At 35.0% G+C, this 72,089-nt stretch overlaps 3 protein-coding genes across 3 annotated transcripts; 1 reads left to right on the top strand and 2 right to left on the bottom strand.

The window, feature by feature from the left end:
* Positions 1-22,373: 22,373 nt before the first annotated feature.
* On the bottom strand, positions 22,374-26,320 carry LOC131160449 (WEB family protein At2g38370). The gene is made up of 2 exons (XM_058116151.1): positions 25,824-26,320; positions 22,374-24,366 (listed from the first exon to the last, which is right to left on the bottom strand). Exons 1-2 carry the CDS (start codon positions 26,064-26,066, stop codon positions 22,849-22,851), a joined length of 1,761 nt encoding a protein of 586 aa, XP_057972134.1. The 5' UTR covers positions 26,067-26,320; the 3' UTR covers positions 22,374-22,848.
* Positions 26,321-50,113: 23,793 nt separating this feature from the next.
* LOC131160022 (AAA-ATPase At5g17760-like) lies at positions 50,114-50,884 on the bottom strand. Its single transcript, XM_058115307.1, has one exon. It carries the CDS (start codon positions 50,703-50,705, stop codon positions 50,139-50,141), a length of 567 nt encoding a protein of 188 aa, XP_057971290.1. The 5' UTR covers positions 50,706-50,884; the 3' UTR covers positions 50,114-50,138.
* A 3,721-nt stretch (positions 50,885-54,605) lies between these two features.
* LOC131159926 (uncharacterized serine-rich protein C215.13-like) lies at positions 54,606-55,670 on the top strand. The gene has a single exon (XM_058115172.1). The coding sequence runs from the start codon at positions 54,612-54,614 to the stop codon at positions 55,389-55,391; it is 780 nt and encodes a 259-aa protein (XP_057971155.1). The 5' UTR covers positions 54,606-54,611; the 3' UTR covers positions 55,392-55,670.
* Positions 55,671-72,089: the final 16,419 nt, after the last annotated feature.

Here is a 72,089-nt window from a genome sequence, read left to right as displayed (position 1 = left end):
CCAAATTTTGCGAAGTTTAGTGGGTCTGAGTGTCCACTAGCTCACTTGGGGATGTATTTACAGAAGATGACCGCATATTGTGATAATAATGATCTGCTCATCCATTGTTTCCAAAGTAGTTTAATAGGGAAAGCTCTAGAATGGTGTCGCCAAGTAAAAGTACATACATGGAGAGATCTAGCTCGCGCTTTTATGACTCAATATCGCCAGGAGGCAGTTCTAATTTCAAAGAGTAGGGAGGAGAAGACGAGCGATTGCTCTTATCAAAAGAGGGAGATGACAGCCCAGAGTTGCCCTATGATAGGAAAAGGGAAAGTAGTTTACCCATATCCATGTGTTGCCCATTTCCCTAAAAGGTCCCCCAAGAATAGTCCCAATCGGGCAGTCATCCAAGAGCAAATTGAAGATGCAATCAATATGGGGAAAGCAAAGTGCTCGGAGTCAGAACGAAGCCTTGTTAAATGGGTTGATAGAAAGAAAAGTAAGAGAGCCCAAATGACACAAGAGCAATGTTGTCAGATAGTCTCGCACATCGAATCTAAAAGCAACCTCGTTTTTAGACACCATGATGATCAGACTGTACATGCAAGCACAAGGCCTTTGGTCATGCACGCCTATGTTCAAACACAAGATAGAGGTGTCCAGAGGAAAGTCAGAAAGATAGACCGTATCCCGATGACCTACGCAGAATTATTTCCACAATTGGTTGAAAGACATCTAGTTGCGCCTACGCCTGGAGCGTTGGTACAGTTCCCTTACCCAAGATGGTACAACCCAAATGCTCGCTGTGAGTATCACGCTAAGGCAATAGGCCATTCAATTGAAAAATGCTGGGCCTTTAAGCATAAAGTACAATCATTGAGAGAGGCTGGTTGGTTAACCTTCGACGTCAAGCAACCAGGAGTCCAGGGGAATCCTTTGCCCAAACACGAGGAAGGAAGTGGTTAACATATCAGAGAGGTTCCCAAATCAATGGTTTCAGTTGTTATCCATAGAGGCTAAAGTGTTGGAGTACTGAGCTTTTTGACTATCTAATCCTTTTCAATTGATGTTCTTTTGTTTTCTATTGTTATTTACTTTTTGTAGTCCGTTGACGCCTGTGTCTCGGAATATTTTCTATATTCAATAAAATGAATTATGCATTTAGTTATCTTACTTGCATCAAGAGTCCAGTTGCCAAATTTTGTTTACTTATGTTTCATGCCGGAATAGGGAAAGTAATATTGCCAGTGTTCATAAGCTAGAAAGAGATGTTAAAGGATGAAACAATCATTGAATTCATACGTTATGAAGAAGTTTTTTGTTACTTTGAGAAGTGGCTACGCCGTTCTGATAATTTTCTATCAATTAATCTCACATGCTTTGATCAAATGATGGATGGCCCTCTTTGGCCGACCAGTTATCCCTAAAAAGAACCCAAACAATGATTTACCATTTGTTAACCAAATTGAGCCTGAATGTTAAACCATCTTTTTCTTAAAAGTCAGATCACCAAAAATCCAACCTGGGTTTGGGTCCCTTAATGTTTGGCAAATCGTTTGAGACAATAGTCACTACCAAAATGATGGCAGGCCATTTTTCTGCTATCCAAAAGAAAGTAAAAGAAGAAATCCCTTGACAACCCTTTTTGAGCCTGAAAGATTCATTTCTTGATTAACCCGTCAAAGGATCACACCCCACACTGGGGCGGTTTTTAAAAAGATTGGTCCCAATTGAAGTTCAAATGAAAATGAAGTCGAGATTCCTTTATAAAAGAAAAAGTGAAAGTTGCGGTAAAAGAAGGAAAAGAAGATTAACAAGAAAAAAAAGAAAAAAGAAAAGCAGAAGGGAGAAGAAAGAAAATAAGGGACTTACTACATATATGATCTTTGACCAAATTACCCTTGATAAAATTGATGACTTTTGAGCCTTATGTAACTCCTTTCTTCTTTAACCCATATCCTTAGCCTACATTATGGTCCAAATGAAAGTCCTGACCAGATTGGTATACATTGTTGTCTTAAATGATTTTTCAGACTCAATGTTGAGTCTGAACTACGTAATGACCTGATCCTGAAAAGGTACGTAGGCAGCTTGTTTAAATAACAAGTTCGGTCAACATCTTGCAAAAGCGCCTCAACTCGAACTGGGGGCATAAAACATTATTTGGGGTGGTATTATTGAGCCTTAGTTTTCCTTTTATTCTGAAATCCTACATCCCTAAGCCTACGTTTCGTCCCGAGTCTTAAAGACCATATTGAGATCAAAGCATGGGTTGATAAAACTGGGGCAGTTGAAGAGAAGGACAGTCATTTAGGCTGGGAAATCAATGTTATACGACTTTTGAATACTGGTATGAAGTTTTCCCTATAATAGCATTGAAACATGGTAAAACATTTATTTTGGGCAGATGGCCTTTGATTTAGCAAGTTGACGTCATAGTTGCATAATCATTCCTCGTTCCTTAAAATAAAAAAAAAAAAGAAAAAAAAAAGGGGGAACTCTTCTTATTCTTTAGAGCATTAAAAGAGGATGGATAGTCAAAAAGTTTCAAAATCCATAGTAGTTTCTACAACAAGATACCTGTGGAGAAAGAGCAGTCAAACTGGGGCAAATATGTCAAGTTCAAAAAGAATCCAACAATAGAGTCAAGATCGGTGGCAGATGAATTTAACTGGGGCAAATTCCGAGTTGAGTCTTAGTAGGTCCCATTCAAGCACTTTCTTATCAGATTGGAATAGGAAATCAGAGTCAAGATCAGCTGTAGGTCCTTTCAACTGGGGCAGATTTTGTGATTTTTGAGTTGAGTCAAATCACTTTCATGACTGGATGTATAAAGAAGATTAAGCCAAGATCAGTTCCAGATCCATTCAAATATGGCGAGTTTCATGTGGAGACCAAAGATGAGGTCATTGATCACGAGTGCATTGGGAGAAAAGATTCATGCATTGTCATGCATTACCCCAAATTTCATACATTGTCATACATTTCATGCACTACCTAGATTTCATATATTGCCATGCATTCCATGCATTACCATTCATCTCATGCATTGTTATGCATTTCATGCATCATCTACATTTCATGCATTATCATCCATTGCATGCAGTACCCACATTTCATGTATTACCATACATTTCATGCATTGTCATGTATTTCAAGCATTACCATACATCTTATGCATTGTCATGCATTGCATGCATTACCTACATTTCATGTATTACCATACATCTTATGCATTGCTATGCATTTCATGTATTACCATACATTTTATGCATTGCCTTGCATTTCACGCATTGCCATACATCTTATGCATAACCATACATCCTAGGCATCGCCATGCATGTCATGCATTACCCTATATTTCACACATTACCACACATCTCATGCATTGTCATACATTTCATGTATTACCATGCATCTTATGCATTGTCATGCATTTCACGCATTACCATACATTTCATGCATCACCATTGTGCGTTTCATACATTACACAAAAAATAAAAATGCATACATATAATCACAAGTTAGTAACATGCATATTAATAGCAACATATCACTGCATTATAAGTTAGCAACATGCATACATATAGCAACATATCATTGCATTCTAGCATCACAAGCAGCAATAGAGCACCTTTCACACTTGTCTTGAGCTATCGAATGATTATTTGACATCCTTGATAGAGAGATTTCAGTTGTGTTTAATTCTGAGCTGGGGTAGCTGACCCCAAGCACACATTGATTTACTTGAAAAACTGAGGCAAGTTGACCCTAGACACACATTGATTTATTTTAAAACTGGGGCAACAGATCCCAAAGACAAGGGGATTCATTCAATGACATTCAGACTTTACCCCAAGAGCATTTTCCAAATAGAGTAACAACTTTCCAAACTTTGCTTTCACACCTTGTTACTGGTTAAGGTGGCTTGGATCATCGTGTCCCTACGGCTCGGATTCTTACATTCGAAGCAAGCCATCATTGTGTCCCATGGCTGGATCATCGTGTCCCTACGGCTCGGATTCTTACATTCGAAGCAAGCCATCATTGTGTCCCATGGCTGGATCATCGTGTTCCTACGGCTCGGATTCTTACATTCGAAACAAGCCATCATTGTGTCTCATGGCTGGATCATCGTGTCCCTACGGTTCGGATTCTTACATTCGAAGCAAGCCATCATTGTGTCCCATGGCTGGATCATCGTGTCCCTACGGCTCGGATTCTTACATTCGAAGCAAGCCATCATTGTGTCCCATGGCTGGATCATCGTGTCCCTATGGCTCGAATTCTTACATTCGAAGCAAGCCATCATTGTGTCCCATGGCTGGATCATCGTATCCCTACGGCTCGGATTCTTACATTCAAAGCAAGCCATCATTGTGTCCCATGGCTGGATCATCGTGTCCCTACGGCTCGGATTCTTACATTCGAAGCAAGCCATCATTGTGTCCCATGGCTGGATCATCGTGTCCCTACGGCTCGGATTCTTACATTCGAAGCAAGCCATCATTGTGTCCCATGGCTGGATCATTGTGTCCCTACGGCTCGGATTCTTACATTCGAAGCAAGCCATCATTGTGTCCCATGGCTGGATCATCATATCCGTACGGCTCGGATTCTTACATTCGCAGCAAGCCATCCCTGTGTACCTCAACCTGGATTCCCATCTTCTTCTTCTTCTTCTCCACAAAAATCCCCTGTTTCAGTCCAGCCCTGAACTCCTCTGCCCTCAGTCTCAGTTTTCTCACCATCTTCTTCGCCCAGCAGCCATCCCTATCTCCCATTCACTTCGCCGAGCCCAGCGACTACAGCCACCGTTCCATGCCATCCCCTCTGAACAACCTCCATCCGAAAGCACAACCATCACCGGCCATCTTCCCACTCGTCAGCCAGCAACTCCACGCAACGTCTCCATACCTACAGCAGAAAACCAGCCTTCACAGACCACTGTCATCTCCGGCGAACAGCAACCTCGGTCACGAATCCCCCTCTCCGTTCTCGCCTGTAACTCCAACCAAGGATCCCGACGGCAGAACCACCACTCCCAGCTTCATCGTCACTCTCCTCTGTCCTGCGCCAACCTCCACCCAGTTCAGAAAACTCCACGGCAATCGCGAGCCACCATCGAGCGATCCCCTGCACCAACGCCAACTCAGGTCTGCTCCCCCACGGGCACCCTCCGACATCTCCATCATTCTCTGCCTCACAGCCACCAGTCTCCATGTCCGCTGCAACTCCGGCATCACCCAGCAGTTTCGGTGAGCCTCTCTGCGTGCCAGCCACAACACACACACACACACATGCACGAGCCCTGTTTATTTTGGATTTACTGTAAAGATTTGCTTTTTTTTTTTTTTTCTTCTACTATCATCCTCTTGTTCCGTTTTGTTTTCATTTATTTATTAAGGTAAATATTAATTCCTTTGTTCTTTGTTTTGTAGGGTTCTTGTTAGGGGCTTATTTCAATGTTGGTCATGATTTTATTGTATATATTAAATAAGTAAAATTTAGGATACTTGTTAATGTTTATTTACTCATTCATTTATTCTTAAACATTAGACATGGTCGTAGAATCTTTATTGTGAAAATTCATTTTTTTTAAGTTTAAAATCTTGTCGCATTAATCATATTGCTATAGGAGTTTTAAAGTTATAATATGAGTTTGGTATCTAAATGTTGTATTTATTTAAGTACATAATATTCAAATTGCACACCTAATATTAGGGCCGTGGTTGTAGTCATTAAAATATTAATGTTCATGTTATGAGGTGTATGTTGTTCATAATGTTTGATACTCGTTTCTAGGGTTTTCGTTTCTTTGTGCCCATTATGTGTTTAATATTCTTATTATCATAGTACTTATTTTCTAAAGGGCATTATCGTTCGTTTAGGTACACATGTAGGGTTATTATTATTCATAGTTAGTGTTAAATAATGAATATGGTTGTCTTTTATTTAAGTATTTTTATTATTGTGATGATGTTTTGGTATGTTATTCGCTATCATGTTTATATAGTTCCTATGTCCATCTTATATATATTGTGGTATTTATAGGTATTATTATGTTTATATATTTTTATATGTATCTTTATGTATAGTTCATTAAGTTTAGCTTTATGTTTATATTATTCTTATGATGGTATGTATATCTTAGTTTGTAATTATTAGTTTTTTTTTTTTACCATGTTATTTTAGTTCATTATTAGTTTATCTTTATTATGGCGTTTTAGTACTATTATTAGTTTATCATCCTGGTTATTGTTATTATTATTGATAGTATTATTAGTTTATTATTATGGTGTTATTTTGCTTTAGTTTATTATTAGTTTATCTTTATTATGTTATGTTACTATTTCATTAGTTTCTCTTTATTATAATATCTTTAGTATAATGGTATGTATAATTTTTTGAGAATTTTTAGTATTTTTATATACATAGTATTAACTTACTACAGTGTGTATTATTACGTGTTGTGGTACTTATTGTTATTATTTTAGTATTATTATATTATTTTTCTATTAGTAAATATTTTTAAATTTTTTTTTTATTTATCCCTATGATTTTATTGCGGGGGTATGAGCCTTCGGGCATCACGTACCCTAAGCTCTGAGGGAATATATACATGTATATATTTATTTATTTTTTACATGTATTTATAAATTCATAAAAAGGAGTAATTTAAATAATTATTAGATTAACTTAGGGATAATTTCAAATTAATTAGGTACCGTTCGTAAGAACGGGCGCGTAGGGGGTGCTCGTACCTTCCCCTCGCTTAACCGAACTCCCGGCCCCAACTCTGGTAATGTAGACCGATTCTACCCCTAACGGGGTAGTAATCATGTGTTCTAACCGCACTAAAGGTTAGTGGCGACTCCGATATCTATGTTTTTCCATGAAAATATTAAAATGATTTTTAATTTCGCCGCCCGGGGCACACGAGCTCTTGGGACGTGGCGACACCACATAAATCATAACTAATATTTTCCCGAAATACGCGTAAAATATTTTCCAGCGATATTTTTTCGATTTTTAGTGACGACACTATTAGTGACAGTTTCAAATTCGTCACTAATAAGGTCGTATTAGTTACGCTTGCTAAAATCGTTACTAATACCTACTTTTAGTGACGAAATTGAATCTGTCACTAATAGTTTCGTCACTAAAAACCTTTTTTTTTTTTTTTTTTGTAGTGACCATTGTAATCAAGTAGTACTCGCAACCATTTAATTATGAAAGTTATTTTCATACCACACGAATTTTCCCAATTATAAAATATAATCAAAATCATTGTGTTTCAAATGCCTAATTGATCAAATTAATCAAATATATATATATATATATATATATATATATATAATTTGTATACTCAAAATTAACCCATTTAAAATTAATAAAAAGCTGCTATAATGTTTCCCTCTTACCTAGTTTCCTAAATTACGCCCACGGAAACCCCATAACGTCGCCTGCGACACTCATCCGAACCCTAATTCAAAAATACGAGTTTATCAACCCAAATTTCAATAGAATGTTATTTTATCATTCTCTAGACCCTATATACTCCATAATAATAATAAAACTTAAAAAATACCCTACTTACCCTGGTTTTGGAGTGTTGCCCAAGTACTCCAAATTGAATATTTGCTCCGCTTATGTTGCAGAGAATCTTCCCAAGAATCTTGTGGTAGCTTCCGATCATCGAATCAGGCTAAATCTAGGTCAGATTTGAAGAAAATCAATAGGGAAACCAAAACCCAGAGAGAGAAAAAGAGGGAGGAGAGAGAAATTCGTGGAAAAGAGGATCTAGGGCCTATTTATAACCAGGCCTTCGTCGACGAGACAGGTAGGTTCGTTGACGAAGCCAAGAAGGATATTCGTCACCGTGGTCAAAATGTTCATCGACGAAGCATTTAAAAACCTGAATTTTTCATGCTCTTGGTAATTTCTCGTTGATGAGACACGTGTACTCGTCGACAAAACCCAAAAGGATGTTCATTGACAAGGAGAACAAATTTGTCGACGAGTCCCTACTTGATACCCTTTTTAAATTTATTTTCCCCTTTCTTTTATTTTCCCCCTTTTACCTTTTATTTATTTTCTTTTATTTTTCTGAGTTCGGGTTATTATATTCTCCCCTCCTTAAAAGAATTTCGTCCTCGAAATTCGTTAATTTCATATTTTCACAATTTTAAGAAGTAGCTACCCACATTTATACATTTTAATTAATTCATACATATGTAGCATGAAAGCACTCAAAGTCAAACAAGATGATTACTTATGCAAACGTAAATATATTACCTGTGTCTTTAGTATTGTCCTCTCTGTTGTACCAAGCATATAAATACATGTTGGGCCGCCGCTGCCACGAGGCACCGGGTTGTTCCTCCAATTTTGATCTAAACCAAGTGCATTGTTCGGCAGTTCTCGACACTCTCGGGTTATATGGCCATACTTGCCACATCTATAGCACTCGACACCCCTACCTCGACATTCTCCCCAAATGCCTTTGATTACATCTAGAGCAGTGGGGGTGTGACGAATCGCCCTATCATCCTCGATCATTCCTTTCTGAAATTTGACACGTAGTATCTCTATCTCCCCTCCAGGACCTCAGTCTGACATTTGCATGAGGGCTGGGATACATGGGTCTCTTCCTCCATTCTAATGCCTCTACACCTCTCTGCAGACTCGACTCTACAACAGTGGATTTATCCACCAGTTCTGTGAAGTCCTGTATCTGCAAACACGTCATATGCTCATGAATCCTCTAATTAAGGCTCCTTTCAAACCATCTCACCTTTTGATATTCATCTGGGACCATGAAAGGTGCAAAGCGGGAAAGTTCCAGGAACCTAGCAGCAATTGGCTGAACTGTGAGGTGCCCCTGAGTCAAGTTGAAAAATTCCTCCATTTTTGCATTCCTGGTGGTGGCGAGAAAATATCGATCGTAGAAGACCTACTTGAAATGACCCCAAGTCCTCACTGTAGGTATTGCTCGTTGCTCTTCCAACAACTTCACTTCTTGCCACCACCGCTCAGCTTCTCCGATCAGTTTGAAGGTGGTGAAAATAACTTTCTACTGCTTAGTTTAATTCAGCACTGCTAGTATCTTCTCCATCTCTTGCATCCAAGTCTCAGCCTTGACCGGGTCAATGCCACCCTCAAAAGTAGAGGGTTTCAAGCGGGTGAATTGATCAATCATACAACCCTGGTTCACCGGTGGGTAGCTCGATCCCCCGAAATCTCATCTCATCTCTTCCCTGACTTGACGAGCTATACCTTGCAATAGTTGGGAAGTTTCAATCTCACCTCCATTGGAAGCTCCCAACTCATTTCCTCCTTCATCGTCCACGCCTTTACCTCTAGGATCCATCCTAAACATATATAACAGAGACAAGTTTAAAATTTCTACATCTTAACATATCTGACATAATCATAAAATAGGTAACCAAATTAATGTCCAGATCCTCAATTAAACAACCAACATCCAGTTATCCACAATCGTCTTAACCTTCAAATTCAAATTCCAAGTTTCAGTCTCTCTACTTGGAAACATCACCATCGATGGATTTATCGTGGCTTTCTGAAACCGTCGACTGATTAAAAAAATCACAGAAGTCCGTTAAGGGATTTCTGCCTCCAGGCTACTAAAAAAACTCAAATCCCTATCAATACCCTAACCCTAACATACCCATTTCTATCCTTGTCCAACTCAAACCTATACTCTGGTATTAATTCTCAAAAAGTCTACAGAATCTATAACCTAAAGATCTGATACCACTTGTAACACCCTGAACCCACCAAGTGGGGCCCAGAGTATTATGAGACCAATCATACGTCTCTTCTACCATTCATGCAACATAACTAAATAGACAACCTCAAATATAATACCAGAGCTCTATATACATATATAAACAAACCCATAAAAGAGTATACTAAATCCTCCATATTACATAACCAGAAAAATTTTAGCTTAAAATTAGTACATAAACCTGTTCTTTTAACCACTCACAACTAAACCCCACCCTAGAGCTGTCTAAGTTCGATCACCTGAAGGACATGAAGAGAATAATAATTCGACGGGGTGAGACACCTCTCAGTAAGGAAGAAAAAATTATAACAGTGTGTGGCAGAGAGTTTAATACGTACCAAATATAATTATTTGATAATCAATAACATAGAATTTGAGAAGTCACATCATTAATAGCATCACAGACATCTGATATCATACACACATTTATAATTATTTTTACTGATAATTCCCGAGAATAGGGAAGACTACCCGCCCATACAAGTAGTGTCCATCTGCTCTGGTCCTAATACCAGCACACTCACCTTACTCAGTGAGCCCCTGGGTTATGTATCCAGGTAAAGTATCCAAGAATAGGGAAGCTTACTCGCCTATACAAGTAGCTTCCCTCTGCTTTGGTACCAATAGATAATTACTAGAGCACTCGCCTTTTTCAGTAAGTCTTCGGTGGAGAATTTTACTTTATGAAATTAGGAATAGCTTCCCAAGAGAGGGGGGGGGGTGAATTGGCTTTTAAAAATTTCTTTTAATTCTTTTTTAGATACCTTAAACTTCCTTTATTTCTTTTAACCAATTCTTGACTTGTTTGTTTAATTCTTTAATCAATCGAGAACTTAGTTCTTTTATCCAACCAATAACACAATTAAACAATCAATTAATTAAACAATATCTTCAAGCCAAACAATCAATTTATTTGTCAAGTACAAGTTAAACAACAAACAATCAAACCAAGATATAAAGTATTCAGCACTTTGGTAATATAACAACTCAAGATGGTTCTTTGTTTATATTTGCCAAATTTGAACCAATCCCTGTAGTGAATGAGAATTTATGCTTGCTGATGTAAAGCCTTGTATAGATGAATCAAATCACTCTTTTCAAATATTTAGAACTCAAATAAACTCTTGGTAAATTTATCTTTGGGATGTTAACCAAGTAACGTACTCCCGTAAGGTTTCCATAAGATATGGTGTAACCAACGTACTCCCTTTCGGTTTCCGCAACCCAAATCAAAATTAAACCTTAAGTGTGTTTGATTTCCAATATATGTAGTTTATATGATTTTCAAATTTAAACCATCCACACAATTTAAATATGCTGAAAATAAAGAGTAAGGGAAAGAGAGAATGAGACGAAGATTTTTACGAGGTTTGGCTTATACCCAGCCTACGTCCTTGCCTTTGGCAAACCACCAAAGGATTCACTATTTTAGTTCCGTTGATGAGTGGAACAATACCGATTACAACACTCCTTGGTTAAGGCTAGAGCCCGCCTTCTCCAAACGATATTCCTTCGTTCGGTCACTCCTTACATAGGCTAGAGCCCGCCTCTCTAAGCAATATCCCCTTGCTTAGTCAACAATCCAAACACCTTGGAATGTCAATGAACTACAAGAAACAAGATATAATCTGCGTACAAGTATACTCTCTCAAAGAGCAAGTTAGTACAATTTCAGCAATATATACTTTGAATGTAAAATATCAATATGAAATACAATGAAGTTTAAGTGTAGAATTCACCAATATCCTTCTTCGAAGAGGATTAGCAGTAGGAACTCAGAAAGAAGGATCAGCACTTCAGAATTCTCAGCAAAATAATTTTTCAATGAGTGAACAAGAGAGCTTTGAAGAACAAGAATACTTTCAGCTTTACAAGCAGATTTTTCAATTCTTGGATGAGTTTTGATTTGAAAAACCATGTATTTATAGGCTTTAAAACTTGTTTCCATGTTGCAAAAGTTTCCTTTAAGTGTTTCCCAAAATTTTAGAAAGTTTGGAGCTCAAACGACTATATTTTAAAACATTAGAATTTAAAAAAATTTCCCGTTGAATAGAGTTCAGTTGACTGAAGTGTCGTGGTTAGTCAACTGAAGTTCCTTAAATCCTTAAAAAATTGAACTGGATACAGGGTCAGTCAACTGAAGTTAGAGTTCAGATGACTGATGTCGCAAGTTCAGTTGACTGAAGTCACAAGTTCAGTCGACTGAACTCACTGCTGCAACTTTCTGCCTGTTTTGGAAATACTTCAATCAGCTGAACTTATTCTTCAGTCGATTGAAGTCAGTAGTTCAGTCATCTGAAGACCCTCCCGTGAACAGTGTTAAGCTGTTTGACGGCAGTGACCCTGCTTCAGTGTTTTAGCCATAACTTTTTATGTATAACTCCAAATTAGGTGTTATTGGTGTCAAATGAAAGCTAAGAGAAAATAATAAAACTTTCATGTTGAACACTTTTTAAAATAATGAGATTTTGATAGATAAAAATTCACTTCAATGCAGCTATATAAAAACTAACAGCAAATGGAAAAACTCTTTTTGATGCTTTTTATTCCAAAAATGACACTAACCTTTTTAAAATAATTTTTGACTTTATAAAATTATTTTACAGATATTTTAAAAGGTATTTAGGTCCAAGAAGTTAACCTAAGGGTTTCAAAATATTGCAAACGATATTTTAAACATTTAAAGTACTTACATGAAAACTTCTAAAACTTTTCTCATTCTAGGTTTTTGAGTCTTCATGTTTTGTTTTTCAAGCTTCAAGCTTTCATATTCTTTGAACTTTCTCACTTTGCTTTTCTTTGGCTCTTTGGATTTTAATATGCCTTGGCTTTCAACAACTCATTCATGTCTTCATATTCTTAAAGGTTTAATATATCATCTTTAAATCCATGTTTGGACTCTTTTAAGCTTCATTTGATCCTCTTGAGCACTTTGACCTTTGATTTCTCATATATGAGCCCTGAAACATCATTACTCACACAAATACATTAAATTTCACTTGTTTGTTAGCATCAAAACAAGATAACAAGGTTTTAAGCCTTGTAAGGCCAACACTTTACCATAAATACTTATGTAATTAAAGTTACACGCATCCAATGATAATCGTTTCATAGAGCTCCACGTGTATATGCACATCACAACCAGTCCACATAGGAAATACACACAATCTTCATTCACACCCGCATAGGGACCATATTCACACACAAAACTCTCATCCATATAAAACACACGGTCCACACAGGACTAACACCTTCACAGAATACATGGTCCACATAGGACTGGTCCACACAGGACTAACACCACACAGTAATATATCGTGGCCCACACAGGCATCACAACCACACAAGTTACAAATCCACACACATAACCCCATTCATAGTAAATCGGTAAAACAAACTTCTCATTCCACTGCCAATGTTTTACCTTTTTAATATAAATGCCCATATAACGACCTCCTCATACCACTACCAATGTTATATGGCGATTTATATCAGGTACGATATAATGACCTCCATTGCAATTTACATGAACCATAGAACATCACACATCCATTACATAACAAATCACCCAAGCACATCAACACATTTACCGCATTCTTCACAATCAAACAATACTCACAGTTGCACAATATTCACAATCAAACTATATTTATAACACAATCAGTAGCCACATGCGAACAACAGTCATAATCAAGCAGTACTCACAACCATTTAATTATGAAAGTTATTTTCATACCACACGAATTTTCCCAATTATAAAATATAATCAAAATCATTATTTTCTCAAATGCCTAACTAATCAAATAAATTATATATATATAAAATTTGTGTTGACCTTATTCGTCACACCCAGTTTTGATTATAATAAATACTCTTGGTATTGATGTTTGTACTAAGAATTGCATGCAGGATCACCTTGTGTACGCTTTAGGACTGAAAGTCATATAATGATGGCGTGAGGTGTTCGTGCCAAAGAATGAAGATATATGTGTTGTATTTTGTATTCATTTGATTATTTCTTCATTCGGGGATGTAATTTATTATGGACTGTGCGCATGTATGACTTGTAATAATTTGCATCATGCATGGTAGGTAGGTATGCTCAAAACGACCATAGTTGGACTTTAGGTACCTACAGAGACCTTAGGGATTTTTCCTGGTAGAATAGAAAGTCCTTAGGACTCTAAAAAAGCACAAAAAGTCCCCTTTATTATCTTCATATCAGGGGAATTACAATTGGCTAAATCATGGACCTAAATTGAATAGGTTAAGAGGGTTCGGGCGACCGAACCAATGCCGTATAAAGCGACTCGGGCGACCGAACAAAGTTAGCATTTTGAATTTGCTTCGGGCGACCGAATCTCTTTTGAACGTATTTTCCTTGGGCACCCAAATGCTTTTCAGAGCACTTTTCAACTACTCGGGCGACCGTTTGTTTACGTCCAAATAAAGGCTCAGGCGACCGAACTACCAGGTTCGGTTAACCGAACTTTGCTTTGGGCACCCGAATCTCTAACATTTGGCTACTGACTTTGTTTCAGCTAACTAAACCTAAACTTGGGCACCTGAACCTCTTAAAACTGATTTCTTGACTGTGTCTGTTCGGGCACCCGAACCTAAGGTTGGGCACCCGAGCCTTGCGGGTTAAAATAATTTTTACTGATTTTTAAATGGGGTAAACTGGGTTAATTTTCTTAATGGTCTTTTTGACAATTCTAATTATAGCCATTGTGTCCCTAACGGTCAAAAAATCCTCCTTGCCTTGATATACTAGTTCAATTGTCTTAATTAAAAAAAAGGATTAGCAAACTTGATTAGGACAAAAATTCTCTCAACTCTCAAAACCCTATATTAGCCAAATATTCTTTCAAGCACTCACATATTTCTCATTCATGATCTCTCTAAGCATTAAAGGCTATTGTGCTTAACTTACTTTGCTTGAACTCTCATTTGGATTATTTGCTTGATTGATTTTCTTTGAGAGTTTAGCATTAAAGTTCTTCCACGGATTTCATTTGATAAATCTTGTGTGGGAAGACTTTGAGGTTTTTGGTTCTTGCATTATTGTTGCAAGTTACCTAAACCTAGTTTTTGTGTGCAAAAATCTTTTATAAAATGTTAGTCTTTCAAACAGCTCCATTGTGCTTTATACATTGAAATATCCTATTGAGTTTGTTTGATTTATCTTGCTTAACATATTTGAAACCCTGATATGATTTTGTAATATTCAAATAGTGTGTTTCAAATCTTACTTAGACATACACTCTAGATCTAGATTGAAAATATATACGTGACTGAGTGTTTAGCACATATTAGAGCACTGAGCATATTTACATATCATTCGTGCTTGCATTATTGACTGAACTATATTGGTGCACACATCTGCTTGTGTTGAAGCTCATTTACGTGTTCAAACAATTTATACACATTGGTTGTATTCCAGGAACGGGCCTGAAGAGGGAGACTAGCCCTGTTGAATAGTCCCGGATTGGCTTAGACCCGATTAGGAAAGCTAGGTGCGCCATCCTATTAAGGTGTGTCGGTTGAGGTCAACCCCTTGAATTGACCTGGTTTGTATAGGTGCCGCTCTACCCGTTTAAGTGAGCATTATAGTGGTAATCCTTGTGCTGGTGTGGCCAAGGCGGGACGTAGGCACTGTTGGCCGAACCTCGATAACATATCGTGTGTTTTCTTTACATTTCCGCAATTTACATTTACTGCACGTGTATGTGTGTTTGATCATTGCATAAACTGACCCTAGGCTAAATTACATTGTTGTTAAAATCTGGAGACCTAGGTAACAATTTTTAAATACCCAATTCACCCCCCCCCTCTTGGGGTTGCACCATAACTATCAATTTGTATACTCGAAATTAACCCATTTAAAATTAATAAAAAGCTGCTACAACGTTTTCCCCTTACTCGGTTCCCTAAATTACGCCCTCGGAAACCTTGTAACGTCGCCTGCAGCACTCACTCGAACCCTAATTCAAAAACCCGATTTTATCAACTCAAACTGCAATAGAATGCTATTTTATCGTTCTCTAGGCCCTATATACTCCATAATAATAATAAAACTTAAAAGTACCCTACTTACCCTAGTTTTGGAGTGTTGGCTAAGTACTCCAAACTGAAAATTTGCTCCGCCTATGTTGTAGAGAATCTTCCTAGGAATCTCGTGGTAGCTTCCGATCATTGAACCGGGCTAAATTCAGGCCGGATGTAAAGAAAATCAATAGGGAAACCGAAACCTAGAGAGAGAAAACAAAGGAGGAGAGAGAAATTCACCGAAAAGAGGATCCATGGCCTATTTATAACTAGGCCTTCATCGATGAGACACATGGGTTCGTTGATGAAGCCAATAAGGATATTTGTCACCAAGGTCAAAATGTCTGTCGACGAAGCGTTTAAAGACTTGAATTTTCCCTACTCTCGGTAATTCCTTGTCAACGAGACATGTGTACTCATCGACGAAACCTAGAAGGATGTTCGTCAACGAGGAGAACGAATTCGTAGACGAGTCCCTACTTGATACCCATTTTAAATTTCTTTTCCCCTTTCTTTTATTTTCCCCCTTTTACCTTTTATTTATTTTCTTTTATTTTTGTGAGTTTGGCTTATTACAATTGCAAACAATAGCTTTGATACCTCTAGTGTTGTGCAAAAATTACCAATGCATAGTGAAAACACAAATTGGTCGAATCGTGCAAAGCAACAACCAACGATGAATAATATACGAAAACACAATCACACATAGGTAATTATCAAAGCAATAAAACACACGACACAAGAATTTATGTGGTTCGGCTGCGTTCCTACGTCCACGGGAGCAAGCGGCTAAATTTTCACTATCAATCATCAAACAAGGGTTATAATATTGTTCATATGCTAACCCTACGCATACAAAAGGTTTAGAAAGTTCCCCAAGTACCCTTGTAGCAATCCCTGGAGGAAAATCTTTCGAAATCCCCAACCTACTTATCTTCATGTTGGAATTTGTGTGATCTCAAGAGAGAGGGGGGGGTGAATTAGGTTTTAAAACATTTTTTTCTAATTTAAATAATTATGCCGATTCACCACTGTTCATATCTCATTCAATATTAAAAACGTGTACGTACAACGATTAAGCTATCAATATGTGCATACATACATGTGTGCTGCTTATCTCATTTAAATTAGTTCTGTGTGCATGCAAGATGGTTATAACAAAGCATGTACAAGTATACACATATTGAAATTTAAGTGCAGGAATTTAAATAAGATAGAGAGAGAATAACACACAGATTTGTTAACGAGGTTCGACCAATACGGCCTACGTCCCCGCCTTGGACATACCTTCCAAGGATTCCACTATACCTGCTCACTTAACAGGACGGAGCAAAAGCCTTTTACATCCTCTCCTTACGGGGTAAGGAAAACCCCAGCTTAATTACTAGGTTGAGCCGAACTAGTCTCACTTACGGGGCTGAGACTCCTCAGTTCAATTTTCGGGTTGAATGAAACTGGTCTCATTTACGGGGCTGAGACTCCCCAGTTCAATTAATAGGATGAACCCAACCATTACAATAAAAACATTTTTGTACATACAAAACAACTTCTAAACATAAGCATGAATGTACACATTACGCTTATAAAAATGTATACACTCTCTTATGGTATGATTTGAGCTCAGTAGAGTAAAGGGTGCTTTTTCTAAATAGTCAATGCACAAATATATGTATGAAAATATGAGTATTATGTTCTCCTATAAATATTTTGCTAATAAAGAACATTTGGAGAAACTAGAAATGTAAACTCAATAAAATATTTGTGCTGTAAAATAATTTCTCCCAAAATATTTATCAAATAAATAACTGGGAGAAATGCAAGCAATACTCTCAAAGATTGATTTTCAAAAAATAGATAACAAGTGAGAGTATATGCATGTAAATACAAGTAAAATGCCCAAAATAAAATACTCTCTTTAAAAATGATTTCGAGATAAGACAAGTGAAAGAGAGTTGGAAAATTTTGATTAAAATATTTTGCCCCAAAAGAATGATTTAAACAATAAAAAATATTTTGGGGGAACTATGATTATCAATAGATTAGAGAGAAGATTTGAGTTAATCAAAATTACTAATTTGGGGTAATGAGGGGGTATTTATAGAGTTTGTGAAAATTATGACTGTTGGGAACACGAAGGTCATTTTAGCAAAAAATTAATGATGTTTAATTAAAAATAATCTCTTTTTACCGTGGTAAAAAATTCACCAACCTGAGAGGCTCGGTCGACCAGACGCGAGGTTCAATTGACCAAGTAATTGAGTTCGGTCGATCGGGCAAATTTTGAACTGAAAGTTCGGTCGACCAAACTTTCAGTTCAAAATTCGCCCGATAGTTTCCCAAGGGCAATTTTCCATTTTCGCGTGGTTCGGTCAACCGGGTCAATTTGAATTGAGTAGTTTGGTCGACCAGAGCGTTAAGTTCTCACACGTGGAAACTCGATCGACTAGGGCGTTGGCTTATGTTTTGGGGTCGATCGATCGTATGGTCAAATAGTTGACTCAGAGGGAGTTCGGTCGACCAGGTGAGAATAAACTGGCAAGTTCGGTCGACCGAGCAGTGGTCAAATTGTTGACCCAGTCCCGATTCGGTCGACCGAGGGAATTTGCACTTGAGTAGTACGGTCGACTGAACATGCAACTTAAGTGCATTTCGGTTCTTTTCACTTATGTAATCACTCATTCCATTTAGTCATATATATATGTGCGTGTATGAGTAACCTAGGGTCATTTCTAGGTCTTCTTTAGGACACCAAAAAAATTCGGCATTGGTCGACCAAAGTTTTTGTAAACTTCGTTTAGCCTCGATTTTGACCCTAAAGCTATTCCAAAAGCTTTGTATGATTTTAGTCTATTTAGAAAAATATTTTTGGTGAGATGTGTTGGTCCCTAGGGTCTATTTATGGTCGTTCTTAGCACTTAAGCACATCATGCAGATACATGCATTATTACAGACCAAAGATATAATAGTAAATGCATATACAAGTAAACACACAAATGTCTTTTTCTTTCTTCTTTGCTCTTTAACTCTATGGAATACGCCATATATGAGCTTTGAGTCGTGTCATGGCATCCATGTCCTCTTGATCTTATGTGTGACCTAAATTATACTTGTTCACGCACTTAAAAGTACACATAAGAACCGCTTGTGTTTATCAACATCAAAACAGAGATCGGACTAAAAAAACCAATACTTCCCGATTCAAAATTCAAATTTGCGGTGACTAAAACTGTTGATGATTTAATACCAAGGCTGAGATGCAAAGACTGAAACCATCGACGGTTTGCCTCTTGAAGGTAAACTGTCGATGCAACCATCGACCAAACTGTCAACAGTTTCTTCCTGTAGCTCAGCTTCCTTATTTTCCTCACCATGCTTTCCATATGCATGTGTTCCACTCAATATGCGCCATAAACTCCAACATCTAGACTTGATTTGAAAAGTTGGATCAAATTTAATGGAAGTGAAGTTTTGTGATTTGAGTTTGAAGTTTGTCTAAATTTGTTGTGTTCTTATGTCTACATCAGGTTTTGTAATTGAATTTTGGTGATTTTGGGTGTGTTTTGCAGGTGAATGAGTCATGAAGGTGGAGCTTGTCGATTTTGTATTGGTTTTTGTGACATTAAGACTAAATGTGAATATGTTGAGTTGTGAAGATTGCATATGAGAAGATGAAGGTGTAGTATGTGCGAGCAATGAAGAACAGAAACACTTTTATTTTTGACTTTTGGTGAGATGGGAGGATGAGACAATGTAAAGTCCCTAGAGAGGCAGAGAAACCATCAAAAGATAAGGGAGAAAGGAAAGTAAACCTACCTTGGAAGGGGGTCTGGGCCTGAGAGATCTTAAGGAAGTTCAGAAATCTCTTCTCATGAAATTTGCCTTCAGATTGCTCACCTCTAACAATCTGTGGGTAGGATTTTTCAGGGCTAAATATTGCAGAAATGATCATTTATTAATAAGGAAGGGGAGAGCAAATGACTCTCACTTCTGGAAATCAATTATCGCCACCATTCCAGAAGTTATGGATAATGTTAAAATTTTGGTGAGAGGTGGAAACTCTTCTTTTTGGTTCGACAGGTGGCTATTATCAGGCCCGTTATCTGTGAGCACTGAGGATATTTTGAACAAGAAACTGTGTATTAAGGATTAATGGCTGAATAATAATTGGAACTCTGATTTACTACTGGAGTTGGTTGGTGCTGATAAAATAATGGAAATTTTGCACCAGGTATCGGCGGGTAAAAGTGGGTAAGATATTTTTGTCTGGAAGCCTTCTCCTGACGGTAATTTTTCTACAAAAACGGCTTGGGAGGCAATAAGGAGTAGAAGTGATAATTTTGTGTGGAATGATTGGTTTTGACATTCTTTATTGCCCAAAAGAATCTCAATGTGTTTATGGAGAGCCTGGTTTAGATGCTTGGTTGTATATGATAGAATTCAGGCTCAAGGAATATCGGTGGTTTCAGCTTGTGATTGTTGCGTTTAGAGAAGTTAGGAAAACATTGATCATATTCTTTCTTTAGGTGAGGTGGCTTTAGAGGTTTGGCATCGGCCTAGTGTGGCGTTGGGGATTCCTTTCCAACAATTCCTTCCCTGGAAAAACAAAATTCAAATTGGTTCCACTATGCTCAAAAATTGTCTATTAAAGGTATTTTAATCTGGTTGATTCCGTGTTTGATTACGTGGTGTCTCTGGAATCGAAGATGTAAAGTGAGAATGGAAGGAGTTTATCAAAGTGCAGATCAGATGTAGAGAAGTGTTCAATTCTGAGTTAGTTTTATTGTTGAGAGCACCAATTCTTTTCAAAAATTAAAGAAGTCAGACATTAAGATTTTGAATGAGTTTCAAATTAAGCATTAGGGAGTTTGCGACAGGTCTGGAAAAATTGTTTCGTGGGTTAAACCTCCAGTAGGGTAGATAAAACTTAATTGAGATGAGAGTTGTAGGGGCAATCCGGGTACTTCAGGAGGTGGATGAATTATTCGGGATTGCCATGACATGGTACAAGCGGTTTTTTCAAGTTATTTTGGCAATGATACGAATAATAGTACGGAATTAAAAGCAATCAGAGAAGGAATCCGTTTGTGCAAACGTTTGCATTATTTTAATGTGATTATTGAAAGTGACTCGCGAATTGTAGGTGATTGATTCCGGAATGGTAAATGTACTTTGTGGTATCTTTGGGAATTTTGGGAGGAGCTCGTGGTGGAGTTAGAAGGAGTGAAAGTCATGGTAATGCATCAATATAGGGAAGGCAATAATGCGGCTGATTTTCTTGTTAAAGAAGGAGAAATGAGAAATAATATAATTTACAAAGAACAACAGCTTTTACCACGTTATCTGAAAGGTATTTTTCAGATAAATAGGCGAGGTCTCATTTCCGTTCGTCATTAGTTCAACTTTAGAGTTTCGGTTGGTGAATTTTGGATTTGTTTTTTGTTGTGTTTATATTTTTATCTTCTTTGTTAGTTATGTTTTGTTTTGTTGTCCTAGTTTGGTTGGTTGCTAATGTTGGTTTTTGGGAGAGTTTCTCTGTACTCTTCATTTTGTTTTATCATGTAACCACGGTATTCCTCTGCCAAAAGTGAGGATATATTAATAAATAAATGGAGGTGATGTCCTCTTTTAGTAAAAATAAAAAATAAAAAATAAAAAGGGAAGAATGATCTTTTTTCACATTTTGGTACTCAAAGAAGTACATTTTTTTATTTTCTAGTTTCTTAAGACTTAAATGAAAATAATTAAGGGAGTTTTTGAGGATTTTATTTAATCAAAAGAAACTAATCTACTAGAAATGAAAATGCTGCAAAAATGACCCCAAAAAAAAAAAAAAAATGGTCAATAAGCCTTATTAAAAGAAATGGAACTCACAAACCCCTCGTTGGATGAATAGACGTTAAGTAATAGACTGCCTGCAGACATTGTTGCTTGAGGCTAAACATTGCCATCCATGAATACAAAATTATGCATAATACAATATTTTGTTTTCATTTGGAAAAAAAAGAAAAAAAATTTGGGTACAATTTTGTGAATGCAATTTTTTGGATACGTTTTTTTGAATTTTAATGACTCTATTTGAGAACATAGATTTCAAATTTTTAATTTGAATTTAAATAAATTTTGACATATTTTAACACAATTTCATAGTATATCTTATCCAAATCCAAATCTAATACTTCTCCAAACATAAAGTTCCAGTCATTTTCAAATACCCTTGCAGGTATGAATAAATTTTATCCAAAAAACTAATTGGGTAAAGCACATAGTTACCCATAAGTACTTAAAACAACTTGTGAAAAAAGCCCATATTGCATTTAAGAGTATAAATTTCAAACTTTGGATTTAAATTTGAATTGATTAGAACAAAATTCAATATAATTTTATCTTTGTTTAAATTTGTACAAATCTAAATCGAAGCTTCTCCCAAATATAGGTTTGATTACATCAGATGAAAAGGGAATTGTCATATGATTATGTTCGCTTTGAGCATCAAGTAACTGTGTTTCGATCTATAACCATGTAAAAATTGAGATTACCATGACCACCGCCGATTACCTCTTTCATCCATTGTACAAACTGCGTTAATAATTTCAGCATTTACCAGCAGAAACTATTTGAGAAGATATTACATTACATTGCCGGCCTCGGTGGAGGCTACATATTATAGAAATGGCAACATCTCCAAAACAACAGAGAAATACAAGCCTACGTTAAAACAGTTACAGCATGTACCAGCATATTCTACTTCAGAAGAGTTTAGAGAAGAACATTACATGCCTAGCCTCAGTGAAGGCAACATATTATGGAAATAGCAAGCATCTTCTAAACAACCAAGGAAAATACTATCTGAAAGAGAGGGATGAGGGAAGTGGAAACAACCAAAGCAATAAGTCCAAATAAGGAAAGAACAAAATAAGGGGAAACCAGGAGGAAGATGATGAAGGGCAACGACCTTACAAAAGATTAGAAGTCAGTTCTCAACATGAATCAATTGATCTACCAGAGCATCAACTAGAATTTGGAGTCGGCTGCTTCTTTTTCTTGCTCTGCTTTTTCAAAAGAACTGAGAAATGAGCAAACCCAAGCTTCTTTCTCTTTGCAGGGAGAGGCTTATGACTGGAATCTGTTTCGGCCTTCCGAGAAGAGGGTAAATCACCATCTTGTTTATTGAGCATTTGACCTAACGACTCCTTTCGTTTCCCCATGCTTTTTCTTTCTTGAGCCCCCATCTCAAACTCCCCTGCTAGCAGCAGCTTCCTGCTTAGTATTTGCCCAATCGACATGGTTGGCCTCAAAACTGGCTTTGACTCATCACCAACGAGATTCAGTCCATTTACGTCACACAAACGAGAATCCTTCCGACGATGAGATGGGTGGGAATTCTTGAATTTAGTTGAATTATGTATGTTGGAACGCCTTCTCTGACCATGTTCAGATCTCCACTTCCGAAGTGCCTCTTCAACACCCAGCTTTCCCCTATTTGCAGCCTCTACTCGGCCAAGAGCTTCTTCCAAGGTTTTCCTACTGGATTTGACTTCTTGTGTTGCTTCCTCTACACTTTTTAAGATTTCCATTTTCGATACATTTGCTTCCTCAACTTGGAGCATGGCATCAATTACTTTCTTCTTAGAAAGTTCCTCAGCATCTTGAGCTCTCTGGGTCAGGGAAGAATATTCTTCAAATGAAAGGGTTACTCCTTCAGGCTTTTGCAAAGAAACTACTGATGAGTGCTCGTTATTTGATATAGCCTTGATCTCTGCAAGAGCAACAGCTTCTGCCGCTCTAGCTGCTTCCTTCATTTTCTTGGCTGCAATCAACCTGATTTCAGCTGTCTTTATCCTTGTCCTTGTCTGTTCAATCTCTGACATCGCTTTCAATACTTCTGATTTTGCTGCTTCTCCCATTTTCTTAAATTGCTCTGCCTCAGAACTCAACCGTTGCATCTCTCTTGAAATATCAGTTGGGCAATCAGAAATGCCATTAATCTCAGAATTTTTGGCCACTTGTAGCTTTAGTCTGGTTTGGCTTAGCTCTTCCTCAAGAGATGAAATTTTGAAGGAATTTGAAGTCAACCTCTTGCGGGTCTTCTCAAGTGAGATTCTTTCCTTCTCTATTTTCTTGTTGTATGATTCAACAGAAGCTCGAATGTCAGCAAGGTCACTTGTAGTTCTGGTGAGGTTCAGTTTAGCTTGCTTCAATTCCATTAAAATTAAACCTGGTGTTGAAGAGGGGCACCACCCCAAACCTCCAGTCGAGTTCTGATAGCCTCTCGCCAGGTTCTCCCGCTTTTCTTCTACTTCCTTGGCAGCAGGATTCTTGTGCCTATCGTCACAATTTGTCTCAATGCTTGCATCAACTTCAGGCATTTCCTTCTGTATCTTCAGCTTTAGTTCTTCCACAGTCATTTTAGTTGCTTCCAGTTCTTTCAAGACTTCAAGTGCTTCTCTTTCTTTCATAGCCAGATCTTTCTCCAAATCTGCAGCTTGTTCTTCTAGCTTTGCAATGTCAAAATCCTCCATGTAATGCTGCCATTAATTTTTTTTAAAAAAATTTAGATCTCAAGAACATGATCAAGGACAGAATAACACATGTAGAACATTGAAGTAATTGAGCCTATCCTTTTACATTCAGCTGGTGTCTTTTGTAAAGCAAAAAAATTGTACCACCAGCCCCAATGGTCATTACATCAATAAACTAACAATCTGGATTGTTTTTGGCTCCATTTGAGAGATAAACCACTAAGTTAATTAGTAGGTGGGAGAAAAAGACTCGCATGGCTTGAGTTTAGTAAACTGGTCACATGAAACCTCCAAGATGAACCAAGAAACCCGGAATGCATCAGCATCATAGCATTGGGTTAACCTTCAACTTAGAAAATGGTTAATGTTTGCAGGAATTAAGGTTTTTCACAGAAGTAAAAGCACATGCATGCACGATCAATCTATAATAGAGTATCACTCATCGTATATAACAACTTTTTTTTGAAAAAAAAAAATTCAATTTAAGGACCTTCCAATCATAATAAGTCTGCAATGTGATACAATGGAAAGCTCAAGTTGTAACTCATATCCACTCTCCATAGGAAGACAAATTAAGTAGATCAAGGCCATGGACAGAACTTCATGACAGAATGCAAAAAAGAAGAATCAGCTATAGAACATCTGTATTATGGTTGAAAGTTGGCACGCAAATAATGAGAAGACAGCAAACAGTCATTCCTAAATAGTTTGCCAGTGATTGTTTCAAAAATTTTTAATTACGCTGGAGAGCATTCAAAAACTCCTACTTAGAAAAGCTACTGAAGCATATAAAAGGAGATCCCAAGACCCGTATTTAATCTTACAGAAACACCCCCACCCCCCACCCCCCCAAAATTCCTATTTGTGAAGGACATTAACGCCCTATTGTGCAACATTTGGCTCAGTTTTCTTACATTTTGTGTCCCAACATGCCTAGTGCGATTCCTGTCTCCATAAGTTAAACGAAGAACTGAACAAAAATCAATGAGCAAAACAGATGAAGTTGTGAGCGAAATTTGCCAGTGCAAAATCAATCTGCAAAATGGTAAGCTTTTAAGTGAAATTTGGCGCTGCAAATAAAAAGTTCCTCCCTAGAACATGTTTCAAATTTCAATGAAAGCAAGTTTCAAGCCAACATTTTAAAAGCAAATGTTTAGGTGGGTTCTTACAGCACTCAAAGGAGAGCCATTCCTAGTTTCCCAGTAAACTTATCAAACATATGATGCCAATAACAAGAACGCAAAACAGACGAGCGAACAGGAAAATTAAAATCAAAGAATGCTGGGATTAGAAACTAGAAGAAATTTCTCATTAATAAAAATCCGCGTTTCTAACAATGTGAATAGATTTTAGGACTATGAATCTAAAATTCCCACCCTAGCCCAAAAAGGAAAAGAGATTAAAATTTCAGGACAGTAATACCAGAATCGCCAAAATACACACAAAATTGGGGAGGGAAATACCTCAGATTCAAGCTTTCCGTGATGGGGTCTCCAAAACCCCATTCCACCGAATCGACTCGTCGCCTCTTTCACCGACTCGAACGGCGCCGAGGTGTCGATCTCTGCCCTGAAGCCGCCCTTCTCCGGCATACCACCGTCATCCAAACCCACCACCGGCTCCCTCCGATCACCTGTTTGAGGACCCGTTTCCGCCCCCGGTGTTCCCGAATCGGCTCGAGCACTACTTTCCAGGGCTTCGGCCATTGAAACTCGAAACCTTTAATTTGGGGGTTCTGGCCAGGCAAAAACAGAAGGGAGAAACACAGAAGCTCCAGAGAATGTGAAGAAGAAGACGATGAGCGATGGTGTTCGGTAGTGATGTCGGAGTTCAAGAATATTAAAGCAATGTTTGGGAGTGGGGAAAACGCAGAGTGCGCAGAGAAGACAGAGTAGATACAGAAACCAACAGAGAGAGAGAGAGAGAGGGAAAAGGAACAGAGACGTACGTTTGATTTTCATTTTTTTTTCGCTTATTTGGTATTTATGGCGGTGGAGTTCCATAAACACCCCTGAATTTAAAAATAATGACTATAAATTTGAAACGTTTGAGCGGGGAAAGAAGTTTCTGCTTTTAGCCCTTGATGGAAGGGAAATACTAACTAGTTAGTGGGTGGGGAAATTGATAGCCTGCAGGCCAACGTTCTGCTGGTTCGAATACCCGGGCCCTTCCCAGCCCGAATTGACTCAAATTTAATGACCGCCATGTCCCTCTTTTTGGCCGTTACGTTTTCCTGTTTCGTGTGCCCACATGCTTTCAAAACACTGGATTGGTATCGCAAAACGACGTCAATGAAGTTGCGCCGTGGGGTGAAAAGTCCCCGTGCGTTTGCAACTCTGCCACTGCTCCCAACAAGTAAGAAAGACAACAATAATATGAAAAATTGAAAACCCTTGTTTTATCTCCTATGTATGGGACATCTGAGCTGGATTTTGTATTTATATTATTGTCAATTCAAATAAAAAATATAAAATTATATTAATTTTAATTAAAGGAAATTCTCACTTTGGTGTCATCTTTCGAAAATATCAAATTTATTCTTATAATTGTTATTAATTATTCCAAAATGCTCATTTAATTACTTACAACTAGGACTTTTCAAAAATATTTGAAAATTGATCCAATCCAATCTTAATTGAACCAAAAATTCGGATAATCAATTTGCTCGGTTCGGTTTTGATTCATGCTTTTATGATTTTTGGTTTTCTGTTTAATTTCGATTTCTATGTTCATGAACTGACGGTTACCCGAACCAAACTGATATTTGTATTTATTTATAATATATATTATTTATTTATATTATACATGTCTATATTATAATTTATATTACATGTCTTAAAGTTTCAAAGTAATATGTATTAAATATTTTTTAGGTGATTAATTTATAGAAGTAAAATGTAAATGCACGCATTAAATCAGATAAAATATCTAGTTTTTTTTTCAAAGAAAAATTATAATGATTTAAAAATTGGTTTGAATTGGATAACCAAGTCGAACCATTGACTAACCAAAAGATTTGGATCAGTTTCTATTCACAAAAACACCAAATCGAAAATTTTGGTTGGGTTCAGTTTCTAAAGGTTCGGTTCAAACCATGAACAACCCTTACCTACAACTATCTTAAAATACTTTTATAATTCTGTCAAAATTATCCCTATAATTGCTCATAATTATCCCAAAATATCCCTATAACTATCTACAATTTATATTTTTACTATTTAATTATTCATTTTTTTATAATTTTTTAAATTTTTTTAAAAATAGAGAGTCTCAGAGCACCACCCCAAATAGTTCCCACGGCTAGTTTTAGTTTAAACTTACTAGGCTCAAGCACGTATAATGCGGGTGTTCCGCGACTTTTGAGTGATAATTATTTATTATTTATAAATAAAGGGTGATAAAACAAATTATTAAAAATAAATATTATTTTTCAAAAATTAATATATTTTGATATAGCAAAATATGAAATTAATAGAAGGTTATTAATTTAAAGAAAAATATTATTTTTAAAGTAGTTATAAGTGGTTATAGGGCATTTTTGAAATACTTATAGAAAGTTGCAAGAGCATTTTTGGGGTCTTAAAAATCATATGAAGAAAGGGGAATCCCTTTGTAATAATAGTGAGTAGAGATACGACTTTAATTTTTACATTCAAATTTTAGGTTTAAAGTCATTTTTAAAATACATTTAGTTCTTCTCTAATGAAAATAGGCTCAGTTCAAAACTTGAAAAACATTAGGAAAGTGAAAGAAAAATTTAAAGAAATTCACTTTTTTTGTTTCTTTCTTTTTTCCAAACAAAAATTTTGAATGCAATGAACACTTAAATTTAAAAGGGTGCATTCCGTTACTAAATCAAGTTGCCCTACTCATGATGGTAGTGATCATGATAGTGACTAATACAATCCTCGAAGGCTAAAAAAAAAATACAAATGGAAGTTCATCCCCGAAGAAAGCTAAACATACACTTGAAAGCACGACTAATTATTCTTGTTATTGAAGATCACATAACCAAACCTCAGTCTATTCATCTAACAAGAAATTATAATTTTTATTTGTTTGTTGCTTTTTTTTTAAATTTATTTTAAATCATACTCATTACCTTGTATTATATGTGAATTCAAGTGTAATCCCAAGAGGGGAATGAATTGGGTATTTTGAAAATATTTAATTTTACTTCAACAGTTAATCCCTATTTTAAGATTTAACACAAACAATCACCAGGGCTTGAAATGAATTCAATCCAATAATTTTATATTCAATTATACCCAATTAATTACCAAGTGCTTGTAAGGTTATTCAACATACGCACATGCAAGATAGGTAAAGAAATGCGATGCAGAAATTAAAAGGAGTAAGAGAAGAGAGAAGGCAAATACAATTTTTACGAGGTTCAGCCAATTCAGTTTACGTCCGCGCCTTGAGCAACCCACTCAAGGATCCCACTAAATCTCTGCTCTTTTAATCGAGACGAAACTTCCCTTACAATCCGCTGCTTACAAAAGGTACAACTTCCTTATAATCTGCTGCTTGCAAGAGATACAACTTCTCCTCAAACCCGATTCACAACCCAAACCGTGATTATAATATAAATATTCTGCAAAAACTCAATAATGCTTCTACACAAGCTAGTGAGTACAATAAAAATTCCTAACACATATTCATGTGATAAAACTTGAAACTCAATGAGTGTATGTAATGTGGTCAATAAAATTTCTGAATAATCATTAGTTTAAAAGAATATGACTATTCCGCTTCAAATATTAAATCCAACTAAATGATCTCAATACAAATATGTAATTCAATTTTGCTCCAAAAATCTAGATCGATCAGTTTTGTTTCAAATATCCAAAACACAATATAATCTTTGTATATGAATATGTATATATATAATATGTGTTCCAAAGATCAAAAACCTAATATAATATTTTTCAGAAAATATCCCTCAATAATATATAGTTATGAGCTCTAAGGATATTTAATCAAGTGGTTTTGTAATATCAAAAATATCGAGTCTTTAAATGAATAAACACTTGAATAAAAAATATTCGACCTTTGGCATAATTTTTCTCAAGAAGTGATCTTTTCAAACAATATATTTATATATAAGTACACTCAAGATCAATCTCTCAAATAATATTCAAGGATAAATTTTTGAGATGAAAAAAAAAAAACTCTTTGAGAATAAGTAATAACAAATAGATCGATTTACCAAACCTCAATACCAAATTGAATGCACAACAATCATTAAAATGCCTTTAGAAAATCAATGTAGCCTTAGCTCAGATTTGACGTATATGCTTTGAAATCCCAAGTAAGAGTTCAATAGTGTATTCAATGTTCTCCCAAGTTGTGCTAAACATTCAAGACTCTCAATCTTTTGCCAAAAGTAAGGCACTAGGGTTCTTAGGTTAATTTTATATGAGTTCTCGACCCTAGGTTTAATCTCAGTTGTTGGATCAATTTAAATTGATGAAATTCCATGTGTATCCCCTCTGATTCGCAGTTCTACACTCGACATTCGTCGACGAGAGGACACCTTCGTCGACGTGAATGTGAGTTCGTCAACGAGAGACTTGTCTGAAATTTTTGTACTCTCGGTATTTTCTCGTTGACGAGAACAAAGTGTTCATCATCGACTGGCCTTCATGCATTCGTCGACGAGGCCATTGGGTTCATCGATGAGAACTCTAAAAAATTGCCTCCAAAATTCAGTTTATCTTAGACTCTTTTAAATAAATTCTTCATGATATGTATGTGTCCTAAGGTCAGTCTATGGCATGATTTTATGCTTCTAGCTATATCATATAAAATATGCAAATACAATAAAATCTAAATACCCATTCCCATGACTATCTTGGACTGAACGCTTGCATCTCCATTCTTCTACTCTTTTAATTCCATGAATTGTGCCTGGTTGTATAGTCTTTAATCCTCATGGCTTTCTTGACTTCCTCAACTTCCATACATGTTAAATAATGTTCCTGTTCACACTTTCAATGCACTGATCAAATATCAAGTGATTTGTCATTATCAAAGCAGAATTAGACTCATAGAGTTAGCAATCTCCCCATTTTTGATGATGACAAATACAAGAGTAAAAATAGAAAATGGGTTACGCCTAACAAGGCTCCCCCTCAAATAATGCACCATATAAAATTCAGTAATATAAAATATACTCATATACAATGTAAAAACAGGCAATAATTTTGCATGTATAACTCATATACTTATGTGCTTTTCTCTCCTTGCTTAAAAAAAACTTATATGCTTCTCCCCATTTTTGCAAACACTATTTTTTCTATAAAACTTATGTTCTTCTCCCCCTTTTGACATCAACAAAAAGGTAAGTATCCAAATGTTCTGACTTAAATATCTTATTTCTGCAAAAACAAAGCTCAAACTTCTCCCCCTATGTTATTCAATTTACTCCTCAGCTTTTCTAATGTATATCTGTGTTGTGGAATCAAATGTCAATGTGTACAAACACAATATTTCAATTTACATAGGCGTGTATAAGCAAATCAGTCATTAAAATCCTAACACTTAACCATGCGATAACCATGCCTTGAGTTTAATGCCAGATATCAGAAGACTTTGGGAAAATTTTAATACAAAATGTTAGAAAATTTTGCCTAGTGTGATACCAAATACGATAAATTTAACCAATTGTTAATTTTGGTCCCCCATAATTATGTAGTCTAAAATAATTCTAGACAACTTCTCGACTATGCATAACACCTAATTCACGTCTAATCTAGATAAACCTATCTTCTGGAAATGGTTTCGTGAATATGTCTGCCCATTATTCATCTGTACATACAAACTCAAGTGTCACATCTCCTTTTTGTACATGATCATGAAGAAAATGATGTCTAATTTCTATATGTTTAGTTTTTGAATGTAATATAGGATTCTTTGAGATGTTTATTGCACTCGTCTTGTCACATCTTATAGGAATTGTGTCATAACTTTATCTAAAATCCATCAGTTGTTGCTTCATGTATAACATTTGAGCACAACAACTTCCTGCTGCTATGTATTCTGCCTCAGCTCTGGAACGAGCAAGTGAATTCTGCTTCTTTGTAAACCAAGATACTAAAGAATGTCTTAAGAAATGACATGTGTCACTCGTGCTCTTTCTATCAACTTTACTACCGAAAAAATCAACATCTGAATAGCTAATAATCTCAAAGGATGTATACTTAGGATACCATAATCCCAGTTCAATCATTCTTATCAGGTATCTAAGTATTCGTTTGACAGCTAATAAATGTGACTTTTTTGGTATAGCCTGAAATCTTGCGCACAAACATATACTGAACATTATGTCTAGTCTACTGGCAGTCAGATATAGTAAGCTACCAATAATCTCGCGATAAAGCTTGACATCCATCGATATACCTTGTTTGTCTTTGTTTAATTTCAATGAAGAGCTCATAGGTATTCCTAGTATTTTTCCATCTTCCATATTAAACCTTTTGAGTAGATCTCTAATGTACTTTGATTGATTTATAAAAATTCCACGTTTTGCTTATTTGATCTGAAGTCCTTAGAAGAAATTTAGTTCATTCTTCATGCTCATCTCAAATTCATTTTGCATAGTACTTGTACAACTCTTCATTGTTGCTCCAAATATGATATCATCTACGTACACTTGAACTAGGAGCATGTTATTATTCTTAGACTTTATGAAAAGTGTTGTGTCTATCTTCCCTCTGATAAATCCATTATCCAGTAGAAAATTGTTTAGCCTTTCATACCAAGCTCTAGGAGCTTGCTTTAAACCGTACAAGGCTTTTGTTAGTCTATAAACGTGATTTGGATACTTATGGTTTTCAAAACCTGGGGGTTGTTCTACATAAACTTCTTCACTTATGTAACCATTTAAAAAAGCGCTTTTAACATCCATTTGATACAATTTGAAATCCTTAAAAGCAACATAACCTAAAAGCATTTGAATGGCTTCCATTTGAGCTACAGGTGCAAAAGTTTCCTCAAAGTCTATTCCTTCTTTCTGGTTATATCCCTGAGCTACTAGTCTTGTCTTATTTCTAACAACTATCCCATGTTCATCTTTTTTGTTCTTATATATCCATTTTGTTCCAATAATTGTATTATCTTTAGGTCTAGGAACTAATGTCCATACTTTATTTCTATCAAACTAGTTTAGCTCTTCTTGCATAGACATCGCCCATTATTCATCCTCAATTACATCACTCACATTCTTTGGTTCTTCTTGAGATAGGAATGGACAATGACTAACCATGTTTCTAAGTGAGGATCGTGCGACTACTCCATGTGATGGTTCACCTATTATTTGATCAATGGGGTGATTCTTTATATACTTCCATTCTCTAGGTGGTTCATTAATCGCATTTTCAATTTGATTATTTTCAGCAGATGGTTCCTTAGCTTCATTTCTTTTATCTGAATCATTTTCAATAGACAATCTTTCAAATTCCTTATTTATTTCAATTTCATCCTCATCAGTCTTTTTGGAGAAGGGATTTGGCTAATCAAATACTACATGGATAGATTCTATAACAGTTCATGTTCGTTTATTATATACCCTGTAGGCTTTACTATCTAAGGCATACCCTAGAAAGATACCTTCATCTGATTTCACATCAAACTTTCCTAAGTGTTTATTGTCTCCAAGCACAAAAAATTTACAACCATAGACATGAAAATACGATATGTTTGGTCTATGGTCATTCCATAATTCGTAAGGAGTCTTATTTAGAGATGGTCTAATCAAAACTCTATTTAAAATATAACAGGTGGTATTTACTGCCTCAGCCCAAAAGTACTTAGGTAGTTTATGTTCGTTAAGTATAGTTTTGGCCATTTCATGTATAGACCTTTTCTTTTTTTCAACTACACCATTCTGTTGTGGTGTTCTAGGAGCAGAAAAGTTATGAGCTATTTCTAATAAATTGCAGTAGTCTTCCATGCCTAGATTTTTAAATTTCCCATCCCTATCACTTCGTATTTTAGTGAAGGTATATCCCTTTTCATTTTAAATTTTCTTGCACAAATTTATGAATTGTTCACATGCTTCATCTTTGTGACCTAAAAATAGTACCCATGTATATCTTGAATAATCATCAACTATGATGAAGGCGTATGATTTTCCTCTTAAACTCTGGGTTGGGTTTGGACCAAATAAGTCTAAGTGCAGCATTTGAAGTGGCCTCATAGTAGAGATAACTTTCTTCTTCTTAAAACCAGATCTTGCTTGTTTTCCTAGTTGACATGCATCACATATTTTATCTTTCATGAATTTAGCTTTAGGCAATCCTTTAACTAAGTCTCCCTTAACTAGTTTAGATATCAAGTCCATGTTTACGTGTCCTACTCTCCTATGTCAAATCCAACTAATTTCATTAATAGCAGAAAAACAAGTAACATGTTGAGAAGCAAGATTTTCAAAGCTAGTGGTGTAAACATTTTCATTACGATTTATAGTAAATAGTACTTTGTTTTCAGATTTGTTCTCTACGATACATTTGTCATGGTCAAATGAGACTTTATAACCTTTATCACATAATTGATTTATACTCAATAAGTTGTGTTTCAATCCATCAACTAATAACACTTTATCAATGACAAGTGATGGTTCCTTACCAATCTTACCAACTCTAATGATTTTACCTTTCGAGTTATCCCCAAATGTAATGAATCCTCCATCTTTGGATATGATGGATGCGAATTTAGCTTTATCTCCTGTCATATGTCGCGAGCATCTGCTATCCATATACCACTTGTCCTCCGAGGAGGACAATCTCAAGCACATTTGCAAGACATAATCTAGAAAACTACTTTTGGTACCCAAATTTTCTTAGGTCCATGGGGGTTAGTACTAGATTCTCTTTTGACTTTCCATACTTTCTTAATTTTGACATCTTTATTTTAAAAGGACAGTCAAATTTTATGTGACCCAACTTCTTACATTTAAAACATGTAATATTTTTATAATAGTCTTTAGTTGAAACATTAGATTTTGACTCTCTTATGAAATATCCCATGTAAAGATGTCTCTACTTTAGGTTATCCTTTCCATTATAACCAAGGCCTTCCTTTTCTAGGGAGTTTCTTTGAATTCCAAGGAGTTTTTCAAAATTAGTTTGTCCTTCTGTAAATTTACAGATAATCTTAGATTTATCTTTTAAATCCCTTTCTAACTCTTCAATTTTTAAATCTTTGTCTTTCATGAGAGATGCATGAGATTTATTTTGACTTTCTACTAAATTTCAAAATTATTTCAATTTTAATTTCAACCCAGAATTTTTCTTATTCGTTTTCTCAAGCATTTTAAGGGTATACAGATATTCCTGATGTAATTCATCATAAGAAAGCATGTTATTTTCATTTTCTGAATCATTGGAATAATAAGATGAAACAGAACAAAAAGATTGTACCTCATGGTCTTCGTGAGCCATCAGACATAAATTTGCAATCTCGTCATCACTGGATTCAGATTCTGAACTACTAGTACTGTAAGTATCCTAGCCAAACTTTAGTGTCTTCTTCATCTTCTTCTTAGACACTTTCTTTAGTTCGAGACAATCTGGTTTGATATCTCCAACTTCTCTACAGTTATAGCACATGGGAAGATCATTCTTTTGCTTCCTTCTATTTTACTCTCCCTTTTTCTGTTTTTGAGCGCTTGAATTTCCTAGTGTGTTTCTTGTTCTTTCTCATGAACTATCCGAATTTCTTAGTGATAAGTGTCATGTTATCATCCGATTTTGAATCACTTCCTTTACTGGAGCTGTTGGATGATGCCTTAAGCGCTGTAACTTTCTTAGTTTTGTTTTGCTCATTCTTCCTTTCATTTATTGCTAGTTCATATGTAATAAGTGAACCGATCAATTCATCAATAGACATTTCCTTCAAATTCCTTCCTGCCGCTATTGTAGTGACCTTAGCTTCCCAAACTGGAGGTAGTCCCCTAAGTATCTTCATGATCAACTCATAAGTAGGGTAAGATTTACCAAGAGCATTTAAAGAATTCGTGATGTGTGTGAATCTAGTGTACATGGATTGAATAGATTCATCAACAGTCATTTTAAATGTCTCATATTCACTAGTAAGCATGTCTATCCTACTATCTTTTACTTCCTTAGTATCTTCATTTGTGACTTCTAACTTTTCCCAAATCTCTTTAGCTGTGTTACAGGCCATTACCCTATTAAACTCATTTACATCTAGTGCACAGAATAGCAAGTTCATTACAGAAGCATTTATTTGCAAAGATTTCTAGTCTTCCTCTGTATATTCATCTTTAGTCTTAGGAACATTTACGATATCAACTACTTTCATGGGAACATGGTTTCCCTTAAAAACTATTTTCCATACTTTCCAATCTACATTTAACAGGTATATACTCATCCTATGTTTCTAGTAAGTGTAATTTACACCACAGAAAATTGGTGGTCTAGTGGACGAGTGTCCCTCACCGAATGGAGTTACACCGATGTGTGTCATGTGATCATTTACAAAAATAACGATTAAGTCTATGTAAACCTTGCTATGATACCAAATGTGAATTCAGGTGTAATCCCAAGAAAGAGGGTGAATTGTGTATTTTGAAAATATTTAATTTTACTTCAACAGTCAGTCCCTATTTTAAGATTTAACACAGACAATCACCAGGGCTTGAAATGAATTCAATCCAATAATTTATATTCAATTATGCTCAATTAATTACGAAGTGCTTGTAAGGTTATTCAACATACGCACATGCAAGATAGGTAAAGAAATGCGATGTGGAAATTAAAAGGGGTCAGGGAAGAGAGAAGGCAAACACAATTTTTACGAGGTTCAGCCAACCCGTCCTACGTCCTCGCATTGAGCAACTTCCACCTAATCCGCTGCTTACAAGAGATACAACTTTCTCCTCAAACTAGGTTCACAACTCGAACCGTGATTACAATATAAATATTCTGCAAAAACTCAATAATGCTTCTACACAAGCTAGTGAGTACAATAAAAATTCCTAACACATATTCATGTGATAAAACTTGAAGCTCAATGAGTGTATGTAATGTGGTCAATAAAATTTCTGAATAATCATTAGTTTAAAAGAATATGACTATTCCGCTTCAAATATTAAATCCAACTAAATGATCTCAATACAAATATGTAATTCAATTTTGCTCCAAAAATCTAGATCGATCAGTTTTGTTTCCAATATCCAAAACACAATATAATCTTTGTATATGAATATGTATATATATAATATGTGTTCCAATGATCAAAAACCTAATATAATATTTTTTGGAAAATATCTCTCAATAATATATAGTTATAAGCTCTTAGGATATTTAATCAAGTGGTTTTGTAATATCGAAAATATTGAGTTTTTAAATGAATAAACACTTGAATAAAAAATATTCGACCTTTGGCAGAACTTTTCTCAAAAAGTGATCTTTTCAAACAATATATTTATATATAAGTACACTCAAAATCAATCTCTCAAATAATATTCAGTGATAAATTTTTGAGATGAAAAAAAAAAAAAAAACTCTTTGAGAATAAATAATAACAAATGGACTGATTTACCAAACCTCAATACTAAGTTGAATGCACAACAATCACTAGAATGCCTTTTGAAAATCAATGTAGCCTTAGCTCAGATTTGATGTATATGCTTGGAAATCCCAAGAAATAGTTCAGCAGTGTGTTCAATGCTCTCCCAAGTTGTGCTAAACGTTCAAGACTCTCAATATTTTGCCAAAAGTAAGGCACTAGGGTTCTTAGGTTAATTTTATATGAGTTCTCAACTCTAGATTTAATCTCAACCGTTGGATCAATTTAAATGGACGAAATGCCACGCGTATCCCTACTGATTTACAGTTCTGTGCCCGACATTCATTGACGAGAGGACACCTTCGTCAACGAGTGTTCAACACTCGTTCGTCGACGTGAACGTGAGTTCGTCGAGGAGATACCTGTCTGAAATTTTTGTGCTCTCGGTATTTTCTCATTGATGAGAACAAAGTGTTCATTGCCGACTGGCCTTCATGTGTTCGTCGACGAGGCCATTGGGTTTGTCAACGAGGCCTCTAAAAATTTGCCTCCAAAATTCAATTTATGTTAAACTCTTTTAAATAAATTCTTCATGATATGTATGTGTCCTAAGGTCAGTCTATGGTATGATTTTGAGCTTCTAGCTATATCATATAAAATATGCAAATACAATGAAATCTAAATACCCATTCCCATGAGTCATATAAAATATGCAAATACAATGAAATCTAAATACCCATTCCCATGACTATCTTGAACTGAACGCTTGCATCTCCATTCTTCTACTCTTTTAGTTCCATGAATTGTGCCTGGTTGTATATTATTTAATCCTCATGGCTTCCCTGACTTCCTCAACTTTCATGTATGCTAAATAATGTTCCTGTTCACACTCTCAATGCACAAATCAAATACCAAGAGATTTGTGATGATGATGATGTTGTTTTGCCTATTAAAACATTATTGGACCATGGAAAGGAGAAACAAACAAATGAATATACTTTGCCTAACGTGCAGGACCTATAAAGGAATATAGACTAGCTAGAACCATTAACTAATCAACTTGCCTAAGGTCCTTGGATCGGGATCTGCAACTATGTCTTTCATATCTATTTCATCACAACCACTCGTTGCTATTGACCCAAGAGTTGAGCACCATAGCTGATAGGTTTGCCAAGCCTTGGGTCCTTAACTACAAAAAATAATATTTATAACCTAACTAAGCCCAACATATATTTGTATAATAAGCATATCTTCATTTTTAGCCTGAATAAATAATGTGTTGTCCATTTTTCCTCTAAAAAAACCATTTTCCAACATAAATCCACTTAAACGCTCATACCAGGCTCGAGGAGCTTGTTTTAGTCCGTACAATGTCTTTGTTAATCTAAACACGTGATCAGGGTAATGAAAATCTTCAAATCCTAGAGGTTATGCTGCATCCACTTCTTCATTGATAAATCCATTTAAGAATGCACTCTTCACATCCATTTGATAAAGTTTAAAATCTTTGTGAGAAGCATAGGCCAGTAACATTTTAATGGCTTCCATTCTAGCCATGGGAGCAAAGGTCTCATCATAGTCTATTCGTTCTTCTTGATTATATCCTTGAGCTACGAGTCTAGCCTTGTTATGCACTACAATGCCGTTTTCATCCTTCTTATTCCTAAACACCCATTTGGTTCTAATTATTGAATAATCAGTGGGTCTAGGAACTAATTTCCAAACTTTATTTCTTTCAAACTGATTTAATTCTTCTTGCATGGCTACTATCTAAGAGCCATCACTTAATGCTTCATTTATGTTCTTGGGTTCCTTATGAGATAGGAACACGTAATAAATACACATATTTTTCAAAGAAGATCTAGTAGATCCTCCTCTTGAAAGTTCACCAATAATTTGATCTTTTGGGTGATTTCTTACAAACGTCCATTCTTTAGGTAGTTCGGATTGATCTGGAGGTTCATCATTTGAGCTTGATTCTTTATTCTCATATTTTACTTCTTGAATTTTTAAATCTTCTAGATTTTGCTTTATTTTAGCTTCGTCAATATCAGATGATTTAAAGAACGGATTTGCCTCATCAAAAGCTACATGAATTGATTCTATGATTGTGAGAGTCCTTTTGTTATTGATTCTAAAAACTTTACTATCCAATGTATATCCTACGAAAATTCCTTCATTTGATTTCACATCAAATTTTCCTAAATCCTCTTTATCATTCAATACGAAACACTTACATCCTAATACATGGAAATAAGATATGTTTGGTCTTCTTCCTTTCCAAAGTTCATAGAGGGTCTTCTCTGGGCTTGATCTAAGGGAGACCCTATTCATCACATAACATGTGGTATTTACCGCTTTAGCCCAAAAGCACTTAGGTAAATTATGTTCATTTAACATAGTCCTAGTCATTGCTTGAAGTGACCTATTCTTCCTTTCAACAACACCGTTTTTTTTAGGAGCACGAGGTGCCGAAAAGTTATGAGCTATTCCATATTCTTCATAGAATTTTTCAATTTCTTTATTTTTAAATTCTCTTCCACAATTACTTCTGATATTTAGAACTTTATATGCTTTTTCGTTTTGAAGCTTCTTATACAAATTGATTAGCATCATACATACTTCATCTTTGGAGGCTAAGAAAAGTACCAGGTAAACTTGGAGTAGTCATCAACAATGACAAAAGCATATTGCTTTCCTCCTAGACTTTGTGTTCTAGTAGGGTCAAATAAATCTAAGTGTCCAAGTTCCAAGGGCCTACTAGTGGAAATGTGTTTCTTCTTTTTGAAACTTGTTTTAGTTTACTTCCCAAGTTGACAAGCATCACAAATTTTGTCCTTTATGAACTTAATGTTGGGTAGACCTTTGACTAAGTTCTTTTTTAGTTAATTTAGACTATAGATCCATACGAACGTGTCCTAGTCGTCTATGCCACAGCCAGTTGGCTTCATTCATGGCTGTTAGACATGTGACTTCTTGAGATATCAGGTTTTCAAAATTTATGAGATACACATAATCAACCCAATTATCTATGAACAAGATATCATGCTTTTCTCTGTTTTCAATTATGCACTTATCTTGTTTAAATATTATATCAAAGCCTTCATTAAGGAGAGTTCTTTACCTACTTTTCCAATACCGATTATTCTAACTTTAGCATTATCTCCAAAGGTGACATGTCCACCATCCTTTTGTATTAATGTGGTAAATTTGAACTTGTCTCCGGTCATATGTCTTGAACATCCACTATGCAAGTACCATTTGTTTTTTGATGGAGTGATCCTAAAGCACACCTACAAGAAGGGTTTCAAGGTATTACTTTTAGTACCCAAACTTTCTTAGGTTTTTTTTATTCAATTTTAGCTTCAATTTTGACTCTCCATACTTTCTTGATTTTAACATTTATTCTTTTAAATGGACATTCAAATTTTATGTGTCCTTTTTTCTTACACAAGAAGCAAGTAGTATGTTCGTATGCATTTGTGAAAGATGTGCTAGCAAAGTGTTTTGATGCCTTTACGAAATACCCCATGTAGAGGTTCTTTTTCTTTTTGTTTTCAACTCTATTGAATCCTATTCCTTCTTTATCCAAGGACATTCTTTGTGATCCTATTAGTTTATCAAAGTTTTCTTTTCATCTAGTTAAATTGTAGATGATTTTTTCTTTATCTTCAATTTTACTCTTAAGATCAAATATTTCTGTGTCCTTTATATTTTTCCCTTTTACTTTAAGCTTTACTAAGTCTTGAGACATCTTGTTTACTTTACTCATTAGTTCTTCAATAAGTAAGTCCTTTTCTTTTTCAGCTGACATTGAAGTCTCTAGGTGGTTCTTTAACTTTTCATTTTGTTCTTTTAATGTTATGTTTCTTTTGGTTACTTTTATGAACTTATTATGCAAAGAAAATAATTCAACTTGCATTTCTCTATATGAAAGCATGCTTTCACATGAGTCTACACAATTCATCACTAGATTCTTCTTCTTGTGAGCTAGAGTAGGATTTACCTCATTATCTTTTGCCATGAAGCAAAGGTTTGCCACATCTTGATCGCTTGATTCATTTTCTAATTCACTTGAACTCGATTCATCCCACGTGGTAGCTTTCATCACCTTCTTTTTCTTCTTCTTGGCGTTTTTCTTAAGTTGTGGACAATCAGATTTTATGTATCCAAGCTTTTTGCAATTATAACATATAGGAGGTTCATTCTTTGTTTTCTTTTTGTTAGTTTCTCCTTTATCATATTTTGAGCCTCTAAATTTTTGAGTAAAACTTCTTATTCTTTTTGAAGAATTTTTCAAGTCTTCTAGTAATTAAGGCTACATCATTGTCATCTAGTGTTCGTTGTCTTCTTCTTCACTAGAACTTTCTTTTGCAGCCTTAAGGGCTATTGATTTCTTGTGTTTGCTACCTTTAGAATTTATTTCATTTATCGCCATCTTATATATGAGGAGTGATCCTATTAATTCATCTAGGGAGGTATTTTTCAAATTTCTTCCTTCTGTTATTGTAATGGTCTTGGGTTCCCAAATCGATGGAAGTCGTCTAAGGATTTTTCGAATCATCTAATAAGTAGTGTAGTTTTTCCCTAATGCATTAAGATAGTTAATAATATGGGTAAACCTAGTATACATACTAGTGATGGTTTCTTCAGGGTTCATTCTAAATGTTTTATACTCGCTGGTGAGCATGTCAATTCTATTATCCCTTACGTCAACCATTCCTTCATAAGTTACTTCAAGTTTATCCCATATTTTTTTAACTAATTTACATCCCAAGACCATTGACATCAACAGCACAATATAGTGCATTCATTGCACTAAAATTTATTTGCAGCATCTTTAGATCATTGTCAGTCATATCTTTTTCTTCCTTAGATATTTCTTTGCTATCTGCGTTTTTAGTGGGGATGAGGTCAGCATGTGTTACTACTTTCCAAGTTTTCCAATCCATGGTTTGCAAATAGATTCTTATTCATTGTTTTCAGAAGGTGTAGTTAGCACTGCAAAAAATAGGTGGTCTAGATGAGGATTGGCCTTCGCCAAAAGAAGATACACCTAGGTGTGCCATAGGGATCTTTATTTAGCTTCAAGTTTAAAATTTACTACAACCTGAAGCTCTGATACCAATTGAGAATTTAGGTACACTCCCAAGAGTGAGGAGGTGAATTGGGTTTTTAAAATTTCTTTATAACTTTGTTTCACAAATTTCTTAGTTTTAGCAAATTGATTTTCAGCAATCACACAAACACAATGATATTGATCAACAATCCTTATAATTTCAATCAACAATCCTTTGAACAATTCAAATTTAATCTTTTATGAATGAATGATGTTAAAGATCATCTTGATCAAAAATCTTAGAACTTTAATATTCAGAATCAAAATTTTCCTCAACAATAAATGATGACAATTTCAAAAGTTTGATTTTATAAAACCTGCAACTTTCTTTCAATTAATTTGACAACATTAACTTCAGTTGTGATATTCAAAAATCAGTATTCAAATTTTACTTTGAACTTGTCAAACCAACCAATGATAACCAATATGTCCCTTGATTTCAAGTATTGACCAAAATCAGTTTTTTAGCAACTTTCAATATGCAGCAAGTTCTCAATAAACATATGCGTAGATTATTAACTTGTAATAAAGTAAAGAGATTAGAGAAGAAGAGTTGAAGACCAGATTTTTTTACAATGGGCTAAAAACCTACATCCTTGCCCTAAGCAACATGTTGTGAGGATTTTCCTTTCCAACTTCATTACCAGGTGAAGTTACAACCTCTCTCCCTAAAAGGTGGAGTTCGCCTCTCTAACGAGAATCCCCTCTTGCTAGACAATGATCCAACAATCTTGAATTGTTAATAAAACAAGAAACAAGAACAAACTTGGTTCGTACAAGTAGAACTCTCTATTAAAGAAGATTTGTACAATTGAAAAACAATATACTTTAACAATAATCAATATAGAAGAGTGAAACTTAAAAGAATATCATCAGGGTTCTGATTTGAATTGAAATTCTCAGTAGAAAATATTAGAAAAGTTGTGGGTTGTTTCAGCAAAAACACAGCAATATTTCAAGAAATATTTCAGTAGCAGAACTTTTAATTTGTAACTTGTATGTGCTTGACTGCTTGTGTGTAATTTGTGAAAATAACAAGTATTTATAGAGTAGTAAAGTTACTTTTTGTTTTCCCCAAGTTACTTGCAATATTTCCCAAGTAATCTCTAAGTTTGGAGTCCAAGAAATCAAATTTGGAAACTTTTCAAACACTGTTTAAAAGTTAAAACATGAACTTCAGTCGACTATACTCGAGGTTAGTCAGCTGAGCCTTTTAAGTTTAGTGTATTTTGAAAACACAATGTTTGGTCAGTCGACTGAGTTTTGGTCAATCATATGTCTTGATTCTGTTTGCTTTCTTAAAAACACATAAAAATGTCAGTCGCCTGATGATAATTCATTTAGTCGCCTGTCCTGCTTTCGACTTAAGTAATTTTTCAAATTTTGATTTCAAAACTTTACTTGGATCTTGGAAAAACATAAGTAAACATTTTCCATGATTTTGAAATAAGGTCTCTTTTAACTCTATGAGTCTAATCCCGTTTTGATTATGACAAAACCAATGTTTCTCACTTGTGCACTAAGCTTCTTGAATAGGTTTATCCTTAGCATGCACTATTGGTAGGAACTTAAGCAAGTCATACAGACTATGAAGATCAAACTTCATTTATGGCGTCTAAAGAATCGAAAGAATGACGACCTATTTTTTTTTTATTGTATTTGCATTCATTTTTAATTGGTTTGTAATAGTAAATATAGGAAAAGGTATGTAATAATCTTTGCATGTCATGCATGTAGGTAATTATAAGCTTAAGACCTTGGAAAGACCCGTCGACCGACACCGGATTTTTAGGACCATTTCAAAATGACCCTAGAAAGACCTTAGGTCCTTGCACAAGCACATAAGATGTCCCCAAAACACTTATAATATCAGGGGAGTTAATTAAAGGGAAAAATGGACATAAAGGGCAAAACTATGAGGTTTTGAGCGACCGAACCGTGGACAAGTCAACATGTTGACTTGGATTCAGGCGGCCGAACATAATTGACCGCACCATCTATGGGCGACCGAATCGCTGAGGTGACCGTTCTCACCAACTCAGCCAACTAAATTTTACGTTCAAAATGGCCCCGAGCAACCGAACATATGAGTTTGGTTAACCGAATCATAGACCGCGCGACCAAAACGCGGACATAATGATTTTCGCTTTGGTTCATCCAACTGAACATACACCATGGCACCCGAACGTCCAAAAAAGACTTTTTCTACTAAGTTTATTCGGGCGATCGAACCAAGGTTCAGCCACCCGAAAACTCTCGGGTTGCTTATTTTTTTTCCGAGGTTAAAATGCTTAAACATGGTTAAAATTTCTAAATTGTTTTAAAACAATTCTAATAATACCCTACATGTCCTAAACGGTTATATTTTGGCCAACTTCTATATATAGGGCCTCATTTGTGTAGATTAGTAAAAAATTAAGAAAATCATTAGTGCAAAATCCTCTTAAACTCAAAATCCTATTTTGCCTATAATACTTCCAAATACTCTCATACCTTCATTCCTTTGATCAATCTTAACTTTGTGAGAGTTCTTGTTTGTGCTATTGCTTAGTATAGATTGCTTAATACTCCCACTACTCTTGTTTGGTTGATTGATTTATTTTGGGGAGTTAAGTAAAGTTTATCCCACAAATTCAAGTTTAATAAATCTTGTGTTAGGATCAACTCAGTAGCTTGAGGATTTTTGTATTGTCATTACAAGATTCCTATAGCTATATTTTTTGTGTGCAAATATTTTTTACAAGCTATAATATTTTTCAAACAACTCTTGTGCCTATTTCATTGAAGAAAATATTTTTGAATTGATTTGAATATTTGATTGACATCTTTGAAACCCTAATTTATTATTGAAATTTGAATATCTTGTTTCAAAGAAATAGCTTGTTTATACACTCTTGAGCATACTTGTGATCATACTTTGTTGAGTGTTTGATTGCACAAAATCACACCACTGAGCTTACATTACCTATACTGTTGATGTGTGGTTGATTGGTTACATTTGGTACATATCTACTTGATTGAGAAGCATAATCACTATACCCTGTTTGTCTTGTAAAAATACTGTTGTAGTCTAGGTGTGACCTAATTGAGTGGTAATCCAGTCCGATAAGGATTATATGTAAAGGTTGAGGTAAGCCCTATGCTAATTGACCTGGTTGTTTAAGTGTCACTCCATCTATTAAGTGAGCTCATAGTGTAATCGTTGTGCTGGTGAGCTAAGGCGGGGAAGTAGATAGGATTGACCGAACCCCAATATCATATTCGGTGTCACTTTTACATTTTCTGCATTATATTCTACTTTGTGCTTGATTTAATTTCCCTGCTGAATATACTGCATATTTGATTGACACTAAATTATATCTGGTTGAGAAATATTGAAATTGTGGTGCATGTACTGAAAATTGTTTAATATATCGTATCTACAATTTCATATATACTTGGACTGCTCCTAGGTTGCATTATACTGTTGTTAGATTAGTTTAACCAAGAAGACATAATTTTTAAATCTCCAATTCACTCCCCCTCTTGAGATTGCACCAAAACTAACAGTCTCTAAGTTATTTAAACTTTCCTAAGAGTTTCATGCATCAATATTGAATTTGCGAAGTATTTACATGAGACTTATATATATAATAACTTTATCTTAAGAACAAAGTTTTTATGCTTTTGCTTGCTTTCTATATCTAACTTGAACCTTTCTAAGTTCAATATACTTTGACATCTATCATAGAACATTGCTATAAACTTCATCCATTTTCTTCAAACACATGAACTCAATCTCATAAGCTCTTTTTGAAGGCTTGATAGATACTTAAACAAACATGTTAACTACATCTTTAATTTGTTATCATCAAAACAAGATTTTAAACCTTATTAGGCCAACATCATATTATTATTATAAAATAAATAATAATGTGAAATATTTTTTGAATCCTTAATAAGAAACGATCCCCAAATTTTATCATGAGAATATCTATTTCTTTCTTATTAAATATTAAATGAAATAATTAAAAATATATAAAAAATAATTATTTTTCAATTATTAAAATTAAAATTATATTTTATTTTATTTCCATGAATAAACGGCCCTTTTTAACTCCCAAATACCTCCAAAAACTCCTGCCTCCGTCATTTGAATTGAATTGAATATATTCTTTTTGCCCCTTTCCACGCAAACAACGTCATGATGAAGTAACCGTTGGAAAGAAGGCCTTGAACTTGAGGAAGTGTTTTTTTTTTTTTTTCAACTTACCGTTGCAAGTTAAATTTCTTCCCATGCAAGGAATAACCAACGGCAGCCTGACTAAATGATTACTACCTTTTAGGGTTTTTATTCTTTTATTTATTTTTATCTTTAATTTAAAATTTTGCAGCCAATCCATCGGCTTTGCAATCAATGCTCCACTTGATTAAAAAAATAAGCTAAAGCCCCGGGCAAAAGCTCAGGTGATAAGGAGATTTCATAGAAGGCCGCTTACAATAGTAGATTTAGGGTTCAAAATCCTGTCGCGTACATTCAGATGTACCCCTTACGTGTTGGCTGTGAGCACAGCTGGCATAAGCGTGAGATTAGTTTGGTGGGTAAGCCTAGGAAACCTAGCGTATCTAAAAAAAAAAAATTTGAAATAAAATATTAAAATACATTTAAGTGTTATTAATAAAGGGACATATTAGATGGGCATGTGCTGTATTTTTATTTGATTTATCTATAAGATTAATTAATTTTAAATTTTTATAGTTTTAAGTTTAATCGGATTTTCTGATAATGGTATTCTAAATTATTAAAAGTATAAAAAAAGTTATGAGTTATGAATATTTATATATTCTGTAGATGTAATTAAAAATTAATTATGAGATGCATAATATTTTCATCAACTGCAGTGAAAAAATATCTTTTAAATATGTAATAAGTAAAACTCATTTTAGGAATCTAATTTTATTGATTAATAACCGTCCTTAACTGCTTATTTATATCTTCTATAATTGGAAGTTGCCATGTCATCTTAGAGAGAGATGTAATTTAAGGGTTAAGTTAATTGTGAGATTGTTCTTTATATCTAAAGGGTTTAATTTCAATTTGCACTTCAAAGGGAGTTAATTTTCAATGTTTTTTTGGTAATAGGAAGCTCATAGTAGACTTAGGTAGTCCATCACTCATCCCCTATCCCTTTCCATCGCTTCCAAAATTCGAATTATCAATATTATTATACCCCACTCGCCCTGGCCAGCTAACCTAAAAATATGGTGACTCGATCTTAAAATCAAGTTTGTTTATGTTAGATTAGAAATGCACAAAACCCAATCAAACCTAATGGACTCTGGTGAACTAGAATGATCGAATTGGGCAAGATAAACTTGTTTTGTATTGTTTTTTATATATATTTTTAAATTTTTATAATTTTAATTTTAATTTTTGACTATTTTCTATTCCATTGTTGCGAAAAGAATTATGTAAAAATGATGAATTAGTAAATTGTGAAATTTGAAATCTTATAAGTGCAAAAGATATGAGAGAATTTCACTTAACTTTCTTTTAATGTTATCTTCTTTTTCTTTTTTCATTTTCTCAACTTAACATTTTAGTCAAATTTGCGATCAATAAATCAAAATTGATCTAGTAGTCATGTTTCGCTCTTCTCATTCGTGCTTATCTATCAAAATCATAATCACTCGATTATAGATCTTGAGAATATTACTTAATTATAGAATTAATATAATCAAAGTGAAGAAAAGGGAGAAAATATACAATTTTGACAAACTTCAAAACCAAGAAGACGGAAAGAACCTACCAACAAACAATTGGTTGAATTGAGATTCAATAATCAATTTCTCGAATTCCCCCAAATCCCGAGGGAGGAAAATTCCTTTTAAGGTGGTCTTTTTATACAATTTGCAACCTATTTCCCACCCATCTAAGTAATCCCACTCAATAATGAGCATTAAACTCAATAATAGGGGACATGGTTACAAACCTAAACTTTGGGATGGAGATTAGCTATGTACATTGCAAATTGTTCATCCTTTTCTATAAGTTGGCGCAAGGTACCTTTTGATCAACCTTCCCACATTGTTAAATACTTTCTCCCTTACATGTCCTTTTTAATGGTTGATTTAGTTGCATCTTTGGGCATTGTTCACTTCATATTTAATTGGTGAGTGCCATTAATAAAGGTGCGCTTAAATAAGACAAGCCCTTCTAGAACAAGCTAGAGAAGGTCAAAACTTAATTCAAAAGACACTAAGAATCCATTAGAAATAAAACGCATGTTGGTAGTGGAGATAAGGCTAGTGAAAGACTAAGGTTTCACTCCCTTGATCTTTATATGCTAATTTCATTAGTGAAAAGTAAAAGAGATTGAGTGAATCTTAGGATCCCTTCATCGAGCATCCATGCCTCTTCCTTCTTTGCAATTTATAGGGAAAAATTTTGTCTTCCATCCTTTAATTGAATTTGGTTTTTTTAGGAGGACATTCCCACTTTTTTATTATACAATAGTATCACTTTAAGCCTCTAGACAAAACAAATAAGCTTTAAAAGGAATTTTTTATTTTTTTCACTCATTTGGAGACAATTGTGATGGTGCCAACATATTGTGATCAAGAGCTATCTCAATAAAAGATGAAAAATAAAGTTTAAGACCAACAATTAGGGCGTCCGTATATAAATAGGCTTTATCGAAGAGGAGACTTAGTTGCTTGGTTGGAAGAGGGAGATGAAGAATCATACTAGATAATATAGAATAAGTTTCCCTAATAATGATGAGGTTTTAAGTAGCCAAAGACTAGGGATAAAATTTGGGCTAAAAGAATTTATAGTAGGTAATGACCTTAAAACAGCCAACCTTAAAGGCAAGTACCTTAAAAGGGTAGGAGGCCAAGCCATGGTGGTACTGCAACGTCCCTGAAAATAGTTTGAAATAACAAGGGATGACAATAATATTAATGGTTCAATGGAGTGATCACCACTAACTTGTTATTTTTTTAGGTGTGGTTAATTTACCTAATTACTACTCATTGATTGATCTCTAAACTAATCATAAGGTTAAAGAACCAGTAGTCTCGATTTTCTTTTACCAAAGTTGGAATCAGGAGTATAATTATATGAACGGAAGGTATTAGCACCCCTTACACACCCATTGTACGAACAGTACCTAATTAACTATTAAGTATCTCAACTTTTATCATATGATCTTTAATTATTCTTAAAAGAACTAATAAACACTAAAATTTTTTAAAAGGAAATAAAAATCAAGTGCGACTTAAGAATGTCTAATAAGACCTCCAAAGGAGAGGATCTTATTAGATAAAATCCCTTCAAAATTGATATAGGCGAGGTATGAACACCTATTTACCCTTTGTTTTATTATCGAAACGCACATACACACAAAATAATATATATATATATATATATATATAGATATTAAATGATTATACAAATGCACAAAATTAAGCAAAAAGGATCTCAAAAACATTCCTAGATTTTTCAAATTTGTTCAATAATTTTTTGATATTTTTCAACATTTTTTTGTAATTTTCTAGAATCTTTTTGGAATTTTTATTTAATTTATTTATTTTGAAATTTTATTTTCCTTTTTTTTTTTTTTTTGGTTTCCAAAGTAAAAAACAACTCAAATAATTTTTATATTTATTTTTAATTTTAAAATTTTCCTGATTTTTTTACTAATTTTCCAAAATTTTCCGATTCTCTTCAAATCTTTGAGCGGTTCATCTTCTACATGCCAGGAAATTATAAGAGGAGCCGGCCCCTCCACGTGGAGCTGCCCCTCTCCTGTAAAAATTTGACACATGTCATGTAAAAGAAAAGGAAAGCCAAAGCTTCTTCTGCGTCGCTGCTCCCTCCGGCAACTTTCGCTAGCAGTCCCGAAACTGATCCCGCTCGTCGTGCTCCGGCGATTTCTTTTTAACGAAAAGGGGCCGGCTCCTCTTATAATTTCTCTTATAATTTCCCGTTTAAAAGTAGAAAATTTATACACAATGCAGGTGAAGAAAATAACCAAAAATTCATGTTCCCCTCTTTCCTCTTCTGTTTTGCCAACACTAATGCAGAAATGCTCAGTTCTGCTCTGTTACTCGTGCATAGCAAATTAAAGATTCATTAATTTTAAGCAAAAACAAGAAATTCCAAAGACATAAAATATGTAGCAACAAGAGAATCGGAAACACTGTCCTGCAAATCGGGGGGCTTGCGCCCGTCGAACTGCCGGCCTTCCATCAGCTGCATGCTACAATCGATGTCCTCAATCATAAGAATAGACCTGTTCGCCGTTGCCAGAAGCAATTTTCTCAGGTCGGAGTCGCGCATTACGCTTGTCAGCTGCAAATCGTAGACATCAAACTTGAGGTAATTAGCCATTGCAGCGATCAAACTAGATTTTCCGGTGTCGAGAGGGCCGTACAGCAAGTACCCTCGCTTCCAAGCCCTCTCCAATCTCCTATAAAACTCTTTCCTCCTCAAAAATCGATCCAAGTCCTCCACAACAGCCCTCTTCTGATCTAAGTCCATCGAAAATTTATCAAACGTCGCCAAGTGGTCCAGATTGATGCCTTCCCAAAGGAGCCCGCCGCACGGATACGTGTTGCCGAGGTTGAACAGCCTCACAGTCTTCTCTTCATCCTTGATGGCCTTAGATTTCTCGAGCACAAACGAGAGATACGAGTCCAAGATCATGTCTTCGTGCTTCCCGTCAAAGCTCAGCTCGAAGAATCGCTTCTCGTATCTGGAAGCATTTGAGTGATTGTTGTTGCTATTGGGATTCTTTGTTTCCGTCCAGGCCAACCTCTAATTTAGGGAAACTCCGTCGAAGTAATCGGAGATGTTTTTGCCGACTACGAGTCCCGTAGAAGAGGTAACGTGGGATTACGTTACTTCATCGATGAGTCATGTAGAAAGTTCGTGGACGAGTCTTCTATCGGTATCTTCTCGTCGACGAGATGGGACATTTCGTTGAAGAGATCCTGAAATACTCTTATCGACGAAACCCCTGTATTCGTCGATGAGGTCAGAAATTATCACCTCCAAAATATAATGTATGTAGTTAACGAATGAAGTCGACTGCCTCCTTTTGTTATTGTTTTCATTTTTTTTTTCTATATTATTTAAATATCCTTATTCTTTGAGTCATTACAAATATTCTTTAACTTCATAAGATCTCGTAGCATTAAGTTCAAGCTTTCAAAAGACTTTATCAAGCACTTGTTCTTGAACATTTGAGTCCTGAATCATTATTTAACTAAATATGTTAAGTTCCTTTACTTTATTATCATCAAAACAAGATTTTAAGTCTTGTGAGACCAATCGATATATTTTTGAAATTATAGAGAAATATTAGAAATAATTCCTCACAACACTCCTACACGTATTTGCACTCAAATTATGTCACTCACACTCGTGTTTCACTCTTAAATGGGTTTTTTCCCGATACTAGTCTCACAGTCTCTTACCTTTTTCCACTCATAGCTTCCCCTTTTCAGTTCTTTATTAGACTAATAAACCTGATCAAGAAATTCAACTTGTAGTATTTAAACTAATACCGACGACAAGCAAATATTATAGAGACAATGAATCAAAGGATGGGGAACAAAAATCAAATTTTTTTTTAGAGAACTGAAACTACAAAAGTCACGATTCAAGAAAAAATTAACTTTGATAAGTACGGTGAATGATAATATATGTTGCTTCAATATCACTTTTTTTTTTCTTTTCTTTCTGTCACGATACAAAACAATAACAAAGAATAATGAATACAAATGGAACATAATAGGATTATAACAAGAAACGAAAGATAAAAAGATAGTAAACCTGATTTTAGAGCCTTATTAGCTTTGATAGCAAATAATGCGAAACTCAACCGACACACTTTGAGACCCAATAAATAATATTGGAATACTTGCCCAAAAAAACTAAAATTTATATTTTTGATAGAAAACCCCGACCTAACGTTTATAAATGAAACGCGAACCGAAGGTATAAAGTAACTGTCGCGACGTTCTCGACACGAACTAAAAAAGGATAGTCCTCTGACACGATATGATTGTGATTGTTGATGTAGCGTAAGGATATGACGATGGGAAATGAAGCATGCACAGATTCCTTACGTGGCATCATCTAGAGCGTAGACGGAAAGCACAAATCGTGCGGTGGACGAGAGGGCCTCGTAATCCGTTGATCGAACGGCCAAAGTTGTGACATGTGCTGTAATCCCATGACTCCGAGGCTTGTGATACTGAAATCAAATTTTTTGTAACATCACCAAGAAAAATTTTAATCATCGGTCTTTCAAATTCGTACAACATTGAGTATCTATCAATCGCTTTAAATATAATTGATCGGATTTGATTGCAATCTTGGTGTTAATCCACTTAGGGGCTTAGGCCGCTAGTGTGGGCATAACTTATTATATTTTATGATCCACCATTGTTATCCATGACTAGCATAATACTTTATTCACCAACAATTATATTCCAACCACATTTAGTGGATTTATACCTTCATTAATCTAGCTAGGATTCCCAGTAGGCCAATTTGAGCATCATTAATCGTACCTAGCCTTCAATTACGCTTTACTATATTTTACTTAACAAGCAGTTTAAGTGGATTGGTCGCTTCAATTCTCAGGTAGAGATTGTAAAAAGTATGTCAATCGTATCATCATTGTTATTTTGTGTGCCCTTTCTGGAGGCCATGATCCAGACCAACTTGGTATTCATCCCATACTGAATTGCTTTCCAAGCATAAACCCCTTCTTTCATTATGAAATGCATTTTCCATAATGACGATACATGCTTTCAATTAATCCCAAAACATAAAAAATTTTCTTCCTAGTGACTCTATTTTTTGCCATAGCTGTAATTTACATATACAATTTTTTTTTTTCTTCAGTTCATCGGATAAAATCCAACCGCTCACTATTAAAATATTTCTTTGTTAAATAAAACATAGATATTTTGATGGATGGATGGATGGATGAAAATGGTTGAGGCAACAATGATGCCTAGCTGCTGGGCTAGCTAGGCTTATTCTCCCACTTGCAAACTACGTCTGTGACCTGTGAATTTCTGATGGATCGATCGGAGTAGCTGCGCCAAAAGTTGCGTCCAAGCTAGGATGAATGTGACTTCCAGGTGTATGCGTCAAGCCTTTATTCCAACTCTGGTGGCAGAGTTAGTATTCTCAATATAAATAAGGTTTTAGTTGGGAGTATTAATTTTTAATCTTAAATTTAAAAAAAAAATTAATATTATTTTATAGAATATTTAATGCAAATTTACATAAATTTAAATTGAAAAATCAAATTCTGAGTTTCCTAATATACAATAAGCTTTCCTCATTCTTGAAATATAATAGTATAACACCCAAACCACCCAAATGTCTAGCTCACCTTTCTAGAGACCTAACAAAAAGTATATATATATATAGGCTGCAGCTTGGCCCTTACTAGCCTCTCATTTACTTGTTCAGACACACCCATACATATAAATATCGTAATAAGCATCGATTCATGTTTAGTCGCTAAAATCCGAACTTTGGTCATTTTTCTTAATAGACAAATTTAGATAGAATCAAATTGACCTGTATGTCAAAATATTTTCAAAGTAATTTAAGAATTATATTTGAAGTCGATTAATCATAAAAGTATTGACGGTATTTGTGATGTTGTTAATGAAATTATAATAATTAGTAGCATAAAAGTATAAATTTCAAAGAAATAGTTAATTAAGCTTCTTAATAGAATTAATTTTGAATAATTTGAAATTAAATAAAATTGAAGTCGATCAAATTATGTAGTGGGTTGAATTAACTTGTTAAGCATGTTTGGGTGATAGGTGATAATAAACCATTTTTGACTATTTTTGACAACTTTAGGGGGGCATGGAACAGTACAAACATGAGAGGACCATATTGTACCGGTAATGAGGTCCTATCGGTGGGTGAGGGTGTGGGTGTGCCCTCCCTAACTCCCACCTACCCTCTGTAGTTCCTTTCCCCCTTTATTTTTTCTGTGTAGTTCCTCTCTAGGACCTATCTCAAGTTTGGTCCTTTTGTTTTTCGTCTTTTTTTTTTTTTGTCTGGGTTTTTGAAGGGCCAAATGCTTAAAGAGTCGGTGCATAAGAAGAGATGATTTTAAATATGTATTAATTTAGGTTACCATTTTTAATAAAATAAAAAAAATTCAATTAACGAATAGTCAGTGAACTTATTTTTCTTTAAAAACTATTGGTAACTCCTCCATCCTCCTTATCTTTTGAAACGCCATAAATTTAATGCCATGTAGTGCCTGCCCATAACTCTTTTTATTTTTAAAAGAAAAAATTGAATTTAAATATCAGCCCTCTGCCAAAAGACAGCATATGCATAATATTTTTCCAGTCTCGGAGTATAATTCAGTTTAGATTATAAACCGAAATTTAATATATCTCTCATGCCTCTTATTAACTACTCTCCAAATAAATTATTAGAATCCCAAATCTGAAATTTATAACGCAACAACCTTAAAGACTGTTATGATTGAGATGACATATATGGTTAATATAATAAACACATGTAGTACATTGGGGCCAGGAGGGATGGACATTAATGATGGAGCATTGGTCATTAAATGGTGCGGCGTGGGATACCATCTTGACACTAGTTTTTATATCCCATAGTCAGTATCCCACTTGTTATATATATATATACGGCTTCAATCTCTTAGGTACCTTTGATTTAATCATCACAACAAGAAAAAACTATAGCAGCCGAAAGTTAACAGCATTTTCATTTTCCCCATTTTCCCATACTCCAAGAGCTGGATTAGATCCCAATAACCTAAAAATGCCCAGGGGAAGAAACTCTGACCTTCGCCAAAATGATCGCAGCTCCCTCCACATCAAGGAAGACGACAAGTTCTTCTCCAAGCTCCTTTCCAAGGAGATCTCAAGCAAGGCTCCTTCCTCCAGAGTGTACTACGGCGGGTTGAGCGGCGCAGTGCCCTTCGGGTGGGAGTCCCAGCCAGGGACCCCTAAGCATTCTCTCTGCGACACTCCCATGCTGCCTCCTCTCACACCTCCCCCCTCCTACTACTTCACCACTTCCACCAAGAAACCCATGAAGACCGGCAGAACCAGTGCTACTACCCCAAGATCATCATCATCCAATCTCCTCCGCAGCTTCTTATACCCTAACAGATTCAGAAAAAGTAGGACAACCCATTTGCCATCCTCACCATCTTCTTCGTCAACATCTTCATCGTCTTCGTCTTCGTCGTCGTCTTCGTCGGATCTGACTAGTGTTCAGAGTAGAGGTTTTAATTATGGATCATCGGCTGCTGCAGCTTTGTGTTTTGGGATTGGGATTTGGGAAGAAGGAGAGAGATAATGGGCTTCAAGGCTGCTATTCTGCTGTGATCAGGAAGAAAGCTCTTGTGTCCACAATGGTTGGCGGCCATTGATGATCAGTGGTACTGCCGCTGGCTAGCTAGCTAGCTCGAAGATTAGGATCAATTCTCCACTTCCCTTGTTTTTGTTTTCGTTCTTTTTTTATTTTTTGGTAGTCATTTCGACTGCTAAAATTAGTGGAAATTAATTGATGATTTGTGGGGTGGGAATTGTAGTTAGCAACAGAAATAGTATTTAATAAGGTTTGCTTAATTTCCTATGGTGAATGTCAACTATGTGATGATTCAAGTTTTCTATTTTCATTTTCAAATCTCCAAGTAGACTTGTTTTTTGATCCAAATGTGTAATCAAATTATGATAAAGTAGCGACTTACTAATTTTACTTTATTATTTTTTAAAAAATAACCATTATTTAAAACTTTAATTTTAAATTTTAAGTATAAATTTTAAAAATAAAAAAATAGTTTTAGAATATTATGACTAAAAAAGGTAGATTAAAAAGGGTCACTGACTTTTTAATTGATAGTAAATATAATATGATAAAAAATTAAACAAGGTAAGAAAATAAAATGATTGTCTCCAAAATTGGGGGAAAAATGTAAATGGAAAGAAAATAAATTTATAAAAAAAATTATGATTTTACACACAATTAATATTTAGTTATTCTTAATTATTAATCATAGTAAAATAAATTTTTATTTTGAATAGAATTTAACTTAAAAGAAAAATACAATAATGAAAAATGAGTTTCCTCCTCATTTTTTCTTTACTTTTCTTTTCTTAAATAAAATTCTAAATTCAAATGGACACTTTTCCCCACAATCTCAATTTGTCTTTGGATTTGTTTGGGTTAAGGATCTTATTTAAGCAAATGATTCGGAAGGAAACTAAGAAGTAAATTCATTTTCAATTATATTTTTCTCCCTATGTCAAACGCTATTAAAAATAAATTTTTTTTAACTTGATTAAAAAAATTTTAAAAATTACTTTTTAATCACATGCAAAATAAAATTATTGTTTATAATTTGTTATATATTTCATTTCTTTCTCAATTTCCTTAATAATGTACGTAGAAATTATCGAGCAGCTCCCCCTCATCTTATTATTATTATTTTATTATCCATTTGCTGACTAATGGGACTGCCGACCTTCTCTCTCAGGGTTGTTAAATCATAATCTGATCTAACTTATTAAAAATATTATAAAAACAGTGACACATGAAACCGAATTCTAAATTCAGAGATTTAAAAAGAAAAATTCCATGAAAGAGTGACTTGGAAGATAAAAACTGCGAGTCGTTGGTTTCATATATATATATATGGTAGTAACGACCACGATGTGTGTGATGCAATTAAACATTTAAGTGAATGAATTGGCGGGTAAATTGAGATGCTGATCGTGCTTTCACATAATTGGTCAAGAGACGACGTCAAATGACACTGTAATCAATGTGCAAATTAACAAATTAGGTCAAATTAGATGGAGGTGATGTAGGAACCCACCTTCTAATGCCCCTGGGCATGCTCATTGTCTTACGCAATCAATCATGCTGGATTGCAATATAATGTAAATGTTTATTATTTCTTTTCTTTTTTTGGATTTTTTTTTTTTTTTTTTGCTGTGGATATTTTTATAGTTTATATTTGGTGCGAGCTTCTCACTGCTGGTTTGGAACTACTCCAAGAGAGGCAGCTCGATCGCATCCTAAATTTATATATTTATATATATATGTTACGTAGTACGGGCTCGTGATGATCAGATCCATGTCACATAGGTTTATTGGTCAAAAAAGTATAGGGCTCATGCTATTTTGCCACTTGAGTCTGTGTTATCATGGATCCGTGTTGTTTAATATTTATATATATAGTTGGGAGATAGGGTTAGGTTGGTTCTCAATCACTCTCTACTTAGTACAATATTTTTAAGATAAACTCAAGTTTATCTGTGGTATTCTTATTTTGTCATGACACCAACAAAGAGATGGGATGATCAATTTAAATCGATATTTGAATATAAATATATGAGTAAATGGTGTTGAGAAAGATGAGAAGAAATACCATTTTGTGAAAGAAAGAAGTTTTGCCAGCAAAGAATTTAAATTTTGGATTTTGATTAACATATATTTCGACAAAATATGATAAAACATTATGTCACATTTGGTCTGATTTCAAATCTAAGATTGTAAATTTATACTCCCAAACCACCCTTATTCTATGTTAGGGAGCGTGCAATTGGGACTTCACATTTGGATCTTTGCAAATGGATAAAAATAGTATAAAATGTTATTGAGTTTGTTCTGTAGAGTTCACATAAATTTTAGTTCAAATTTATAATTCATACTCCCAAATACTATCTTAGAACATAAACTATGCACAAGATATATATTAAGGAGTATAGGGAAGAAAAGTTTGATAAACAATATTAACGTAGTTCAGCTTCTTACCCATGTCCACGCCTTGAGACACATTCAAGGATTCTCAATCCACTATCACAATCTCCTTCACCAGCGGAGAAGCCGTTACACCACAAGGGAACCAATCTCTTTACGCTCATAGAGCCTTTTAGCAAAGTTCATCAAGAACCCTTGCAATTCGACACTACAAGAAAACTAGTTTTTAATGACGGAAGTATTAGTAACGAATTGAATTCCCCGCGCAAACCATTGCAGGAAACCACTTTTCGTGCGTAAACTATCCCGGAAAAATATTAGTGACGATTCACGGGGTATTAGTGACGATTTCAAAGCGTCACTAAAAGTCTCTTATGTTGACCTGATAGGCCATACTCAATTTTGATAATGACAAATACTCTTGGTATTTGATGACTTTCGAATTTGTGTGTAGGTATATAATTAGCAGATCAACTAATGGCACATGAAGACTCAAGGGCTAAAGACCCCGAAGACTTCTTTTGTTGTAATTTATATTATATGGGTATATAATAATTTCGTTTCAAAGGTCTGTAATAATCTCTGCATGCCATGCGTGTAGGTATTTGTAAGCTCTCAAAATGGCCGTAGATTGACCATATGGACCGAATGACTTTGGTCAACTGATGCTAGGTTTTTGGACGTACTTAAAAAGACCCTAGGTTCCTACACATTGTGCACAAAGTCCCCATAATCACTTATCATAATTAGGGGAATCAAATTAAGACTAAAATGAACTTAATGAGAAAAGTTGAGAGAGCTTGGGCGACCGAACCCTAGGTGAACAAATCACCTTGGGCGCTCGAACTGTTGAGAAGTCAATAGTTTGACCAGACTTCGGGCGACCGAACATATTTTGAGCGTATCTCTCTCGGGTACCCAAACCTGTGTCAGGTTCATTTTCAACTACCTGGATGCTCGAATGATCACATTCAAAATAGGGCTTGAGCGATCGAATTGGCTAGTTCAGTTAACCGAACCTAAGACCGAGCACCCGAATCTATAAACAAATTCTACTGACTTTCTTTCGGGCTGGCGAACCAAGACATAGGCGACCGAACTCATTTAAATTACTTTTAGTACTATGTCTGTTCGGGCGACCGAACCTCGATTCAGCCACCCGAACCTCGGCAGGTTAAAAATTATTTAACCGCGGTAAAATTGGGTTATGTGAGGTTAATGGTGTTTAAACATTTTGAATCTTTTCTAATAATTCTCATCATGTCCCAAACGGTTATATTTTTAACCTAGTTTATAAATATGGGTTCATTTGCAAGATTAGAGGGTGATTAGCCAAAATAGTTAGCAAAAATTCTCTCTATCTCAAAATCTCATTTTGCCCAAAACACTCTCAAATATTTATTCCCTTGATACATTTTAGTATTGTGAGAGTATACTGATTGTGCTAGTGTATAGTAGGTTGCTAATACTCTCAGTGCTCTTGTTTGATTGATTGTAGTAGGTTGCTAATACTCTCAGTGCTCTTGTTTGATTGATTGATTTATTTTTGGGGAGTTAGCAAAGTTTTTCCCACAGATTTTATTTGATAAATCTAGTGTTGGGAAAAGCTCGTTAGCTTAAGGATCTTTGCATTGTCATTGCAAAGATTCCTATAGTTTGATTTTGTTGTGCAAAAACATTTTCTACAAGCTATAATATTTTTCAAACTACTCTTAAGCATATTACATTGAAGAAAATATTTTGAGTTGTTTTGAATATTTGTAACATCTTTGAAACCCTGGATTATTATTGAGATTTGATATATATTGTTTCAAAGAAATAGCTTGATTAGAAAACTCTTGAACATATTAACGATCATATCTTGTTGAGTGTAGCTTGCACAAAAAATACACATCACTAAGCTTACATTACCTACATGGTTGATGTGTATGTGATTGATTAAGTATACTGTGCGTATTGGGGTACATATCTACTTTACAAGAAAACATAATCACTGTACCATTTGAGTGAACATATTGTTATATTTCCAGGCATGGCCTGAGGGGGCGGTAATCCAATTCGGTAAAGATTGTGTAAAGGTTGAGGTCAGCTCTGTGAATTTGACCTATGGCCTTCTCCACCCCGTAAGGAGAGTTTGTAAAGGTTGAGGTCAGTCTTGTGCTAATTGACCTTATTGTAATCGGTGTCGTTCCATCCATTAAGTGAGCATTAGTGGAATTCTCGAGCTTGTGAGATAAAGGCGGGGACGTAGGCACAGTTGGTCGAACCCCAATAACATATCGTGTGTGTTCTTTACATTTTTGTAATTTATTTACTGCACATGTATGTTTTATTGTGAATGATGCGTATGATTTAAATTTCTGCATATTATATTAATCTGCGCATTTGGGATTGTATAGACTGACCCTAGGTTGTGATATTCTGCTAACATCTGATTTAACTTAGGAATAAGTTTTAAAATTTCAATTCACCCCCCCTTTTGGGAATATACCAAAGCTAACATCTTATTAGTGACGGTTAATAAACTGTCACTAATAGTATTGTATAGTATAAATAGCAAGTATTAGTGACGGTTTATAAACCATCACTAATAATTTTATTTATTTAATAAAATATAAAAATAATTTATTTAACTATATTAGTGAATGTTTGGAAAATTCGTCACTAATAAAAGTGTATTAGTGACGGTTCAAGGATTCATCACTAATAGTGTTTTTATTTAAAAAATACAGAAATAATTTAGTTAAGAGTATTAGTGACAGTTTGGCAAATTCATCACTAATAATAGGGTATTAGTGACGGTTCAAGGATTCGTCACTAATAATATTTTTATTTTAAAAATGTAGAACTAATTTAGTTAAGAGTATTAGTGACGTTTTGGCAAATTCGTCACTAATAATATGGTATTAGTGACGGTTCAAGGATTCGTCACTAATAGTATTTTTATTTAAAAAATGTAGAAATACTTTAGCTAAGAGTATTAGTAATGGTTTGGCAAATTCGTCACTAATAGTAGGGTATTAGTGACGATTCAAGGATTCGTCACTAATAGTGTTTTTATTTAAAAAAATATAAAAACAATTTTGTTAAGAGTATTAGTAACGGTTTGGAAAATTCATTACTAATAATAGGGTATTAGTGACTATTCAAGGATTTGTCATTAATAGTCTAACTTAAACCTGCACGGATTTCCCCAAATCCTTTCCCTCCAATCCTCCCTCCTTTCCCTCCTCCGGATCCTCCTTTCTTTCCCTTTCGCCTCCTTCACTCTAGAAACATCAAAAGAGTCCCAAAGTCAAAGAGCCTTGCCCAAAGATTCAGAAACTAGACCACAATGGTGTATCTGAAGTTGCCCAATGCCCTATTCCTCTTCTGTAGGTGAAAAAGTTGTCTGAAACCACTGTGTTGCCTTCTACGGCGTCTCCTCTGTTCGCCGAGTTTAATGATGAAGGGATCCTGCACATTCGTCGATCTATTCTTCATTCGGTCTATTCGTGGACCTTTCCGGAAGTGAGACAACCTTAAATTAGCAACTAAACAGCCCCTATTAAATAGAGCGAACATTGGAATCGCCCAAAACAAAGAAGCTGCCTCGCTCTATTGTTAAATATGACCACTCTTCGCAGGTATTCTATGCTCTGATCTGCGAAGATCTCAGATCTGAGCAGCTACAATCTTCTACATTTATATTTTTTTTGTATTAATCAACCGCTAATTTTTGACTTTCATTTTTCTGATTCTTTGTATTAATCCATTCTTTTTGTTTTTTCTTTTTGGTAAAAATTTTCTTGAGAAAATTTTCAGGTTTTTTCTATGCTGTTGAATCTATTCGAATTCCAAGTAGATCCATTGTCAAATAATCTGTTCGAATTCCTAGTAGAAAAGACACCCTAAGAACCGCCATTGACACCATCTTTTATGTATTTATTTAGCATCTTTATCCTCCCTTTTCCCCTTTGTTTAAGTCGCAGATTTGGTCTAGCTACAAAAACTAAAATTCTATTATCAATAGTTGGGAAATTCTCAGTGCATGTGATCAGTGTTCCCTTAGGTAATAATGTCTGGATTTCTTTTCTTTCTAGAACAACCAGTTAGGTTTCCACATTCACCTGATTAGTTCAATGTCAGTTGTTTTTCAGCTTTGGCAAAGAGACAACACATCTTGCCTTTTCAAAATGTTGGTTATTGCAAGTGATTTGGATTACCAGACTACTAAGGTTTGCTGCTGATAAGACTGAAATCTTTGGTCATAATTGCAAAGATGTTACTGTTTGTTTGCTTTGTACAAGTCATTGGACACATGTTTCGTGTGTAATGTCTTCATTTATTTTTATTTTTTTAATAAAATTAATGATATCTCACTATGAGTAAATATGTTGGACAAAGTTTTCTCCAGTGGTAGTAATATGTATTATTAAAATTTATAATTTGTTTAAATGGACTTTTGGATGTTAACAAAAAATTTTGAATACATAACTTATTTTCCTATAGTGTATATTTTTTTTTTAATTTCAATTAATGTTTTATAGGGATATTTTAGGAAAATAGTAAGTGGGCAACAAAGTAGGGAAATCCCTTTAAAATATCCATGGATGGGTGTAGATAACAGAAGAAACAACAAACTTAAATTGACTAATGTTTGGCTCACCTCTAGACTATGTAAAATGATACAACAACATTATACCAATACTACATCATTATTTTTTGTCTTTGTTTCTCTTCGGGTGTCCCCATCCCTTTTATTTTGGGTGGGGGGGGGGTGTTAGGGAAGGAATAGGGATCTTTAAGATGTCAGTAACTTTTGGTTTGCAGATGGAATGGAATGGAAATGTGGACATTTCTTTGACTGCTACGCAATTTTCCACGTAGGCCTATATGTTGGGTCTTTTGAGTTAGAAGCTTCGTGATTTTGGTGTTGTTCACTTCATTCATCATTTTTGTTTTTATTTTTGTTTTTGTTTTTTATTTTTCTTTTTGCATATCCACAGATGCTTCTTTCTCTAAGTCTTTATATGGCTTGCGAAGGAGAGTTGTGAAGATGGAGTGAAGAGGGATAATAATCGTCAACATTCAGGAGATAGTATTCATCATTCTAGATTAGAAAAGAACCAGAAAGTTCTCTCAGTTGTATTTTTGGTATGTTCCTTTTCTTCCTTCATTTTACTAATTTTGTTGAGAGAGATTTGATTTGATTTCAAATAAATGCTAGTATGATGCCTTTTTTGTTTCCCTTGAAGAATCAGAGTATTTGCTCTATTTTTTGTTACAAGGAATTCTTCTTTTCTATTAAAGCAAGAATCATAAGGCGATTCTTCCAAGACCCGAGCTACCAATTTCTGAGAAAGATGTGTACTTCTTATTTTCATTTTCTGTTTAATGGTTTCATGTCATTTTCTACATTAGTAATTCAACTTCAACAGTGAAACTCAGGCATCATATTTTCGATCATCTTATTTTATGGTCGTGCAGAATTGTTTGTGAATGGATGAAGTGCATGCTTATCTCCTCTGTATAATTATTAATTCATATTATAGGAAAAACATGGGAATATTTGTAACGACCCCAAAAATAATATGCATGTATTGATCCTATGGGTCATACCCTGTTTTGATTATAACAAATATTCAGGTATTTAATGACTGCTGAGTTGATGTACAGGTTTATCTTGGTAGTATCCTATGATGGCACTCGGAGACCTAGAGGAAAACGAAGACCCTGAAGATCCTAGATATAATTTATTTGTTGTAATTTATATTTGGGTCTGTAATAATTAAGTGGGAAAGGTCTATAATTGTAATTAGGGCTTTGGTTTGTAATAAGCTCATACACATCACATATATGATAATACGTAAGCTCAAAAAAACCGTGAATGAGAAAGGACCTTAGAAAGACCTTAGGGTTTTCCCTTCAACCGACACCAGACTTTTTTGGTTTCTTAAAGTTGGACCCCAAGTGACCCTAGGACACACACATTTACACATATGTTTGTTAGGCACTTGATTAGGGTTTGTATGTCTCAAAACGGGACCAAAATGCACACTTGGTGCACTTTCGGTCGACTGAATCAGGCAGTTCATTCTGCCCTGGTCGACCGAACCATGTCTGGGTCAACAGTTGACCAAGGCCCTGGTCGACCGAACCAGGTAGTTTAAAAAGGCCCGATCGAGCGAAACCCTCTCTGTTCAACATTTTGACCATCTGGTCGACTGAGCTAGGTTTGTACACCAACTACCTAGTCGACCAAGGGTCATCGGGAGAAATTCCAGTTGTTTGGTCGACCGAACCAGCCAGTTCAAATTGGACCGGTCGACTGAACCTCGGAGATTTGAAAAATCTCCCTCTCCTGGTCGACCGAGCCCTCAGTTCAAAAGTCCCCTAGTCGACCGAACCATATGAGACTTGGTCGACCGAACTTGTTTTGGCCGACTGGACCTCTCGGGTTGTCCTGATTTTTACTACAGTTAAATATTTTTTAAACAGGGTTAAAATGCTTTAAACATCATTAAACTTTCCTAATAATACCCAATAGGTCCCCAACGGTCATATTTTCTTTCATGCCTATATATGTGAGATCATTTGTGAAAATGAATGATGGATTAACCACTTTGATTAGGAGAAATTCTCTGAAATTTCCAAATCTTATAATACTCATATTTTACCCTCATACACTCATACTTACCTTCTTATACTGATTAAACCCTTTGTAAGTTGATTGAGTGCTAGTTTAAATAGGTTTGCTCTCCCACTCTTGATTGATTAATTCGATTTTTACGAGAGCTAAACCTAAGTGTTCTTAGGGGGCTTTTGCTAATAAGTCTATCCTAAGAAAACTTGCTTAAGCTTTTGAGTATTGCATTTGTGTTACAATATCTTAGGTAGCTTGTATTTGTATTTGGGTTGCAAAATCATTTTCAAAACATACTCAAATATCTTGTGTGATTTATATTGATACATTTGTGAAATAATATTTTTGTTTGTGATAGTGATCTTTGTTGCAATATTCACTCACTCATACATTATTTGTTGAATACAAAGATTACACATCTTTTGCAAACCAAGCATATACATCATTTGATACTTACATGCTTGAGATATCTTGCTGATTAAGATACTTGAGACTTGACATCTTTGTGTGAACTTATTTATTGAATATCTTGTGATACAAAGATTGCTTGTTTGTCACTCTCACGTACGCATTACGCAGATAGAAAATATCTTTGAGAGTTGAACTATTTAGACCACATTGAGCTTACTTATTATATCATTTGTGGTGTATGTTATTGTGCGTAACTGGGTACATATCTGCTTTACACAAAAGTACAATCACTGTACCATTTGATTGTAATACACATTTTTTGTATTTCTAGGCACGGGCCTAAAGAGGGAGACTAGCCCTGGAATAGTCCCGAATTGGCTTAGACCCGGTTAGGAAAGCTAGGTGCGTCGTTCTGTTAAGGCGTGTAGGTTGAAGTCAGCCCCACTAATTGACCTGGTTAAGGTTGAGGTCAGTCCTGTGTTAATTTGACCTGGTTGAAATCGGTGTCGCTCCACCCTTAAGTAAGCCATTAGTGGAATCCTCTGGCTTGCGAGTTAGAGGCGGGGACGTAGGCACAATTGGCCGAACCTCGATAACATATCGTGTGTTCACTTACATTTTCGCACTTTATATTTATTGCACGTATGCGTTATTGTGTGAATGATGCATTTGATTTAATTTCCACATCACTTTTATCTACGCATTCAAAAATTGCACAGACAAGACCCTAGGTTGTGTATATACTGTTGTTGAATAGATTAACCTAGGAGAAAAAGTTTTAAATTCCAATTCAACCCCCCTCCTGGAAATACACCAATTCTAACAGCATGGAAATATATATATAACACATCTGAGAGATGCTTCAGGAAATTCAAATTGTAGAGAGCACTGATCTCTCTCTCTCTCTCTCTCTCTCTCTCTCTCTCTCTCTCTCTCTCTCTCTCTCTCTCTCTCTCTCTCTTTCACTCCTCTGTACCTCCTTCTCTCTCTCCTCAATTTCTTCTCCAGTACTCGACCAATCGGAAAATGGAAGGTACCCCTACGTTCCATTCTCCGCCACTAACATTTTCAGTGGAGTGGATTTGTCGTAAGAGCGACGTAGGCTATACTCTTAGGGGTAAGGTATACTCCCTCTCTTTCCTCAATTTTTTCCTTAAATCTCTAGCCAAATCAACGATCAGACACCACCATAGGGTCCTAGGTTCGATCCTCGTCATGTTGGCCATAGCAGATTTTTAATTTGGGTTTCCTAGGCACCACTCTAAAGTTAGGGTAGGATAGTGGAAATAGGTCAGTTAATTATTTTTAAAGATTAATTAGTATTGGGAGTGTGTGGGCCTAATAAATATTAAAATTATTATTATTTTGAGGAGTTGAATTGATTGGTCTGTGAAAAATGTGAATTTCAGGGTTTTGACCGTCGAACGTCGCAAGGCGTAGAATTTGGGTATTTTAGCGAGATCTCAGTAAGTCAAGTAAGGGGAATAAATTATAGCAATAATTTGTGATTATTGATTAATTATGTGAAAATTGAAGTTACAGTATTTTCCCTGAAAACTAGTATGCAATGAGTATCAGATGAAATTTTGTGGCATATGACAAATACTAAAATGTGTTATATAATGTTGCGTATTTTTATTGGGAAATGATGAAATATGAAAGTACTAGTATGTGTACTGGGAAATGATAAAATGTGATGTATATATGTGAGTAGAATTATTTCTATGAAAACGAAAAAAGTATGAATATTGATTTGATCATGTTGAGAAGTACTGAAAAACGTGAAATGAGTTATATGCTAGCATGAGAATGAAATGAATGTTGAAATGAGAACAATGAAAGGGGAACACTAAACTATGAGTTCTGAATTATGAATATGGAAATGGGAAATATTGCAATGTAAAATTCTGCAATATGAATATTGAATTGTGAGAATTGAAATGTGAAATTCTAAAATGTGTATATTGAAATATGAATATTGAGATGTGATTGATGAAATGTCAATACCGCGTAATGATTGCAAGTATGTGGTAATGATAACCCTGATGGATGGCGATGGAAAACCTAATGATGGGTTGTGATATTGAGCACAATACCGTTGCAAGTGGTGACAGAGCAACCACACGGACTCTTGGAGCGTGTGGCATGACAATTGACTGAGCCATTTAGTAAAGTTGTTGTGCTCCCTAAGTCTGGATCAAAGCTATAGGTCGGCCAATTGTACTACAGACGCGGGATATATGATATAATATTTTGATTTAACCAGGTCGGCCAACCGCCGTTAGATCCAATCTTCAGGCTGCACAACCCTGACCATGGGGGAAGCATGGCGTAGAAAAAAGATCCTCAGGGCAGCCATGAGTTATAGACGCGATATTGGTACTGGGTACCGAGGACACTCATGTGCTAGATAGTGAATTGGAAATGGAAATGGAAATGGAAAGTGAAAGAATGATAAAGATGGGCTGAAATGAGAAATGAATGAAATAATGGAAAATGATAAATAGATAATGATGAAATTTAGAAATTAATTTATGTGAGTTAATAACATAAATAATTGAGGCAAAGTAAAACTCTTTGCCTGAGGGCTTACTGAGTAAGGTGAGTGCCCTGATAAGTATTAGTTGTTAAATGCAAACAGAAATTAAAAGGAGTTAAGGGAAGAGAGAAGACAAACACGGTTTTTACGAGGTCTGGCCTACCCCAACCTACATCCTTGCCTTGAGCAACCCACTCAAGGATTCCACTAAAAATCCACTCCTTTAACTGGGACAGAACTTCCCTTACATTCTGCTACTTACAAGAGGCGTAGCTTCCTCCTCAACCCAGATTCATAGCTCAAACCGAGAATACAATATAAAATTACAATTTCTGCAAAACTCAAATTGCTTCTAACCAAGTTAGTGAGTACAATATAAATTTTAGTACATACTCATATGATAAAAGCTTGAAGCTCAATATGTATGTATCAATATGATCTTTATATGAAGAATGAGACGCTTCACAAATCTACCCTCAAATCAATATCTCCCCAAAATGATTTTATATATAAATGCTTTGGAGAAACTTAGGGTTTGATTTTAAAGTACTTTATGCAAGAATATAAACTAAGATCCTTTTTAAAAATAATCTTGAATAATACGCAGATCTATGTTCTTACTATCAAATAATTAGTAGCCTTAAATCTTTGAATAAAAATATAACTTCGAATCTTGCAAAGATTTAAACAAACTTCTTAAAAGATACTCCTCAAAATATATATTTAGAAGCTCTAAAAATTTAATCAAATAGTTTCTACAATAACAAAATATCAAGTCTTTGAATGAAAATAAAAACTTGAATATCACAAATATTCAACCTTTAGCAAAATCCTTTCTCAAATAAATTTTTCAAGTAATAACACACAGATTCTTCTTCTCAATAAAAATAGTAAATCTATGAGTATGAAAAACAACTTTGAGGTATATATATGTTGGAATCACAAACCAACCACTTATTTATCAAACTTCAATCACCAAGGAATGCTTGCAAGATGTGTAGATGAAATTCCTTTGAAAAGCTGAGATGATTTGCCTAAAGAGTTTTAGATGCAGTAGAGTATTGGCAAATTCTTTAGAGTGGAGGCACACTTAGCACAAGATCACAAGATTAGTCTCTCTAAAGTGTTCTTCTTTTGTCTTTAGGGTTTAGGGTGTGTTTAAATAATGTTCTCACTCTCAGATTAAATCTTGGCCATAGGATCATTTAAAAATAAAGGTTTTACGTCCATGTCCGTGATGAAACGTCATTTTGCGCTGTGACCTTCGTCAACAAACGTACCATTCATCGATGAGTGTTCTACACTCGTTTGTCGACAAGGCCATGAGTTTGTCGATAAGGCCATGAGTTCGTCGATGAGAGCACTGTCTGAACTTTTTAGGTTGTCGGTATTTTTCATTGACGAGACAACACTATTCATCACCAAGTGGCCTTCATACGTTCATCGATGAGGCCACCAAAATTTGCCTCAAAAAATTTATTCAGCCTAGAACTAATGTAAATGAATATTTCATGAAATGCATGAATCCTGAGGTTAGTCTAGGGAATGTTTGAGCTTTGAAGTATATTATATGAAATATGTAAATAAATTCAATTCTAAATACTCATTCCCATTGAAGATCTTGAACTTGAAGCTTGCTTCTTCATCATTTTATTCTTTTAGTTCCATGGATTGAGCAAAGTCATATGTACTTTAGGTTCCTCGTGGCTTCCATACAGGTTTACTGTTCGTGCATTCTACATCAAGATCCTGTTCACAAACTCAATTGCACAGGTCAAATACCAAGTGATTTGTCATTGTCAAAATAGGAATGGACTCATAGAGTCAACACTTTTTGGTACCCATTCTTCCTTAGGTCCCAAGGGTTTTATCTTCTTAACTACCCATTCCAACTTCCTTTCTTTGCCTCTAGCATCTCTAAAAGGGCAAGTGTAATGGATGTGACCTTTCTTTTCACAATATGAGCAAGTCTTGTTTCTATATGAAGGATTTGACTTATTTGCCCTATTTGATGAGATATTAATGTGACCATGGGAATTATAAGAGAGACCATAACTCAAACCCTTTTTGTGAAATCTATTTCTCTGGGTTCCTAAGGGCTTATTAAAGTTTTCTTTCCCATTAGTGATTTTACAAATAATCTTACTATCATCATCAATCTTCTTTTTCAATTGTGCATTTTCTTTTAAACAATTTTCAATTTGATTTTTCAAATCTTCAGAATTTGCAATAAACTCCTCATTTTGCCTCTTAAAGGAACTATTTTCTTCTTTCAAGATGGAACAAAGAGAAGGTTCATTCTGTTTGCATTTTGACAATTTTTCTTCCAAACTTTTGTTCCTTCTTTTGATCACAACTAATTCTTCGATTAATTTAATACATGTGATCTCTAATTCATCATAGGTAAGTTCAACGTCATTGGAACTTACCTCTTCTTATTTGTTAGCCACGAAGCAAAAATGAGTTTCTTCCTTTATTTCATCATCGGTGGAAAGTCCATCGATTTCATCGCAAGTAGTAGCATTCATGACATTATAATCTCCTCATCGATATTTCCCTTTGTTTTTGTTTAATGGAAAATTCGTCATTATATGCCCAACCTTTTAGCAATTGTAGCGCCAAATACTATCATTTTTGCTTGCTTCCTCTCTTCTTGCTTGCTTACCAAACTGTCATCTCTTTATAAGAAATTTTTTAAATTTTCTTGTGAGTGATTCTATATCATCCTCACTATCTTTATCTTCCTCTAACATTTCTTTGTAATTTGAACTAGTTGATTTTAATGTCATACCTATATCCTTCCTAGGCTTCTTAGGATCCAAAGTCGTGTTTTTCTTAATTTCATAGTTCATAAGTAACCCAATTAACTCATCAAGTGAGACTTTAGTTAGATCCTTTGCTTCTTCAATGGCAGTTGATTTAGCATGCCATGAGTCGGGGTAAAGATCGGAGAACTTTTTGTACGTTATCCTCCATAGAATAAGTTCTACCAAGTGCTTTTAATCCATTTATGATGTGTGTGAACTGAGTGAGCATGGATGTGATTGTTTCTTCTTCATCCATTTTAAACATTTCATACTTATTTACTAGCATGTAAATTTTAGAATTCTTAAGTTGGGACGTACCTTCATATGTGACCTTGAGCTTAATCTATATACCTTTTGTAGTTTTGCATCCACAAATGCGATTGTACTCATCATCGCTTAGTGCACAATAAAGAAAATTCTTTGTCTTAAAATTTAGTTGTACTAACCTTCTTTTTGTGGTTGACAACTCTTCTATTGATTTCTGTACTTTTTCATCTTTATCATTGTTCTTGGTAAATATGAAGTCTCCATTTGTGATGACCTACCACATCTCAAGATCATGTGACTGAATGAAGATGGTTATTCTATTCTTCTATGCTGGATAGTTGGTGCCATTGAACCTTGGTGATCTATGTCCTTGAGAGAAAGTATTCATGATATACTCCATTGATCTTTTCACTCTAGAAGTTACTCCGATAATGTAAGCGCTTTGCTCTGATACCAATTATTGGCCCTAGAGTTGAGTCTAGAAAGGGGATGAATAGACTCTTTTGCATATTTTTGCTTTTCTCTACAAAATATAAAATCTTAGTAAGATACAAATGATTATATCATAATATATAAAACGTAAACTATGCACAAGAGATAAATTAAATAGTATAGGGAAGAAAAGCTTGACAAACGATATTAACGTGGTTCAACCCCTTTCCTACATCCACGCCTTAAGACACAATCAAGGATTCTCATTCCACTATCACAATCTCCTTCACCGGCGGAGAAGCCTTTACACCACAAGGGAACTAATCCCTTTACGGTCACATAGAGCCTTTCAGCAAGGTTCACCAAGAACCCTTACAATTCAGTTCACCAAGAACCTTCACACGGGAACAAATCCCTTTTGCTCACACAGAGTCCAAACAAGGGAACCAATCCCTTTAACACTAGGTTCACAAAAAAAAAAAAAAAACCCTTACAAGATGAATATAAATTACAACAACAATGCTCCTTGAATGAGCTAATATTTGATAAAATGAAAACCTCACACAACTCTCTCAAAGTAATGAATCACAACGAGATTAAAGAGTAAGAGAAATGTTAAGTACAAAGATGATGAACTAAAATGTAGTGTGCTTGGAATTATATGTAATTACTAAATCTATCTTTAAACAAGTCTTTGGACTTGTATTTATAGGCAGATTAAACTACTAGCCGTTTTATGGCTGTTGGTTTTATAAAATAATTAAATACTTTGAAAACTAGCCATTTATAGCCGTTGGATTTAGAATCCCGACGCAAACCGTCAATGGATTCCCCAAATCGTTGAGAGTTTTCCCTCAAACCATGGACGGTTTCCCCCAAACCATCAACGGTTTGCTCAAACCGTGGACGGTTTCATTCAAACCAAATTCCTTTTAACTCTCTATCTGAAACCATCGATGCACTTGGGCCAAACGGTTTCATTCAGACCAAATTCCTTTTAACTCTCTATCTGAAACCGTCGATGCACCTGAGCCAAACCATCGACAGTTTGCCTTGTTTCTTCATTAACTTTATTTTTAGGTGCTTAAATAAGGTTTTAACCCAATCGGGAGCAAGTCTATAAATATTACAATACTAAGATGATTTAAAACTTGTCTCATATTAAAATACATTTGAGTATAAGATATTTTTATCGAGCTCTTTGTTTT

The sequence above is a fragment of the Malania oleifera genome, chromosome 7 (genome assembly GCF_029873635.1).
Source record: "Malania oleifera isolate guangnan ecotype guangnan chromosome 7, ASM2987363v1, whole genome shotgun sequence".
Lineage (NCBI taxonomy): Eukaryota > Viridiplantae > Streptophyta > Magnoliopsida > Santalales > Ximeniaceae > Malania > Malania oleifera.
Note: the sequence above shows the minus strand (reverse complement) of the source record. Positions and strands in the feature narration are given on the sequence as shown.

What these genes read in the sequence shown, in the direction of transcription:
- LOC131159926 (XM_058115172.1), top strand. Translation starts at nt 54,612, where the DNA reads ATGATGGAGCATTGGTCATTAAATGGTGCGGCGTGGGATACCATCTTG.
- LOC131160449 (XM_058116151.1), bottom strand. Translation starts at nt 26,066, where the DNA reads ATGGCCGAAGCCCTGGAAAGTAGTGCTCGAGCCGATTCGGGAACACCG. An exon ending in ACGGAAAGCTTGAATCTGAG is followed by an intron (nt 24,367 to 25,823) that starts GTATTTCCCTCC and finishes AATTAATGGCAG; the next exon opens with CATTACATGGAGGATTTTGA.
- LOC131160022 (XM_058115307.1), bottom strand. Translation starts at nt 50,705, where the DNA reads ATGATCTTGGACTCGTATCTCTCGTTTGTGCTCGAGAAATCTAAGGCC.